Source organism: Schistocerca gregaria, chromosome 1 (assembly GCF_023897955.1).
Source record: "Schistocerca gregaria isolate iqSchGreg1 chromosome 1, iqSchGreg1.2, whole genome shotgun sequence".
NCBI classification, from domain to species: Eukaryota; Metazoa; Arthropoda; class Insecta; order Orthoptera; family Acrididae; genus Schistocerca; species Schistocerca gregaria.
Genome location: NC_064920.1, coordinates 1,056,676,668 through 1,056,748,756, shown reverse-complemented (window position 1 = coordinate 1,056,748,756; position 72,089 = coordinate 1,056,676,668).

Sequence of the window (72,089 nt, the reverse complement as noted above, 5' to 3'; positions counted from 1 at the left end):
GCTACTAAATATTAAATTAACACAGAGAAACTCAAGAAACTAAACTATCAAAGCACACAGATGTAATTATACGATTCGCTCCAGGTTAGGAACTCATAAAAGTCACAAAATCGGTTACTTCCCTATTGGTGCGTCTGCCTCGGCATGTGCTGCCCGAAGACAATTTAAGTACAGCAACGGTAAGCATAAAAAGGGCCATTTGCCATTACTTTATCAGACTATGTAGTTCAGAGGCTATGTTCCAAATAAAAATTCCATACAGCCGTTACCCTAACATTTCTGTGTTGCAGAAGACATGCTGTATTAATATGGGTTTACGGCTGCTTTCTGTTGCCAGCCACAGGGCAGAAAAATGTGTAAAAAAGGTAAAGTGCATATATAATCTAAACAACAATATCTGATGTGATCAAATTCCTAACCTACATAAAATCTGTGTGTGTATATTTTAGAAACAATAAAAAAAGAAATGCAACGGAAATGTCACTTCTGGACTGAACATGTTTGGGAAATAAAACAAAAACTGTGTGCTTGCCAGAGGGGAAACCATCATTAATCCCACTAAAACTGAAAACATTCGGATATTTCTTTAAGCTGAAAAAAAATTCATTAAATAAAATTACTATTTAATCCTTCAGTAAACAAATTAACAAAAGGTGGCAAACAGCCATCACAGTGTCTAATTGTCGTTATCTCGACCACTGCCCTGAGAACGACAACTGCCCAGTCTGGTTCAAATCCACCCACGCAAACGAACAAAAATGGTTCAAATGGCTCTGAGCACTATGGGACTTAACATCTGAGGTCATCAGTCCCCTAGAACTTAGAACTACTTAAACCTAACTAACCTAAGGACATCACACACATCCATGCCAGAGGCAGGATTCGAACCTGAGACCATAGCGGTCACGCGGTTCCACACTGAAGCGCCTAGAACCGCACGGCCACAACGGCCGGCCACGCAAACAACGTTGACAATTCACAAAACGAAAGGTGTAGAGTTATTCCAGGATTTTTGAAACATACACACTCGTAAAACTCTACCATCTAGCATACATAGCACCACATGATGTCCGTCGTGAAGTAGCTGCCAACGTGGAGCGAACGAATCAGGCTTATCAGGAAAAGCATCCATTATACGGGCACATCCCAGCAGCGGAAAGATTCGGGTCCAGAAGAAGTAGCATCAAAACCACTTTAGTGTTGCAAACAACAACAGCTACAGAAAAGGAACAATTGTGGATTTCTCGACTTGAGAATAACTCCGCTTGGCCACCCCTTTAGGAAATCCACCCACATGGGCATGAACCGAACTGGATCATGTGGAGGTCACTGAGCCATCTTCGATCTAGAGTTGGAAGATCCACGAGTAATTCCAGAAATGGCCCTTCCTTGTGAATACCACCGTCTGTGACTGCGGAAAGGAACACACCAAGAACATCTATTGGTTTGTCAACTATGTCCTGCGTGTTGCACAGAAGAAGGTTTTCTGCTCGCGAGCCTGAGAGCAATTGATGCTGCAAGATTTAGGGCAACGGTAGTGTAGCTTAACAATTCTTTCTCTCTTTTGTTTTTGATAGTAATTTCCTTCTATTACTCGTATATTCGCTTCTGCCTCGAGTAAATAAAACAGTGTCTAACATACTATCCAGTATCATAAGTCTTAAGTATGCAGAACTGTCTTTCATCTTTTTTTGTTTACAACACAACAATAAATTTAATATAAAATGGTGACCGGTACTCACAGTATCCCTGTCGTACCTAACGTTCCGCCTCTCAAACGAAGTGGAGTTGGAGACAGAAAGCGATAGAATCTGCAAAGCCGGTAGTCCTCTTTGTGGCAAACCAGACATTTGTGGATGACCGGATGCCGTCTAAAGAAAATAGATACCGGGACCAGCGACTAGATCTGCAGTTGGAATTGAACGCTACGTAAACATCTCCGTAACCTCGATTTTCTAAACATGGACTTGCATCTCGAACAGAGTCTGGTCCTATTTTAGACGATATCGGCTCTTTTCGTTTGACCTCAAGTTACGTGCAGTCGTAACATTCGTTTTCGTCGTTTGTTTTCGACCATCGATTTAGTGCTGATGTTGGTATGCGTACACAAAGTGATAGCGACCTGCCTAAGACATAGCCATAGTATGTATTTTTGTGTTATGGACTGCTTCATTTCGGGATAAAACCCGACAGATAGTAAAGGAGAACGAATTAGTTAGTAAAAGGATCAGAAACACAGCGCACAATTCATAGAATAAAATTTTTCGCTGTCTTCCTAGCACAAAAAGACAAATACTTGGCATATTTCCGGAGATATGTCGCACCAGATGTCCACACACAGGTCACTAAATTCCGTAAATTAGAGGCCAGTGGCTGATGCGAGCGGAGTGGCGCTTTAGAACGTCGCGGATGTGTTTCGCTGGTTCAGATCATACGAGTTTTGTTAACATCAGAACACTATCAGACTCCTCAAGCCACTATTGCACGATTCTGGCCCAGATACACTGAGAGTTATCCTTCTCTAATGTTCCATCACTGTCGTGGAGGACATCAAGCATGAAGGTGGACTGTAGTGAATTAAATGGCATAATGGTGAAGCCGGAGGACATATTAGTTAGCTTTGAACTGGTATCCCTATTCACTAAGATTCCGCTCAGTGAAATATTACAACAGCTGAATTTGATTTTTCGTGCCGATGTTGCAGAACTGTTTAAATAATGCCTCAAACCCCGTATGTCAAATGGATCGTTGTGTTCTATGAACAGACGGATTGTGTCGCTATGGGAAGCCCCTTAACCCCAAAATGGCTCAAATGGCTCTGAGCGCTATAGGAACTTAGAACTACTTAAACCCAGGTAACCTAAGGACATCACAGACATCCATGCCCGAGGCAGGATTCGAACCTGCGACCGTACGGTCGCGCGGTTCCAGACTGAAGCGCCTAGAACCGCTCGGTCATTCAGGCCGGCCCTTAATCCCAGTTACAGCGAACTTCTTTATGGAAAAATTCGAGGAGCAGGCACTGGAAACTGTGAACAAGAAATCGAGCATCTGGTTTCGGTACGTAGATGATACGTTTGGTTTGTGGCGGTTTGACATGGAGGAACTGTACCGTTTTCACAAACAACTGAAAGGGGTCAATCCGAAGGTTTAGTTTACCATGGAGAAGAAGGCAGGTGGAAGATTGAATTGCCTTGATGTGCTAGTTTTTAAGAAAGAAGACGGTAGCTAGGGCCACACGGCTTTACCGAAAACCCACACAAACTACCGTTACCTGCAACGGGATTCGAACTACCATCCACAACAAAGGCGAGGCATCATATAAACGTTGTCGGACACAGCAGGGAAAATCTGCGAACGAGAGCTGCTTGACGCAGAATTAAAACATGTCTCCAATGCATTGCTATTGTGGTCTTGAGTGCAGAGACTGGTTTGATGCAGCTCTCCATGCTATTCTATTCTGCGCAAGCTTCTTTATATCCGAATACCTACTGCAACTTACATCCTTCTCAATCTGTTTAGTGTATTCATCTCTACGATTTTTACCCTCCACGCTGCCATCTAATACTAAACTGGTGATACGTTGATGCCTCAGGATATGTCCTACCAAGCGATCCCTACTTCTAGTCAAGTTGCGCCACATATTTCTCTTCACCCCAATTGTGTTCAGCACCTCCTCATTAGTTACGTGATCTACCCATCTAATATTCAGCATTCTTCTGTAGCACCACATTTAGAAAGCTTCTATTCTCTTCTTGTCTAAACTATTTATCGTCCACGTTTCACTTCCATATGTGGCTACACTCAATACAAACAGTTTCAGAATCGACTTCCACACTTAAATCTATACTGGATGTTAACAAATTTCTCCTCTTCAGAAACGCTTTGCTTGCCATTGCCAGTCTACATTTTATAACCTCTCTACTTCGACCATCATAAGTTATTTTGCTCCCCAAATAGCAAAACTCATTTACTACTTTAAGTGTCTCATTTCCTAATCTAGTTCCCGCAGCATCCCCTGATTTAATTCGACTACATTCTATTATCCTAGTTTTGCTTTTGTTGATGTTCATCTTATATCGTCCTTTCAAGACACTGTCCATTCCGTTCAGCTGCTCTTCCAGGACCTTTGCTGTCTCTGGCAGAATTACAATGTCATCGGCGAACCTCAAATTTTTATTTCTTCTTCATGGATTTTAATACCTACTCCGAATTTTTCTTTTGTTTCCTTTACTGCTTGCTCAATATACAGATTGAATAACATCGGGGATAGGCTACAACCCTGTCTCCTCTCTTCCCAACCACTGCTTCCCTTTCATGCCCCTCAACTCTAATAACAGCCATCTGGTTTCTGTACAAATTGTAAATAGCCTTTCGCTCCCTGTATTTAACCCCTGCCACCTTCAGAATTTGAAAGAGGGTATTCCAGTCAACATTGTCAGAAGCTTTCTCTAAGTCTACAATAGACGAAACATGGGTTTTTCTATCCTTAATCTATTTTCTAAGATAACTCGTGGGGTCCATATTGCTTTACGTATTCCAACATTTCTACGGAATCCAGACTGATCTTCCCCGAGGTCGGCTTCTACCAGTTTTTCCATTCGTCTGTAAAGAATTCGTAAAAGAATGGTTATTCATTCGCTGAGGGGAAAAGAGCGTTGAGACAATCGCGTAGAAATCAAAGCGATGCTCAAGCGCCGGTGAAGTCGACTGCTTTCCTACCTTTCATTAAGGACGTTACTGACCGCATGGAAAAGGTCTTCAAAACGTGGAACATCGCGGTAATATACAAACCCACCCGGAAGATACAAGATCACCTAAAATTGGCCAAGGATGCTCGTCAACCACTGGGGAAAGCAGGAATTTATAGGATTCCGACTAGACGAGCACAAGGGAAATTGTAGAAAAGAGAAGGTGGAACATGCTTTTCAGCGAGGAGACCACCACAATCATTTTTATAGGGCTTACGTAGTGGCAGCCACAAGTGGATACCATGAAAGGTTATACAGAGAGGTCATAGAGATTTCAGAACGCTCCAGGAATTTCAATAGGAAGGAGGAGGGCTGAAGAAGATGTCTTCCACCTTGGGGTGATAGCAACAACGGACGACGGCATTCCACAACGGCCAATTTCGCTCGCGCGTTCAAAACATGTGCTGTCACGGCACTGTGAGGAAGCAGGTGGAAGCGGAATTTTGCTGTAGTCAGTAGCGAGCCAGAGTGTGGCTCAGACGTTTGGAAACGTCCTCCACAGTAGGTGGGGACGAAACGTTGGGATTTAAGGTGAAATCCAGTCAACCAAGGGGTAATAACGCAGAACATTTTTTATTGTGACGTTTCCGGCCGTGAAACTTTACATTTTACATTAATGTTTACGTAACCCACAGCTGTCTTGGTGTGTTCGATTACTGCCACAGGTCCCATGAATGCCGTGTACCACAGTATTACCCTCTCGGGTCTAGGTACATGGCGAGCTGCATGCTTCGAGAAATCTTTCGTGTGGATGACTGCGTCTCTGAACACGACCATCGACTTGATACAACAAGACACCTGGCTTATCCGACCAGAGGACACTGCTGCCGTAATTGTCGATGTCGTAGGGACAACGTGGGAACACGTAAGGGGTCTATCTGCTGCGAGCCTCATATCCAACAATGTGCGCGAAACGGTGTGTTCCGAAACATTTGTGCCTGCACCAGCGTTGTACTCTTTGTCGTCAGAGCGGCCACAGATGGCCGACTCTCGCGGTTCGCAGAGCGGAAACCCCACAATCTTCACGATCTATGATGAGGCGTGGACACGTTACCTGCTCGTGGTTTCGCCGTCCTGCGAGCACTTTCCACAGATGCTCTTGATGGTAGCACGAGAAAAACCGACGAGTTTCACTGTTTCTGCCGCACGGGGTAGCCGCGTGGTCAACGGCGTCCTGTCACGGTCCGCACTGCTTGCCTAGTCAGTGGTTCGAGTCCTCCCTCGGACATGGGTTTGTGTGTTGTCCTTAGCGTACGTTAGATTAAGTAGTGAGTAATCTTAGGGATCGATGACCTCTGCAGTTTCGTCCCATAAGACCTTATCACAAATTCCCAACTTCGCTGTTTCTGAGCTGCACGTTCCAAGTCTCCAGGCCATAAGAATCTGCCCTTTGTCAACGTCACTTACGCCAATGAATTTGGCCATCTGATGTCCGATCGTAGCCAGAATGATTCCCGGTTCGTCTCTGCTCCGCTTATAAGATTTCCTTACCGCATCACGTAGCCGTAGCGCCACCAGACGGTACTCAGCGCAGGGATGGGAAAAACCGACTGGTTAAAACCAATTCTGGTATTTTAGTTCTAAATAACCGGTATTATTCGGTATTTGCTTGGTCTCGGTTGCAACAGATGTTCTTTATTTTTTACTAGTAACCGAGTACAAAATCTAAATATCGATTAGCTATAGCAAGGGTGCCCAAATTTATCGTTTTTAATAAATCTTTTTCAAAAAAGGGATAATTTTTATTCCTAAAATTTGCACTGGTTTGAAATATCGAGTTACTATAGAAAATGGGAAAAGCAGTAAGTGCTATTTTAATAAAAATGCCGACAGAAATGAGCGACGAACACTTGCCATAAGAACTGGTCCAGCACTGCTGAGACAATCATGTTCCTGTGGCCGTGTGTCTTGGCTTGAGGTATGCGTGAATGTGCAGTGCGCAGGACTTGTCCCTGCCTGGTCTATTCGGCAGTTTATCGCTGTCGTCGCTAGACGTTCGTCGTATTGCAGAATGGCAATCACTCCAGTCTGGAAATGTTTTTACTAAGTTACGTAGCAATGACGTACAATGCTTAATTTGCTTTAAGAGATTAAAGATTTGTCTGCCCTTTCTATGAAATACACTCGTAGTATACAACAAACACAGAAAGTAGTTGATCTGCTGCATGTGTCTACATAAAATACCATTATCTCCTCACATCCCTTGAAAACGGACAAATTAACACGAAAAACAGAGTTTTTCAACCTCAGTTGTCACCCTGCAGCACTGACTATTCGCAGTGCCAAAATAGTGGTACCATACCCAATTAAGACATATTTTTAAGCAAAGTTTAAAAAAATTACAATCAACAGCAAAATACTGAAGATGTTTTGTAGTATTCAACCATTTATCACTTTTCGGGAAAAGCAGCGTTATTTTAATATTTTGATTCTATGGATCATGCAACAGAGAATTGAAATTTTTCGATCTTTGTTCGATTTATACGTTTATTAATAACAGAATTGAAAAACCGAAACTCGCGTATTTCAGAGACCGGTTATTTTGAGCGGTTGTAATAGATTAAACTGGCGTGGGGAAAAAAACGATATAACCGAAAGCCGAATGTTTCCACGACAACCGCCGTCCCTACTTCAGCTTTGCCGTGGCCAATGGTCATAAAATTTTTGGTCATCAGTGTAACAGGCTTCCCCGCGAAACCAAATCAAGTCCGAGTTGATGGGAGCTGTCGTCGTTCAGAATCTTCTGCGTAGAATCCATGTGAGAACAATTTTCAAAAAATGGCTCTGAGCACTATGCGACTTAACTTATGAGGTCATCAGTCGCCTAGAACTTAGAATTAATTAAACCTAACTAAACTAAGGACATCACACACATCGATGCCCGAGGCAGGATTCGAACCTGCGACCGTAGCGGTCGCTCGGCTCCAGACTGTAGCGCCTAGAACCGCACGGCCACTCCGGCCGCCAAGAACAATTTTCCTCTAGTAGATTTATCGCCAACGTGATTATCCTCTATCATAACGAATCCTACAGCAAGTGCTGCCGTTGGTAGTACTGTGGACATAAAACTTCCTGGCAGATTAAAACTGTGTGCCGGACCGAGACCTCAAAATCTTTGCCTTTCGGTGGGGGAGGGGGGGGGGGGGCAAGAGCTCTACCAATGGAGCTACCTAAGCACGACTCACTTTCCCTCCTCACAGCTTTACTTCTGCCAGTACCTTGTCTCCCGCCTTCCAAACTGTGGACATACGTAGCTGTGCCCTAATCATATGGCTTTCGATCGCAGCGTACATTAACATCATGCCTTGTTTGTCTGAGTCATTGTTGGAAACGTTTGCAGAGCTGTCTTCGCTGACGTCATTAGGCATCTCCACATCTTCTGCGTCGCATAGTATTCATCACTGACACACCACTTGTTTATTCTAATTTTAGCTAATGCCCAGCACATACACTACCCAAGAAAAAATTGAAGCACCCTGAAGATATGGTAGGATGCCAAATGCAACTTCGAACACATACACACCAATGAGGAATACGCAAATGATAAGCGTAGCAATTTTGCTTGGTAGGTAGAATAGTCACACTCGCCAGGTAAGCCGAGAGCGCTAATGCGCTGCTCCCTGAAGTCGGGTAGGCGCGCCGGCCCCACTGAACGAGTCCGCCTGGCGGATTTACGACGAGGGCCGGTGTGCCAGCCATCCTGGATGTGGTTTTTAAGCGGTTTTCCACATCCCACTAGGTGAATACCAGGCTGGTCCCCATCTCCCACCTCAGTTGCACGAGTCCCAGACATCTGAAAACGTTCGCATTGTTTCATGGCTTACATTAGACACAGACATCTCGGGTACAATATTTTCATCCCAGGATGGTATGGAGTGGCGATAGGAAGGGCATCCGGCCACCCTCTGACACTAACATTGCCAAATCCATAGCAACAGGGCTGACCCCACATTGCAGTGTGACAAAGGCCCCAGAAAATGATGAGGTAGAGTAGTCACGACAGTGCTTTGGTGTTCGTGTTTAGTATTGTTACCTGGCTAGGTGTGTAAGGGATGTGAGCAGCATAAAATGTTCAATGATGACCGTGAAAGACATGGAGATGCTGTGCAGTTGTCTGAGTTAGAGTTATCAGCATCGGACAGAGTTTGAAAGGGGCCTCATTGTGGGTCTCCATCTCGCCAGCTGGTCGAATTGTGCAATATCCAGATTTGTTGGGTATCCATGTGTGACAGTGGCCGGAAGTTGGACTGCATGGGAATGTAATGGCAGGTATACTCGTCACCAGGATTCCAGTCGACCACGTATGACTACCGCACGGGAGGATCGCCGTATTTTACACCAGATACACTGTAAGCCTTTCACATCCGCATGAACCATCTGAGAATAAGTAGTGGACTCCTTGCAGCAATCTGTGTTATCCCCCACTATTGGCCAGAGACTAGCAGCAGCTGAAATAGGGAATTACCGTCCACGCCCCACAACGTTGGGTTTGGAGAGGTTGTGCGACCGGAAAGCAAGGACCGCTCATGAAGGACGTCGCATTGCGCGTCACCGTTCTGCACTACCCAGGATGACCATCGTCAGCGAGTACGGTGCCTATCTGGGGACAGGTCCTGTTCTTTCAGTGTTTGGGAGAGGCAAAGCGGTGTTGCTCCAGAAGTCATGGTGTGGGAAGCCATGAGATTTGACATTAGATTATGGCTGGTAGTGACTGAGGGAACTCTGGTAGCGCACGGACATAATGCATCTTCATATGTTACCCATCGAATGACAGAATCGTGATGTCATTTTTCAACAGGGCTATACCCGATCACACATGGCACGTGTATCTTTGAACTGCCTGCGTGATGTTGCTACATTCCTGTGGCCCGGAAGACCCGTAGACCCGTCTCCTTTCGAACATGTGCGGGATGTCAGGTCGGATATCAACTGTATCCCAAGAGCAGTACAGAATACAAGCTCGAGGATGAAGAGTAAAGTGGGCATTACTGTGCTGTGGGCAAATACCGCGAATGGATGAAACAACTTTGTTTCAGAAAAGACACATAGCGTGTACCGTTGAAATTTTCGCTATTACCAGATATTTTTAATAGATACAGATACAGAGAAAATGGTGGTAAGAAATCAACAGACAGAATCAACGTGATTTTATTCTTCTCTTGGCTGCCGAAGGACACACACCGGTAGACTTCCATCGAAAAATGGTCTGCCGAAACTACCATAATGGTGCAACGTAACTTACTAGTACTGGTGGTGGTAAAACTCTACCTAAGTAGGAAGATTACCGTCGCTTTGTCTTGTCCTGCCGCTCCTGCAAGCTACCGTATGTAGTAAATTCGTGTGGTCTACTAAATTACTGGCCCCTGCGAGTTTTTGCCGGGTATTAATAATTTCGAACGGAAGGTTTTAACCAACCGGTAAAAATTTGAACGCAACAGACAACGCAATATTGTTTTTGAACCACTACAGAAGGCACCTATCCAGAGCTTAATAGGCAGTATGAAGCTTTCATTTGCTTTCATGACCCAGGACTCGACTGAGGTCACCTATTCTTTATGATGGAGGGAGAAAATAATCAGTCGAGGGTATAGATTAAAGGATATTTATTCACTACCGATGGAATTTCTACAACTAGCCGTGTTTCTCTTGCAATATACTTCATCACAACTGGTCTCTCTAGTGAACATGGTTCAGTTTCGGCCGACCGGTGTGGCCGAGCGGTTCTAGGCGATTCAGTCTGGAACCGTACGACCGCTGCGGACGCAGGTTCGAATCCTGCCTCGGGCATTGATGTGTGTGATATCCTTAGGTTAGTTAGGTTTAAGTAGTTCTACGTTGTAGGGGACTGATGACCTCAGATGTTGAGTTCCATAGTGCTTCAGTGCCATTTGTTCAATTTCGCCACGTAATTGTGGAATGGGACAGGGGAGCGCAGACTGAGCTTCAATGAAATTTTATACAAACACACATGCTTATTACTTTCAATAGCTATAGGTGGCTCAGAACAAGTTTAGCAGAGACACTACAAGCAAACCTGGTCAGGGCGGAAGAGTATTTATCAAGTGTTCATCAAATCAATGCACATTAAAATTTGATACTTTTCCTAGTGGCACGAGTTTAAACCATGTATTTCTCTCAAGCATAACATTGCCAACAAATCAAATAGTTATGGGGCACACAAGAAACATCATCAGTTCAATGCTATTCAACATAAGTGGCCAGGTTTCGGTAGCCAACAGAAATCCAGAAAAATACGGACACACAAGATTATTGCTTCCTTATTTTACACTCGCCCACTATCGTATGGTTATTCATCGTGTACGATAAATTTGAGACCGAAATTACAATTTATCAATGTGGCGGTTGCTCCAACCGACCACGTGGCGCGAAAGCGAGGTCACAAAGGAAACACACGGAAACTAAACAAAAATCCCCCAAAATATTAGCAGATTAAAGTACATTAATTGAGTGTATTTCCGATAGCACAGAGCAATAATGTGATCATGAGCTTAAGGCCCATGATGCGTGCCCTGATCAAGGCACAAACGCAAAGTTCTACTGAAAGTCGACTAAATTACGAAAATAAATTCTCTTATGGGGTTTAGTGGTAATCTCGCACCTAATTTCAACATCTGGACTTCATTACCTAACAGATTTTAGACAACCAAAACGAGAGCTGTGTCTCCATGTCTGTCCAGCTCCGCGACCCAGGAACAAGTGCTCAACCGGACACCTCGCCTAACCGTTCTTCGTTAAAAAGGTGGTGGACGGGATGGTTCGCCAACCTAACATAGCCAATCCTCGGGCCTTCGCGATCTCTCTGACCTGGCTTGCGCACCATCTTTGCTAAAATTGTTCACGTTTATGGGTTGGTACTATCCTACCACAGAACGACTCTACACATGCAATGTTACGATCTCTGAACAGATCTTATGCTACATAACATACTATTAAAATTACCAAATATGCAGCAACCAGTCGCAAAATCATGTTTTATTTATTCACTTTTGCAAAAATATTTCATCTGATTAACAGCCATCATCGGTGCTTTCAACCAATATGTGCCCTGAGTTAATAATATTGTCTTAAGCAGAGGTCAAACAGGTTTGACCTCTGCTTAAGACAATATTACTACTCAGGGCACATATTGGTTGAAAGCAATATTTCATCTGATTAACAGCCATCATCGGTGCTTTCAACCAATATGTGCCCTGAGTTAATAATATTGTCTTAAGCAGAGGTCAAACAGGTTTGACCTCTGCTTAAGACAATATTACTACTCAGGGCACATATTGGTTGAAAGCACCGATGATGGCTGTTAATCAGATGAAATATTTTTGCAAAAGTGGATAAATAAAACACGATTTTGCTTCTGGTTGCTGCATATTTGGTAATTTTATTGTTTACGGTCGCTGCACAACTTGGGAACCACATGCAGCCCACCATTCACATCACATACTATCTCATTCATACAGTCCAAGGTCGCATACGGGAAAGGATACAAGGGAACGTGGCACCATGAAATAAAATGAATAAATAAATAATTAAACACCACTTGGTTCATTCTCTTCTGTTTCTTACACACGGAATTCACTTCTGCAGAGGCAAAACACTCTGGCTATAGTTCTCCTGCAGTGGAACTTGTTGGAAGGAATATGGAACGGGACAACAAGTTCCATTTCAGTGGAAAGGCCCGGGAAAACTGCAACAAGCGATGCAGCTGCGTCATGATAACACACGCCCCCATACCACACTTGTGGTAGCGCACAAGTTACGCCAACCCCAGTGGGAGGTACTCGAGCACCCGACGTAGAGTCCTAATGTCTCCCCACACGATTATCAGGCCTTCGGTCCCTTAAAAATGCCTTGAATGGTCGACGTTTCATGTCGGACGACTACGTGCAGCAGCCAGTTACAGACTTCTTCGTGCAGCAGGACGCTGCGTTTTACCAAACGGGTATGTTCAACATGGTGCGTCGGTGGAATGATTGCCTCAGTTGTCACGGACATTTTGCCTGATTGGCATGTCGATCCTAGACTGTACGGGCTTCGAAAGGAAACTTTTTGATCACCCCTTAGCAGAGCCCGCAGGAGTCATTTTGTAGAACAAACACAGGATCGTGTGATCTGAGGTTTACCCGGCGTACAGAAATCTTGAAAATTTCTCGGGTATTCAGCCGGGTACCGCCGTCCAAAAGGCGCGATATTCCGGCAAGACGACTTCTTCTTATTTTCGGGCACGATGCTACCCGGTTGAATACCCGAGAAATTTTCAAGAAACATTGGATCGTTCGCAACTCTCTAGTTTGTTCTCCTAATTTTTCTCCCCTTATTGCTACATATTTGAGAGGCACTTTCTTTAGTACGAAGCCTCCCATAGTCGTAATCCTTGGGTGTAACAGATTATGCGGTTTTTTAGAAATGCTGTTTAGCTTTTTCTGTATCTCTGGCCACAGTGAGAGTGTCTTTAAAATCCTAAAAGAGTCGACAAGCTGACAATTTCATGTTGTATGAAGACTTTCAATGGCAACCACAAAGCCCACAAAAACTAAGTAGATCTTCCGAGGTTTTCCCGAAACCCGTGGGTTGGTCTGAGAACTAGGCACGACTTTATTGGAATTGGTGTGCTCTTGCCGTCCTCCGGCCTTTGAAGTGACTTACTCAGCCAATAATGGACGGACGTATAGTGTTGCGTGTACTCAGAACCGCAGTCAGATTAGGTAATCATAGCATTAAGAAATATTGCCAGAGATGGAAGAAGCAATTAGTGAGAGAGAAATCTGTAAAGAATAGCAGTGAGTCAGTTTCCACAATAGCGGTGGAACATCGTATGGTTAAGCGTTTAACAGCGTTTTATGTCACTAGAAAGCCGCAATACGTGGTGCAAGGCTGTTAACTGGACAATACTGACCAATGAAAAAATAACAGGCACACACGTAACAGGGGCAGACGCCTGCAATACGTGCAGTAGACCAGAAACCCTGGAGCACACGCATCTTCTTCTGGCGATCATGGGCGTTTGAAAAACTAGCTAATACTCAGCCTCATAAACAGAACCGTGGTAAATCATTTCGCGGCGGTAACAATTACTACACCAGATTTTAATCCATTCCCTACTTCCAAGAGATCTGCCACCACATCCCGCATGATCGCCCACACAGTGCACTTCACCTGCGACACAACGAGGAATTGCAGTTTCTAAACTATCTATGGGATCAACATGCGAAAACTCCCGAAGTGTGAAGAAATTTGTATGATTTTTTTAGTCACTGCGTTTAAATGGCCGGCCAACACTACTGACGGGCCCCTATCAACAAGAAGAAGAAGAAGCAAGACACCGCGTCGTGGCGTGGGAAGGAAGAAAGCTGCATCCCTCTACAGTCCAGTGGTCATCAAACAGCGGCTCACGAGGACCATACGGTCCAAATGCGGGCCTCGGTTCTCAGCTGTATTGCACAATAATATGCATCTAGAAACTAACGTTAACAGTTTCTTAAGAGTGGTCAACAACAAACAAAACTACTTGTAGAGACAGTAATCTTATCAGATGTGCTTAATTTCAATTAATGATGGTGAAATGATTCAAATGGTTCTAAGCACTATGGGACTTAACGTTGGATATCATCGGTCCCCTAGACTTAGAACTACTGGAACCTAACTAACCTAAGGACATCACACACATCCACGTCCGAGGTAAGATTCGAGCCTGCGGCCGTAGCAGCAGCGCGGTTCCGGACTGAAGCGCCTAGAACCGCTTGGTCACAACGGCTGGCTTTGAGGATGTGACAAGGGGAATATTTTGTTGTTCGTCTTCCAGTACTAACTACTCACGGGCGTTTGTGTGCCTAGTACGGCACAGATCAGCTGTTATAAATTTCAAGTGGAAGGAACACAGATTCGTGAATGCGCATTGGAGACGGTAATCTTCAAATCCGGAACACACCTGTAGCAAGGGATATTAAATTAAACTGAGGCTCTTATAATAAAATGCAATGACTAGAAGGAAAATGACATGCAAAACATGTAGTAAACATTCGCAATCGTGTATCACATTTAAATGAATTGCGCAACTACGTACAATTACTGTTATTAATAAATTAATTATACAGTCGCTCAGGCTTCTACATTTACATCTATGTCTGCTTCTGCAGAGATACTCCGTGAGCCACCTTACGGTGCGTGGTGGAGGGTACCCTGTGCCAGTAATAGTCATTTCCTTTCCTGTTCCACTTGTAAATAGAGCGAGAGAAAAACGACTATCTACATGCCTCCGTATGAGGCCTAATTTCTCGTATCTTATCTTCGTGATCATTACGCGCAGTGTGTGTTGGCGCAGTAGAATCGTTTGGCAGTCATCTTCAAATTTTGTCAGCAGTGTTTATCAAAAAGAACGTCGCCTTCCCTCCAGTGATTCCCATTTGAGTTCCCGAAGCATCTCCGTAACACGTACGCGTTCGTTCGAACCCACCGGTAACAAATCTAGCAGCCCGCTTCTGAATTGTTTCGATGTCTTCCTCTAGTCCGTCGTGGTACGGGTCCCAAACACACGAGCAGTGCTGAATAATAGGTCGCATTAGCGTCCTATATGTACTCTCCTTTACAGATAAACCACACTTTCCTAAAATTCTTCCAGCAAACCAAATTCGACCTTTCCCCTTCCCCACCAAAATTCTCGTTTACTCGTTCTATTTCGGATCGCTTTGCAACGCTGCGCCCAGATATTTAAACGATGTGACCGTGTTAAAAAGGACACTACTAATGCTGTAACCGAACGTTATGGGTTTGTTTTTCCTACTCATCAGTATTAAATAAGGTATTTCCACATTTAGAGATATCTGCCCTTCATTAGACCAATTAGAAATTTTGTCTAAGCCGTATCTTCCTACAACACGTACACCACGGCATCATCAGCAAGCAACCGCAGATTGCTGCCCACCCTGTCAACCAAATCATTTATGTATACAGAGAACAACAGCGGTCCTATCACAGTTCCTGGGGGCACTCCTGACGATAACCTTGTCTCTGATGAACACTCGCCGTGAAGGACAACGTATAGGATTCTATTACTTAAGAAATCTTCGAGCCACTCACGTATCTGTGAGCTTATTCCGTATGCTCGTACTTTCGTCAGCCTGCTACGGTGTACCGTGTCAAATGCTTTCCGGAAGTCTAGAAATATGGAATCTGACTGTTGCCCTTCATGCATAACAGGTGAGAAAAGGGCAAGCTGAGTTTCGCACGAGCGATGCTTTCTGAAACCATGCTCATTCGTGCTCATAAGCTTCTGAGTCTTAAGAAAGTTTAATGTGTTCGAACTGAGAATATCTAAACATTCATGGTGGTTTCGGATTGTACTATATCGTGTCTCCCTACCACTTTCGCGCAACGACGCTCTGAGCGTGTTTTTTAGGGAATTAACTAAGTTGAACCTGGGACCTGTTGCTGGTAAGGAGACGCCAGACCACACATGACATGTAGAATTCAGAAGAGTTCAGTGAGACTAGCGATGATATAACCAAATACTAAATGATCTCAGCGTCAGCTTCACTGCACTCCCTGTAAAAGAATCTTAATACTAACTAAATTTAGTGGAAAGGGTTCAAGACTTTCCTATTTTTAGTTAGCTGGTAAAATAACGTCGAAAAAACAGTTAAGTTTACCATTGGAAATTTTATTCTACTCACAAAACATCGTTTATAAATTGCACTATTGATAAAAGGAAATGTTTTAATACAGGATAGTAAAAACCAACTGCGTTCAACAAAAATGTGAACGAATATTCCCTAAATGGGTTTCCAAGTTCTACAATCGATCGAAGGATGACCTATGCCATATCACATCTATAATCTAGGTTTAATTTAAGTTTTACAAAAGAGAAAACTATCAAAATGGTCTACAGTGACCCTCAATTATCTTTAATAACTTATCTAACTTGTCGTAAATTACAGTGGCTGATGTGGCTTCTCAATAACTATATAAAAGAAAAATCATCGCGTTTCAGATCTGTTCTTCAAGTGGCAAATGTGAACACCATGAGTTTTAATTAACGATCACCATTAGTATTACGGAAAAAAGGGGTGTAACAGATGAGACTTCTGCAGTTCTGAGTGAAGCCTTATGCTCTCAAAAAAAATGCGGCATCGCGTGCGTTCATTACCTTGTCGGTGTTTAGGCAGCGTCAGGGCGACAGCGGCCGGCGCACCAGCCGTCCAGCTCACCGTCTCGGAACCAACTCTTCTCTAACTTCTCCTTACTACAATTTACCGAAGTTAGTTTAAAAAAACTATCTGGCTATGTTTTCATCTGACCAATCAGGGTCTCAATGTTAACCTTAAGCTCCGCCTACAAAAATTCTATCTATCCAATGAGAAACGTTATACTTTTCGTGGTGGGGCAATGTTTTTAAAGTTTGCAACGTAACAGAGACGCTAAAAAGTCTCACGCTAAAACCTGCAGCTAGTGTGGTCCTTTTAGCGTTATCGTAAGATCTATACTGCTCTTCTGGAGGGCTCTATCTTTTAACATGGGCTGGGGAGTGATCCTAATGTAACAGACACGCGAAAAAGTCTCACGCTAAAACTTGCGGGTGGTAGTGGCCCTTTTTGTGTTATCGTAAGATCTATACTGCTTTTCTGGAGGGCTCTAGCTTTTAACATGGGCTGGGGGTTGTCCTTGACATACCTGAGACGCGAAAAAGCCTCACGCTAAAATGTGCGGGTTGTATAGTTGTACAGGTAGGCTCGCGGCGTGGGTGCCCAGCCCCTCCCTTTTCTAGCTTAACACGGTTCTGCTCTCTGCTTCTGTCCTCGTTTCTCCCCTCGGAACTGCGTCTGCCTCACGGTGGGAAGGTACGACATGCATTTAGGCATTCTTGTGTTAGTCTGTGGTATTCCATTTGCTCACTCGTTACTCGTATTACTTTGGTTAATTTAATGTCACGATTTATTCCGAGCTATGTGACATACTACTGGATTTGCTTATCATGTCAGGGTTTTCATGTAAGGTGTTGGATTTGCCTGACACCTTACAAATATATTCAAGGATTCTGCAGAAAACCTAAGTCAGTGATATTGGTATGTAATTTTGCAGGCCCGTTCTATAACTCTTCGTGCATACTAGAGTCAACTGTGTTTCTTTTCCAGTCGGTTGGGACTCTGTGCTAGGCGAGAGCTTCACGATAACTGCAGGCTAGATAAGGGGCCAGTGCCATAGAGGACCCGTTGTAAAACAGAACTGCGATTCCATCCGAACCTGGTGATTTATGAGCTTTCAAATCTTTCAGTTGTTTCTCTACACCTGGGGTGCTTATTACTATGTCATCCATACGTGAGACTGTCCGATGGTCGAATGAAGGTACGTTTGCACGATTCTCCTGTGTGAACTATTTCTTGAAAGTGAAATTTAAAACATCGTTTTTCATTTGCACTCTTCAAAACGCTTCGTCAGGAGATTAGAATGTCACAATTTTAGGGTCGTTGAGGGTGGCAGCAGTCTGAAAGAGAGAACAATCGACACGAAGTGTTCCGAATGGTGCCGACTTTCAACGATCCGTAGTTGGGTTGGGGTGCAGAGGCCAACTTGTAACGCCCTTATATTGTTAGTCAACAGAAGGGGGGGGGGGGGAGGTCAAAGCATATTTATTGATGTAGGTTACCAACTAATGATAACATCGGTACACACGCCTCCCGAGGTTCCGCTCCACAACGTCACTGTCGACTCTTGGGTAAAAAAGTGTGACAACCACTGATCTACTCGGAGTGGTCTTCCCGGTAACAGCCTAGCTACAATGAACAGTATCAAGTGTCAGGAAATTTCAAACTCACAATATTGAATTACGTGTGGAAGTTAATGAGATAATAATAAAAGATTACTAAAGGAAAAAGAAAAATAGTGGATATTTAACTCAGGACTTTTAGACTAGTGGTTGCACTTACTCACTGAGTCACCGAGCCACAGTCATAAGTAGCACGATTTGTCAACCTACAAAGCAAGCTATATTGTTCGAACTTATAAGGAGGACTTAAAAATAATCTTTTGTCTAATATCATTCCTCACTGTCATGATGATGATGAATAGGTTATGTGGGCGCATGACAGCTAAGTCTTTAGCACTCATTACTTAGTGCAGAGGCACCGCCGCCCCAAGGAACGGATGTCTTCCTACGTGGATGAACTTTATTTAATAGGTGACATTTCAAAAATATTTTTAAGGACTGTACATCTGACATTATTTATTATTTTTCAATTATGTCGCATTTCATGAGAACGTATGATGCTTCTGAGGCACCGCATTCTAAATTAATCAAATGTGACACAATCACATGACCGATATTTATCAGATCTCAAATTTTTTCTATTAATTTGCTAGTTTACGTTTATATGATCACTGTTAGATACCTGTTCTGGTGAAAGAGTATGTAAAGCAAAAGCAAAAGTCGCCAAGATACTGCCGAAAGATGTAACACATAAAAAAACCATACGATAAACAAACACAATTGACTGTCAGCATAAGGTGAATGTCCGCGGATGTTCTTCGGGTTACAATATATTATCTGCCACTATAACCTTTTTTTACGTTTTGACGAAAATTTAGTCTATTTTTCATACTGAATTTGCAAAAGAAATTTCAAATTATAATAAGGAAGCTCCCAATAAAAATTACAGACGCATACAAGTTCTTTGGTTGTTATTTTAACGGAAACGTAAGTAGTTGTTAATTGTGAAAGCAGCCACCAAAGAGCTTGTTGGTACTACACTTGATAGGTTCTACCGCAAACTATCAAAATGACATGGACAAGCCAAGATAGTGGAATCATTCAAACATACTGTTCTTCCTGTTTGAACAGTCTAATGTGCGAAATTTCAGCTCTGTCAGACGAACTGCTATTTCTGGATATATGGTCTTATTTCTACCGACTAAACTGTACAGTCCTGACTGCACTATCTTCTTTCAAGCGTTCTGCCATTGAATCGCTTATTGCAGAAACTGCACTTCTCTGCTTTTTGGCACTGTATGTGTTACTCCTACTTTCGTAGTCATAGAGGCAGTACAGTTGTATGTAGAAAGGACACATCTACCATATATCCATGTCTGCAGGCAGGTTGTAACGTTTCTGTTTAGTGCAGAGACGAAACGTCTCCTGGAGAGGCGCTGTTTCTGCTCTAAATGTATGCGTGAGATAACTCACAATTAATGTAGTTAATATTCACATCATGAGGGGCAATACTGCAAAATATAATATATATCATGCGGAGGAGGCTAGGAAAAGTCTGTTTGCTCTTTCATCTTAGACGACATTAATAGTGAGTTACCAAGTTCTGCCAAGTACCTACTCGTATTTTCTGATAGTTGTCTGAATCATAACAAAAATAACAATGTTGTTAGGTTTCTCCAAACACTGATTAGTACTGGAGGATTATAATATGTACATCATTATTTTCCCGTACGTGGACATACTTTCAAGCCATGTGATCGTATTTTGGTGTTATAAACAGGAAGATTTGCACACTAGACAGAATACATTCGTGAGTGAACACGTACAAGAACAACCGATTTACTGTTGAAATGTTTCGTACGTCAGACATTTTCGATTTTCAGAATTGGTGGCCGAAATGTTTCACTAAATCAGTACGTTAGTGAAGTCTGTGAGAAGAAGAGTGAAGAAAGAAGAAAAAGTAACATTCTGTGTAATTCATGTAGTTTTGATTTGAAGAGGATCGTGCCAGAGGAAAGAATTTCATTCACGGACTGGTTGTTCATAATTCTGAACTACTGATTTGAAAATTAACCGTCCTTTGTTGCTATTCTTATTCACAGGGCTATGTGGAAGTAAATGAGAAGAAACAGATGTAAAGGAATCGCAGCCATACATACCAACAGAATATCATTTCTTTTATAAAGAATACTGCCTACATCCCCCTAGTGGCAAATTATGTTGATAAATAATTACTTTTTATTTTATCATTTCTTATTGAATTTCTAACAGTGTAGATTTATGATTTACGGCAATAGGAATGTCATGATACTGTTTTCTTTTCATTTCAAACAACATGTTCTATGTCGAAATTTGTGAGTGATAAACAATAATAAACTTTTTTGTTACTCTGAACGCCTGGCATAGCATGGGAAGAATGGCTCATATAATAAGTTATCAATTTAAAACTTTTCTTTAGTAAGACTTAAAGTTTCTAAATTCATTACATATTATTAAAACCGGTTTACTGCCTTTAATTTTCTGTTTTGTTGCCGTTTATTTCAGAAATAACACTTCTCCATCACTTTTAAAAAATTCTGTTTTTTTTATTGGTGTGATGTTATCAAATGTCAAAGTGTAAAAATATTTGTTCTCAGCAGTGGATAAAACAATAAAAACAAAAAATAAAAAATTATCTGTTCCAGAATGTATTTTTTTTCGTTTACTGGATAATGCGACGGCGTGGAACAGCGTCGCTTCAGAAATAAATGATTCACTTAAAGTCCTCTACAATAGGTATTCACCGATTTCCTAAGTATTTCTGTAGCACACGTTCGTAGTACATTAATTACTTCAAATTACAAACAAAAATACTATTAGAAGTCATAGAATCATATGACTATGATCAAAAAGTGAAGTTTATGGTTGCCAGACGGCACCTGAGTTAAATGCGAAATGACCAGAGCGGACATGAAACACAGATACGGTACACAGACCTTGATCAGTGTGTTGAACGTAACGAAAGTTCAGACTCTATGCTGTCCGAGAGCTGTAGCTAAATTTCCTATCAGTATTTGTTTCGCTTCTCCTCTTTATTCATTTTGACAACAACCCACAACAACACAAAGATAATAATATTGAAGGAAATCTCTTCATTCCTCAGCCGGGATGCGAACACGTACTAATGACTAGACAGAATGAACTGCAGGATTTGTGAACAAACAAATACATTTTAGACGTTACACTTTCATACAGTCGCATAGCTAGCCTGTTGGTTTGAAGATAACGAAGAAAATATAGGTCAACGAACTGCCGAAGTTGATAGATAATGAGAGGTCACACCTACCGTTTCGTGCGGAAAGCTACTGTATCATCCGCGATGGCGTCTTCTGTTCTCTCACAATGCACACATTTCCATCTCAGGGCTTGCATCATAACTATTCGCTACATGTATTTGTTTGTGTTGAAATCAGTTTCTTTATGGCTCAGTTAATAATCTGCCACGTAACTCATCCGGTCATCTACCGAGGCAGCTTTTGTTTCCCTTTTACGGCAAACAATCGGCTAGTCATCGCCGTTCTATTATGCCTACAACCGAACGTTGGAGAGAGAAAGGAGAAAGAAAGAGAGAGAGAGAGAGAGAGAGAAAGAGAGAGCGTTGGTTATAAAAATTCCGTTCCGTCGCCAGGTGTAAATTAAATAATTACGTGTTACGCACTGAGGCTAATTAAAATAAACACACAGGCGCACCGAAAGAAAACGCGTAAAAATCCGTCGCGGGTAATTACCGTGTCGTTAAACTCGGGTGCGGGGCGTTGCACGACCTGCGAGCGAAGACCTCACAGCCTTCTCTTCTTGTTTTTCGTGCGGGCGTTCCAAATAGGGAGGGCGCATTTTGTCGGGCACCCCTCCCAGCCGGAGACGACGCTAGGACAATACTCGGGGGCCACTGCCACTTTTAATGGTGATGGCTGCGATAGGCCGCGCGCCACCAATTACCACCTTATCGCCGTGCGGGGATTTGTGGCGCCGGGACGTCTTCGTCCGTGGCCGCTGACGACTTGGACGCCACCGCCGGCGGCTGCTTCCAAACAGCGCATTCCCGCAGGTCTAAGCAGACACCGAAGGGAAATTACGAGGGTCGTTCGGAAAGAAACCCTCTACCTACACAAATAAAAATCAGCTGTCGCATGTATGAAAGATCATCACCTGAGGACGACTTGACTGATTTGGTTGACATTTTGTTATTGTGTTCGCTATTGTCAGGACAAGGTTCGTATGAAAGAAAATTTCAGGAAAAAACACCAGAAAAGTCAGACATTAAAACCAGTTGTGAAAGATCAGCACCTGAGAATGGCTCGATCGTGTTGGCTTTTGTTTGTGTTCATGAATTGTTGATAGTAATGTTATTTTTTGGCACAAAAAAGAAAACAAAAAATAATTTTTCGTTCAGTTTGGCATATACTCTTTCACATATTTTCCTAACAAAAGAATCAGTTTGACAGTAATATATAACTACATATGTAATATATAAAGAGGGAAGTTGATAGCGAAAATCACGATAAGTTCTTGACCGATTTACTACAAATTTTTACACGAGTTAACGAACGTTACCACGGATATAGGCCATACCTTTTTGCAACGTGATACAAATTATAAATACGGAATTACCGTGAAAGACTGCCAGTCTTTCACGATAATTCCGTACTTATAATTTGTATAACACGTTTTTAGTCATGATTCTGTAACCATGTTACAGACCACTCATTAGTTTAAATTCTGAGGAAGACACTCCTAGCAGTATTGAAACCCGGTTAAATCGTTAAAAATTAGTGACCGAGGGCTGTTTTCTTTTAATTGTAACTATTCACGGTCCCTGAACGTGCAGCCATGTACAAAATTCAGCGGAGGAAGTTGAAAATTTAGGTGGACCGGGATTGGAACTCGGCATCAGATTAAACAAAAAGATGTACGAAATTTTAAAGAGTTTTCAGAGGTAAAAACGCACTGTATAAACTTGGTGTATGGTAAAATTTATCTCATACATTACATAGATAAGACATGACCCGCCAGGGTAGCCGAGAGCGCTAACGCGCTGCTTCCTGGCGTCGGGTAGGCACGCCGGCCCCGGATCGAATCCGCCCGGCGGATTAACGACGAGGGCCGCTGTGCCGGCCAGCATGGATGTGGTTTTTAGGCGGTTTCCCACATCGCACTAGGTGAATACCGCGCTGGTCCTCACGTTCTGTCTCAGTTCCCCTCGTCTCAGACATTTGAAACACGTTCGCACTATTTCACGATTTACACTAGATGCAGACAGCTGGGGTACACTGATTCCATCCCTGGGGGTTTGGGGTTGCGGCTGGAAGTGCATCCGGCCACCCCTAAAACTAACCTTGCCAAATCCGTTCTAACTGCGCCGACCGTGCGATCGCTGTGGGACTATGGCGTAAGAAAAAGAAAGAAAGAATTGCATAGATAAGACATCGAGCAGAACGATGTCTCCTTTCGTTTCCGAGACATTAAGTTTTATATCCTACGGACGGTCGTACGCGACGAGACAATTCATGTCCCTGTGTGTGGCGAATCATGTGGTCATAACAATCGTCATATCTCATTAGGGATGCAAGAAATCTCAACGAGGTTGTTTAGCAAATGATAGCACGCAACGAGACACCTATGTATGAAAATCACTCGAAACTTTTCTATTCACCAAGATATTGAAGCAACTCGTTCGCAGCTGTGAGAGGTCGGTGTCTAAGGATGACAGGAAAATCCAAGCGGCGCTCGTGCTCAAACCCACAGCATCTGGGGGGGACGGTGTGACGTAGCAGGACGTGTACACACGTCCACGGCAGCGAAAGGGTTTAATTTTATCCTTATATAAGCTCATTCGGTACTTCCAGTCAACAGTACAGCCAATCATACAGATGAAAACTGTGTAACTACACAATGGCTAGTGGATTTGCCTGTCGTTACTGAGTGTTTCAGGCGTAAATCGCTACGTAGAATGGCCAGAGCACGTTAACGTGCAACTTACTGCCTGCTCTCCGACTCTGAGAAACGCTTAGTCACTGGCACGGCGGACAATGGAGCTTCGTATGGACAGATCGCGTAGACGGCTAGAGTGCAATGACTGCAGAACGAACGGTGGAGAGTACAATATGCCTTACCCAAGTTAATTGCAATACACTAATTCTCTCTTCAATGAATGTGCACCGTACTGGGCGACTGTGCAGATAAAAAAATTAAAAAAAATTATTATAAATATTTGTGAAGTTAATTGCAGGACTTTTCCTAACAAAAATCTTGAAGATTCTCTGAAAATAATAATACTTGTCATAATTATTTTTGTATCTCCAGCAATATAGATTCGCTGGAGGAAGAATTCTTCTGAATCTCGGTGATGTCCATCCCGGGACTCCACAGCTGCGGCGATCGACGGTGTAGTAGTGATGGTTCTGCACAGTCTCAAAGAAAAACGGGAGGGGAATGAAAGTGACAGCAGATTCTTTATCGTTGTAGCCAGAATATATCGACGTCCGAGCTATTGAATGTTACGTATGAGAAAAGGCAGCACTGTCGCTCGTCGCTGGTTTTGATCCGATTCGATGCAGGCTCTTGAAATTATTTTCGCCACAGGATGTAAATCTTGCTGACAAAACTTAAACATATATAGTGTCCAATGTGAAGTGTCGGGTTTTTGAAAGAATGAATTACCTTTTCCTGTTTTGTTGTCTTTGCCGGTCATTATATTCGCCGTTTATTCATCAAGATGAGCTCCTTCGAATTACAATGGTTTTTAATCCTTCCACTTTTTCTATATAGACATTAAACATTTAAGTCACAAAAAATGGTTTAAATGGCTCTAAGCGCAATGGGACTTAACATCTGAGGTCATCAGTCCCCTAGAACTTAGAACTACTTAAACCTAACTAACCTAAGGACATCACACACATCCACGCCCGAGGCAGGATTCGAACTTGCGACCGTAGCAGCCGAGCCGCGTGGTTCCGGACTGAAGCGCCTAGAACCGCTCGGTCACAGCGGCCGCCTAGTAAAGTCACATTTCTGATTGCAATGGCGGACTATACCTCTCACATAACAATACTGGGTGTTTCAAAAAGAATACACGTATTACAAAGTATTATTTTGTCCAAACTGTCGTTCGCTGCGCCTCGGCTCGGCTATTGGAGAAATAAATACATAGTCTAGTTTATATTAATTGACATTAGACGTCACTTGTCTTCTGTTTTGCTTGGTAACCGTCATATGTTTAAAATGGCTACTCCACATTTTGTGTTCTCTAGCTTGCGAAGTGCTATTCCGTGATTACAGAGCAAAGACGTTTCAGGTTGGGGTACCAAAGTGATCCACCGAATGGGTGGAACATTCGCAGATGGTATCGACAGTTTGTAGATATAGGATGTCTATGTAAAGGAAAAAGTGCTGGCCGCCATCGTGTTCCTGAAGAAAATGTTGCACGAATTCAAACTGCTTTCCAGCCTAGTCCTTCAAAATCAACTCGTCGTGCCAGTCGGGAGTTACAACTGCCAACAACAATTTGGCGTCTTTTGAGACTTCGGTAGGTTACGAAGCCGTACAAGTTACAGCTGTTACAAGTTTTACGTCTTGATGACAAACGCAAACGCGTGGCATTTTGCAACGAGATTCTTGATGCTATTGACAGTGATAACACTTTTGCAAACGCATCGTGTTCAGTTATGAAGAGACTTTCCATGATAGTGGTCAGGTAAACAAACACAATGTTCGAATTTGGGGCCTACAGAACCCACATCCAGCCATTGAACGTTGCCTACTAACAGCCACTGCTGATAACTGAAACGCTCTCACCAAAAATCTTCCATAATTGCAGCCGCCACCTCCAAATTGCTCCAACATCGTCATTTCGACATTCAGAACAAACTGCGAATTCACTCTCGTCCATACAGCCTACTTGGCTATGTGCTATTCTGATTGGCTGAAATCAAGTGGAACTCACCAGAGATGAAACACGTTATTAAAGCAGTACCGCACCGAGAGGTAACTCCAAGAGCCTGCACTACCCAAGGAGGTTAGAACAGAAGTGCAGATGGCATTACCTGTGCCGAACACAGGCGTCGTCAGTTGAGTGAAGCCGGTCCTAGAAACCTGTTTCTCTGTTAAAGCCTTGTGTAAAACCTACCGTCTTTGCGTTAATGTGTTGAACTGACAGTCAGTTCTGAGCCCGTACTTGAACAACATAGTTTTGTAGATGAATAATCATCAACAGACAGTTGAAAACACTGTTTTCTTGACGCAAGTTCTCACTCGTCGAGCGTGGTGTACATCGCGCCAAAACAGCCTAATGTTTTATACCTGTTTTAAGTGAAACCGAAGAGAAGAACTGTAGAACACTTCTTAAGACTCACCAGTACCAGTAGAGCTAATGTGTGACATTAGGCCGAATAATATTTTATTCGACCTGGTCGAGTTTCCAAATCTCACAGACATAGCCATCGAAGAGAAGGAGAGACTGGCACGTATTAATATAAGAAAGAAGGCCCTGGAAAGAAAGAGAAGGCATGACGCAAGAGCTGATCCCACTAGTTTTCAGGTAGGGGATCTAGTGCTAGTGAAAACTAGGGAAAGATCTAAGAAACTTACGTCAGAAACAAAGAAGTTTACCGATGAGTACGTGGGCCCATTTAGAATCGTAGAGAAGCCTCACCCAAATGCTTATAGACTGGAGTTTGTGAAATCACATAAGGTGTTAGGGCTTAGGAACATTGTGGATTTGAAAAGATATGTTCAAAAGAGAGACGTGGCCAGGAGTGAGTAGATACCTCAGAGAGCTTTGCACTCTTTGCAGAGCTAAGTGCGTGACGAGCACTAGGTCTCGAGTCGTTTGACAATATTTCTTCCACTTTCTTTTCCGTATTGTCAACCTACCTCTTCTTTCATTCAGAACTAAAATTCTATCGTCTTTCCTTCTTCTCTATCGTAGTTTTTAAGTGATAAAGTGTTTAAGTAATGAGTAGGAAAGAACCTCAGTGCAGTATAGGTTAAGCGTAAGGAATGAGTGTAAGAGAAAATCAAAAAGGATTAAGATACCTCAGATAAGTAATAAGTCTCAGTAAAGTAAATGTTTGGCCTAAGGTGTGAGTAATGCCCTTAGAAAGGTAAAATAACTAAGAAATGTAAGAGCCTCAGAAAATATGGTGACGAACATTGAAGCTGTTTGTTAAGTAACAGAACGATATGTTAAGACGTAGCATTAAGCTAATGTTTAGGAAAGGAAATGGAGCAGTACAGCAAAACTGTCTGTTCAATGAAGTCAGAGCCTCAGGAGGTGATTTAGTGGTAAAATGAGTAAAGGTACAGTGCAACAAGGTTGACTGTCAAAGGGGTAAAGGAAGTTAAGTTAAAGGGACAGTGCAGCAGGACTGACTGTCAAATGAAGAGAAATATGTGAGAAAAGGAGAAAGAATGAGCATAGTGTTTGGCTAGCTCGATATTAGGAAAAAGTGAGGCTACGAAGGTGAGTAAATAAAAAGCTTAATGTTGGTAACCAGAGGTGGCGTTTGTTGGTAAACAGAGGAGATGTTTGTAAACAAAAGGAAGTGAGGCTACGAATGTAAACAGAGCTGAGGCGACGTTGGTAACTCAGGAGGTGGATGTATGTTAGAAAGTATGGGTAACGAGGTTTCGCAGATTAGTAGGAAACGCTTTAACAAATACTAACCTGAGTGTGTGAAGTATGAGTATGAGAGTTGTAAATTAAACCCGAATGTGACTAGAGAAAACCTGATGTTGACAAGAAATTGAAGTAACTCCAGATATGTGAGATGAGGAAAGTACCCATGACATCGATTCCATTTTGACCAGAGACACACAAAGCTCCCCAAGTTTGTCGTAGAGATTAGTATAAGGATTGTAGTGTTGATAAATGAATAAGTAAATATGTATTTTTCAGTGTTTAATTTATGATACAGGACTACAGGAGATTGCCTGGAGACAGAATTGTAATATTGATAATTTTGTGTATATTTTATATTGTTGTGTATTGTACAGGAACTGGAGAGTCACCAGTGCTGGCGGAGATTTATTATGTATTTGTGAACTATTTGTAGGAATTGTTTTTCTTAGTATTTCTTATGTAACCATAACTTGTTTGATTAGGAGATGAAGAAGTAATTAAAGAGTAAATGTGCCACTTCGGTACTGCATTAGGAAAGTCAATTCACTTTTCACTTAAGAAAAAAAAAAAAAAAAAAAAAAAAAAAAAATTTTGAATATTGTACATACTGTAAAGTAAATTTTATCAAAAATATGAGACTTTAGAGTCAAGCAGATAGCGCCATTTATCGCTGCTGTAGGTTAAGACGTAGCAGTTAGAAAGGGAACTGAGGCCAGCTGATGTTTCAGGTGCGCCGAAGTAAACAGAGGTGGTAGCACGAGACTTGAAATGGACCTCCCAAGCAGGACCCGGTCGAACTACGAGTGCTATCAAAATCTTAAGTGTAAGTGGTAAAAAAGTGACGCTCACCATAGCGATAGTAGTGTTAGTGTGCGTGTGACGTACATCAAGATAGTATTTAGGTTTGTTTTCTCTTTCAGGAATTTGTAAATAGAATTTTGTAATCTGAAAAATTTTTTTTGAATGATGATAAAAGTGCATGTTTAGATATAAGATGTTTTGTAGGTCGTCAGCCCTAGGTATAAGTGGATGATTGATGTACAGGAACTATAAATGTTAAATAGCTGTTTGAGTAAATCTTTAATAGAAATTTTTTTAGAAAACTAAAAGTTTGTCATGAATGAAAAAATTTAGTTTCCTCAGGAGGTGTGTGGCGTCGCAACTAGTGCGAGCGCACAGTTTTCTATCAAATATTTACTGTGAAATGTAGACAGACTGTAAAGTAGCCATCAGATTAGCATATGTGCTGTAGCGGGCAGATTACCGGTGTCCGTTCGTCTGACGTCACGACCATATGGCATGTCTGTACCGTGAGAATGTAAGACCTGTGCGCTAACTAGCCGCGTGTATAACGTGGAACTTTCATCTTTAATAACTTCTAACTGAGGAACCTGAGGAAATTAAAAGTTAATATACTAGTTTCTGTTATGAATAAAAATAAGTCATCCAAATTTGAGCTTTGAAACCTGCATATTTTGGAAATTAGAAAAATCTTACAGAAAACGCAAATTTCTACAATTTTCGAGTCTAAATAAATACCATTATGTATAGATCACCTTCAGTGACCATCCAACTATGAAACAAAATCACCTTCCGTGCTTTTGTATTTATTTTGAGAATTTTACTTTTAGAAATTCACCTATAACTTTGTTAAAACCATAAATGTTTTGAATTTTTGTGAACAGTTATTTTATATGAGTAGGTGAGAGTGAATGAGTGTGCCTGAGTGAATGAAAGAGGGACATTCGCCATTCTTTGCAAGTGTATAAAATCTAGGTTGGAACTCGCAAGTGTTCAGACGATGTAACCGTGGGAACAGAGTCGCCAGTGGTTCCCCATCTTAGTGAATGTCGGATGTCCAAGAGTGTATGGTATTGTACAAGCAGCCAGAACGTTCGCGAGTATTTAAATAATTTCTGGAAATAAAGTAAAGTCTAGTTTTCCTTTCGGTTTGTTAAATTATACAGTAAATTTTGTGTAACAAGAAATCATGACGTAAATGATTCAGAAGTCATGACTGGTGCGTGCTAGATTTTGGCGCGAGGCGCACCCAAAGAGTTAATTCTGATTGGCTGTGTGATGTGGGAGCCAATGAGATGCGAGGACGGTTAGCAGACTAGGAGAGTGAGTCGCGAGTGGATGAGGGGTCGCGAAGGAACTGTGATCGAGAAGAGACATGCTTGATGTGTCCTCGCGGATAATGTGTAAAATGAAGTCATAAAACGGCTTCATCGGTTCGGTACTGTGCGATTTGAGACTGGAAGAGTCCAGTAACGCGTAGTGTGAGTTTGAGCGAGTTGTGACTTTTCGTTCCGCGAAAGACGCGAGTAACTTTAATAATTAAAAGCGTGGCGGTACTTCGTAAACTTTTACTAAGTGCTTATGGCGAGCATTAACGTTAAAAAACGAACTATTATTGAACATCGACTGCAAACGTGTATGTTAGAAAATCGTCTGTGTTGCAGTTAAGTAAATTCCGTAACTTTGAAAGCTAATTCTGGCGGGGTTTGAGTGTGGATAGAATTGTGAACTGAACTTTCTTCAAACGTAGATTAGCGGGCTGATGATCAGGCTTAAAGACAATAAAGAGCTTAAACAGAATTACCAACTTAGCGTTCTCGTTTGAGTAAACAATTACTACCATTCCAATAACTCAATTTATTTAGGAAGATTGCTCATAGATTGTATTTCAGCAAACATGTATCGCGGCCTCCGGTGAGCGGCTATTAAATTGCAGTTTCTTCAACACTGCTTTTCTGCAATTTTTCCAGTAGCTGCTATCAGGAGAGGCGAGTGCAGCAACTACCTAAGAAACGAGGTAGGTGGATTTTCTTTCAGGGAAAGGAAACTGCGCGATAAGAGCCTGACCCGTCGCAAGTGGTGCATCGGCCGGGAAATAAAAATAGTAAATTCCAGTGAATTTCAAAAAAAAGCAGTAGTGACAATTACCGGACAATACAGAAGTGCTCGCTATGTGTAGGAACTATGTAGCGTACAAATTGATATCGCCACGTGAATAGGAAGGACAGTGAAAGTGTCCGTGAACTGTAATGTGTTGTACGGAACGGAAGAATTTTTCGGTGACTACGCGCCGATTGGAATAGCAGTCTACGACGGCGTCTGGCAGACGACGAGCTACGGAGACTACGCAGAGGCGACGACAGCAGTGGCAGTTGGCAGCGCTGATTCGAGCGGGGGCCCGGAAACTGGTACAGCATTGCAGTGTATGGTGAACGGACCCGCAGTTTCATCTAGCAGCAACGCAGCACGCCGAAGCACAAAGTTAAGTACAGTGCTTTTGAAAACTTTGTGTGTTTGTGGAGTCAAACTGAGAAAAATGGCTGAGTTTCAACCAAGTGACAAAAAGGCGGAACTAAGTTGTGATAGTGGGATGGAGACAGGGGAAAATGACCCCATGAATTTTAGTTTAGACGTGTCTCAACCCAATTTCAGTAGTAGTTTGACTGATTCATCCTATGTTAATTATAGTTTGGAGTCAGATCCAAATATGTCAGTGCCCAGTGAGTTACAGTTTCCCATGCCGGTAGTTAATGTTAATAGGGACATTGTATCAGCAAATGAGGGGGCGAAGGATAATGTCGCCAGTATGCTGATGAATCTATTAACTAAGATGAACGTGTTGGATTCTAATATGTCAAGTAAGATGGATTCCAGTATGTCAAAAATGGATTCCAGTATATCAAAATTGGAAACTAATATGTCACAAATGGAAACTAATATGTCAAGTAAAATGGATTCAAAAATGTCTAAATTAGGATCTGATTTAAGTAATGAGATGACTAAAATGGGCGCTGATTTAGATTCCAAAATATCCGATCTCAGAGACTGTTGGAAGCAAGATTTAGCAGTGCTCAGTAGTAAAGTAAATGTTGAAATACAGCAGGTTAAACTAGAATGTACAGAAAATATTGTTCAAGTGCAAAGTGAATTGACGACACGAATCGAACAGGTTACTGAGGATCAACAGCAATTTAAATCCCATGTTGATGCAGAATTAGATAAAGTATGTGAGCACATAAAAGTGGTAGAGAATTCCAATGAAATTAATCATGCCGCCTTAGAATGTAAAGTAAATGATACCAAAATTCGGTGTGAGAAACTTGGAGAGCAAGTTGTAAATAAGGTCAATAATTTAGAGACTCACATAAGCCATTTCAGTGAAAGTGTGAATGAGCAACTTTGTGGGCATGAATGCAGACTAACCAAAGTAGAACAGTGTGTTTCTAACCATAGTGGTAGTATAATTTCCAGTGGAATAATTGAATCTACCGAGGTTGCGTATGTTACCCACAGACAGTTTTTAAAATTTGACCCAAGTAAGAACATGCACCCCAGAGAATTTTGGAACGATTTTGAAGACGTTTTGCCGAAAGTATGGAGCGATAAACAAAAGATAGGCTTTATCACTTCAAATTTGATGGGAGAGGCCAGAGTATGGGGGAATTTAGCCTCTGAAAAATACGCGAAATTGTCAGAATTTAAATTAGCGTTCTTTGAGGAATACTGGGGAAAGAGAAAGCAGATGGATGTTCTTAATCGGTTCTGGTCGGGAGAGAAGTATGACCCCAAGAGAGAGGGCATCAAACGATTTGTTCAAAGGTGGGTAACAACTCTGTCCTACCTTAGTAATAAGTTAGAAACAGAACAGATCATATTAGGGGTAGAAAATAAGCTACCGTGGAACTGGAAAACTAAGATCATATCTGCGCCCCGAGATAACATTGACAAGTTCGTACAGTATTTAGAAAGGGTTGAATCCGTCCAAAAAGAAGAAGAAAACATGAGGAGGGAGCATCGCCCGCCTGCTAGGCAGAATGACAATCGCGCGGATGTAAACATTAATAGGATGGGTGTTCAGAGAGGCGGCGGATATCGTGGCAGTTCACGTGGTAGAGGAAGAACATATGTTAACAGGTTCAATGAACGCGAGCAGTATGACAGCGGCCGACAGATGTCAGGAGGTGAGGCGGTCAGCTGGAGGCATAGTGATGACGCACCGCGCTCGGAAAACCATTAATTGTCTACGAGTGTGCTGGCGATCGTAGGCAACAGCGTTTAAAGTTAAATCCGCTGGCAAAACCATTCATAAGAAAGCAGCCTGAACGACCACCTAACATAAATGTTGTTGCTACAAAATTTAGGGAGGATAACGTAAAACAGACAGAGATAGTAGCTTTAAGTCAAGTGGAGGTTAATGAACCAATTAACTGTAAGAATAATCATAAGAAGCCACTTATTGAAGAACTAAGTACTAGTTATAAGGGTAATAATCAGAAAGACATTATGCACAGTAAAACTAATGAAGAGCTGTCGGATAGGGGTGAGAACAGTAATAATGGCAGGGTTGTGACTGTGCTTGATAAGATAATTGATGTTGTAGATAGTTACGAAGAAGAGGATAGATTAGAGGAGGAGGTAGAGGTTAATGACGACGCCTTGGATAGGGTCGTAGAAAAGGAGGTTAATGAGAAAGAGGGGGAAACATTGGAAAAATGTTTTGACTTAGCAATAGTGGATAGGCTAATAGGAGCTGCCACTAGAATTGAGGGTGATAATAAGCATGAAATAAACCCTGTAAGTGTGAATGTGATTGCCACCCAAAAGACAGGCTTCGAAAGGAGAGAAATTGTGCAAGATTTATTGGAGGAAGCAGAACCCAAAATAAATAAAGAGTACTTAGGGCAACCGATAGTAGAGCTAAGAGTATTAAATGAACCAGTTAAATGTTTGATAGATACTGGATCGGAAGTCTGTGCAGTATCCCAGAACTTGGTAAATGAACTCCCTAACAGTAAACAGATTGTTAAGATGCCAGTAAGTGGCTTGAACATTGTAGTAGCAACCGGTAAGACTAAGAAGACAGTAAAACAGGAAGTGTTTCTACCCATAGCATTTAAGGAAGTAGAAATAAGACAGAACTTCTTAGTTATAAATGGACTGAGTGTAGACATATTGGTGGGGGCTGACTTTTTGAATAAATATGAAGGATGGGTGAATTTTTCTACCAATGATGTTATGGTAAAAATTAAGGGTAAACTAATTACTATACCTTTCATCGGTAAGCAGCTATGTGAGGATCCTGAGCAGAATGATTTTCCTATATGTATTTGTAAAACAGAGAAATTCTTGGAGGGCTATAATGAGTACGGTGGCAAAAAAGTAGAGGATCCGTCTGAGCTTGTGAGTGTCAGAAATAGGATCGAGGAGAAATTACTAGAATTAATTGATATTGATGAAGCAAGGAAAAACGATTTAAGACAAATACTAGTCAAACATGCCGAGGTTTTCTCAGATCAACCAGGGCTAGTAAAGGATTATGAGTGTTTTTTGACAGTGCAGAAAGACGCTCATTTCTTCAAAAAACCATTTGCAATCCCAGAAGTACATAAGGAGGCAATACGTGACTTAATTCAAAATATGTTAGAGTGGGGAATTATTGAAAGGGCTGTTAGTGTGTACAATAACCCGCTAGTCATAGTTCCTAAGAAGGATGGCTCAATTAGACTAGTGTTGGATGCTCGAGCATTAAACAAAATAGTACTACCTGAGAGTGACCGTCCGGAGAATATTGAAGAACTGCTACAAAAGTTTAAAGGTGCTAAGTTTTTTACATCCATGGATGTGACCTGTGGATATTGGAACCTACCGTTAGCAAAGGAATCAAGAAAGTACACGGCATTCTTATTCGAAGGTAGATGTTATCAGTATAAGGTGGTGCCATTTGGTTTAAATATAAGTGTATGTGCCTTTGTAAGAGCTATGTCGCAGGTATTAGGGGACCATCTACTAAGAAGAATTACAGTGTATGTAGACGACGTTTTGATATCGACACCAACGTGGGAGGAACACTGTATGTTATTGGATGAAGTATTGAGGGCCATAAAATTGGGGGGTATGAAATTGAAGCTAGACAAAACTGAATTTGTGAAGAAAGAAATTAAATTCTTGGGGCACATAGTGAGTGGCGATGGTATCATGCCGGATCCAGAAAAGATTAGAGCAATAAGGGATTATGCTGCACCTACAACACGTAAAGCATTAAAGGGGATGTTTGGTTTGTTTGGGTTTTATAGAAAATTTGTGTCTGGACAATTATTCAATGCACCGTGCCTGCGAGAACTCTTAAAGAAAAATGTAGTTTATAAATGGACTTCTGAGTGTCAGAAGGCGTTTGAAGAATTGAAAGAAGCTCTTATTAATAGTAAGATTTTGAACCATCCCGATTTTTCGAAACCATTTTGTCTGGGATCTGATGCTTGTGGTTACGGGTTAGGAGTTGAACTATTTCAGTTGGAAAAAGAAGGAGAAGAGGAAGTCCACAAGACCATAGCCTTTGCGAGCAGGTCATTGCAACAATCCGAGAAAAATTATAGTATATCTGAACTTGAAGCATTAGCTGTTATTTTCGGCCTGCAAAAATTTGAAAAGTACCTTTTAGGACATGAAATTTGGATCTACACAGACCATAGTGCCCTTACATATTTAGACTCATGTCAGCTAAAACATGCTAGATTAAGAAGGTGGTCCCTGTATTTACAGCAATTTAATTATAAGATGATATACATTAAGGGTTCCGAGAACATCGTGGCGGACGCCTTATCAAGAAGTGTGAAAGATACAGGACAAGAAGGGAAATCTTTAAGAAATACCGATAATAATGAAGTAATGTTGGCCATCATGCAGCTCCAGGACGATGGCTTAATTAAGCGCATTTGTAAGAACCTACGGAGGGAACAGAACCAGGATGACAACATTAAATTAGTAAAGAGTAGATTAGGTCATCCAGACTACCCAAAATTACTGGTCTACTATAAAGTGCATAAAGATGTCTTATTTAGGCGCAGGAAAGACAGTGAGGAGAATTGGAAAATATGTTTTCCGGAGCAACATGTAGATGCACTTATAGACTACGTACATTGTAAGTATGGGCATTATGGCGCTCGTAAATGTATAGCTAAGTTAAGTGAAGTGGTAATTTTTGATAATATGTGGAGAAGGGTGCAACAGCGATTAGAATCCTGTGATCGTTGCCAGAAAGTTAGGGCCAACAATAGAACTATCCAAGGACAGATGTATTCAGTAGAACCACAAAATCGGCTGGATTTAGTAGCTGTAGATTTATTTGGTCCACTACCAGTGTCTAGAGGGGGATGTGAATATGTGTTTGTGATGGTGGATGGGTTTACTAAGTACGTAAAATTTTACCCAATTAAGAAAGCCAACTCTAAAGTATTAGTGAATAAGTTGGAGAAGGACTATTTTGGGAAGATAGGAGTGCCAAAGGCAATATTGTCAGACAATGGGCCCCAGTTTATCTCTAGGAAATTTAGTGAATGTTTACAACAGAGAGGTATCGATCACATAAAAATCTCCGCGTACTTTCCTCAAGGGAACATGTGTGAGCGAATTATGAAGGAGTTAAACAGATTGTGTAGAACATATTGTCATAAAAAACACTCCGCTTGGGCCAATTATATTGAATACTTCGAAGAAGTAATAAACCATCTGAAGCATGAAGCCACAGGATATGCACCAGTAGAGCTAATGTGTGACATTAGGCCGAATAATATTTTATTCGACCTGGTCGAGTTTCCAAATCTCACAGACATAGCCATCGAAGAGAAGGAGAGACTGGCACGTATTAATATAAGAAAGAAGGCCCTGGAAAGAAAGAGAAGGCATGACGCAAGAGCTGATCCCACTAGTTTTCAGGTAGGGGATCTAGTGCTAGTGAAAACTAGGGAAAGATCTAAGAAACTTACGTCAGAAACAAAGAAGTTTACCGATGAGTACGTGGGCCCATTTAGAATCGTAGAGAAGCCTCACCCAAATGCTTATAGACTGGAGTTTGTGAAATCACATAAGGTGTTAGGGCTTAGGAACATTGTGGATTTGAAAAGATATGTTCAAAAGAGAGACGTGGCCAGGAGTGAGTAGATACCTCAGAGAGCTTTGCACTCTTTGCAGAGCTAAGTGCGTGACGAGCACTAGGTCTCGAGTCGTTTGACAATATTTCTTCCACTTTCTTTTCCGTATTGTCAACCTACCTCTTCTTTCATTCAGAACTAAAATTCTATCGTCTTTCCTTCTTCTCTATCGTAGTTTTTAAGTGATAAAGTGTTTAAGTAATGAGTAGGAAAGAACCTCAGTGCAGTATAGGTTAAGCGTAAGGAATGAGTGTAAGAGAAAATCAAAAAGGATTAAGATACCTCAGATAAGTAATAAGTCTCAGTAAAGTAAATGTTTGGCCTAAGGTGTGAGTAATGCCCTTAGAAAGGTAAAATAACTAAGAAATGTAAGAGCCTCAGAAAATATGGTGACGAACATTGAAGCTGTTTGTTAAGTAACAGAACGATATGTTAAGACGTAGCATTAAGCTAATGTTTAGGAAAGGAAATGGAGCAGTACAGCAAAACTGTCTGTTCAATGAAGTCAGAGCCTCAGGAGGTGATTTAGTGGTAAAATGAGTAAAGGTACAGTGCAACAAGGTTGACTGTCAAAGGGGTAAAGGAAGTTAAGTTAAAGGGACAGTGCAGCAGGACTGACTGTCAAATGAAGAGAAATATGTGAGAAAAGGAGAAAGAATGAGCATAGTGTTTGGCTAGCTCGATATTAGGAAAAAGTGAGGCTACGAAGGTGAGTAAATAAAAAGCTTAATGTTGGTAACCAGAGGTGGCGTTTGTTGGTAAACAGAGGAGATGTTTGTAAACAAAAGGAAGTGAGGCTACGAATGTAAACAGAGCTGAGGCGACGTTGGTAACTCAGGAGGTGGATGTATGTTAGAAAGTATGGGTAACGAGGTTTCGCAGATTAGTAGGAAACGCTTTAACAAATACTAACCTGAGTGTGTGAAGTATGAGTATGAGAGTTGTAAATTAAACCCGAATGTGACTAGAGAAAACCTGATGTTGACAAGAAATTGAAGTAACTCCAGATATGTGAGATGAGGAAAGTACCCATGACATCGATTCCATTTTGACCAGAGACACACAAAGCTCCCCAAGTTTGTCGTAGAGATTAGTATAAGGATTGTAGTGTTGATAAATGAATAAGTAAATATGTATTTTTCAGTGTTTAATTTATGATACAGGACTACAGGAGATTGCCTGGAGACAGAATTGTAATATTGATAATTTTGTGTATATTTTATATTGTTGTGTATTGTACAGGAACTGGAGAGTCACCAGTGCTGGCGGAGATTTATTATGTATTTGTGAACTATTTGTAGGAATTGTTTTTCTTAGTATTTCTTATGTAACCATAACTTGTTTGATTAGGAGATGAAGAAGTAATTAAAGAGTAAATGTGCCACTTCGGTACTGCATTAGGAAAGTCAATTCACTTTTCACTTAAGAAAAAAAAAAAAAAAAAAAAAAAAAAATTTTGAATATTGTACATACTGTAAAGTAAATTTTATCAAAAATATGAGACTTTAGAGTCAAGCAGATAGCGCCATTTATCGCTGCTGTAGGTTAAGACGTAGCAGTTAGAAAGGGAACTGAGGCCAGCTGATGTTTCAGGTGCGCCGAAGTAAACAGAGGTGGTAGCACGAGACTTGAAATGGACCTCCCAAGCAGGACCCGGTCGAACTACGAGTGCTATCAAAATCTTAAGTGTAAGTGGTAAAAAAGTGACGCTCACCATAGCGATAGTAGTGTTAGTGTGCGTGTGACGTACATCAAGATAGTATTTAGGTTTGTTTTCTCTTTCAGGAATTTGTAAATAGAATTTTGTAATCTGAAAAATTTTTTTTGAATGATGATAAAAGTGCATGTTTAGATATAAGATGTTTTGTAGGTCGTCAGCCCTAGGTATAAGTGGATGATTGATGTACAGGAACTATAAATGTTAAATAGCTGTTTGAGTAAATCTTTAATAGAAATTTTTTTAGAAAACTAAAAGTTTGTCATGAATGAAAAAATTTAGTTTCCTCAGGAGGTGTGTGGCGTCGCAACTAGTGCGAGCGCACAGTTTTCTATCAAATATTTACTGTGAAATGTAGACAGACTGTAAAGTAGCCATCAGATTAGCATATGTGCTGTAGCGGGCAGATTACCGGTGTCCGTTCGTCTGACGTCACGACCATATGGCATGTCTGTACCGTGAGAATGTAAGACCTGTGCGCTAACTAGCCGCGTGTATAACGTGGAACTTTCATCTTTAATAACTTCTAACTGAGGAACCTGAGGAAATTAAAAGTTAATATACTAGTTTCTGTTATGAATAAAAATAAGTCATCCAAATTTGAGCTTTGAAACCTGCATATTTTGGAAATTAGAAAAATCTTACAGAAAACGCAAATTTCTACAATTTTCGAGTCTAAATAAATACCATTATGTATAGATCACCTTCAGTGACCATCCAACTATGAAACAAAATCACCTTCCGTGCTTTTGTATTTATTTTGAGAATTTTACTTTTAGAAATTCACCTATAACTTTGTTAAAACCATAAATGTTTTGAATTTTTGTGAACAGTTATTTTATATGAGTAGGTGAGAGTGAATGAGTGTGCCTGAGTGAATGAAAGAGGGACATTCGCCATTCTTTGCAAGTGTATAAAATCTAGGTTGGAACTCGCAAGTGTTCAGACGATGTAACCGTGGGAACAGAGTCGCCAGTGGTTCCCCATCTTAGTGAATGTCGGATGTCCAAGAGTGTATGGTATTGTACAAGCAGCCAGAACGTTCGCGAGTATTTAAATAATTTCTGGAAATAAAGTAAAGTCTAGTTTTCCTTTCGGTTTGTTAAATTATACAGTAAATTTTGTGTAACAAGAAATCATGACGTAAATGATTCAGAAGTCATGACTGGTGCGTGCTAGATTTTGGCGCGAGGCGCACCCAAAGAGTTAATTCTGATTGGCTGTGTGATGTGGGAGCCAATGAGATGCGAGGACGGTTAGCAGACTAGGAGAGTGAGTCGCGAGTGGATGAGGGGTCGCGAAGGAACTGTGATCGAGAAGAGACATGCTTGATGTGTCCTCGCGGATAATGTGTAAAATGAAGTCATAAAACGGCTTCATCGGTTCGGTACTGTGCGATTTGAGACTGGAAGAGTCCAGTAACGCGTAGTGTGAGTTTGAGCGAGTTGTGACTTTTCGTTCCGCGAAAGACGCGAGTAACTTTAATAATTAAAAGCGTGGCGGTACTTCGTAAACTTTTACTAAGTGCTTATGGCGAGCATTAACGTTAAAAAACGAACTATTATTGAACATCGACTGCAAACGTGTATGTTAGAAAATCGTCTGTGTTGCAGTTAAGTAAATTCCGTAACTTTGAAAGCTAATTCTGGCGGGGTTTGAGTGTGGATAGAATTGTGAACTGAACTTTCTTCAAACGTAGATTAGCGGGCTGATGATCAGGCTTAAAGACAATAAAGAGCTTAAACAGAATTACCAACTTAGCGTTCTCGTTTGAGTAAACAATTACTACCATTCCAATAACTCAATTTATTTAGGAAGATTGCTCATAGATTGTATTTCAGCAAACATGTATCGCGGCCTCCGGTGAGCGGCTATTAAATTGCAGTTTCTTCAACACTGCTTTTCTGCAATTTTTCCAGTAGCTGCTATCAGGAGAGGCGAGTGCAGCAACTACCTAAGAAACGAGGTAGGTGGATTTTCTTTCAGGGAAAGGAAACTGCGCGATAAGAGCCTGACCCGTCGCAACAGTCTGGGCATATTGCATCATTTGATCATAAACAATCCTTACTCAGTTATTAGGACTTAAGCTCAGGCACAGAGGCATCTGTCAGTGCTGTCTATTAACAGGTCTTCGTAGAATATTCCGTTATATGCAATTTAGAGAAGGCTGTAAGGGGCCTGAAAAGAATTTCAGATTGCTAGTAGACTATCAGGAAGCGAACCTACCAGGCTGCTGCATGTGTGGTCTAAGGCGCTGCAGTCATGGACTGTTTGGCTGGTCCCGGCGGAGGTTCGAGTCCTCCCTCGGGCATGGGTGTGCGTGTTTGTCCTTAGGATAATTTAGGTTAAGTAGTGTGTAAACTTAGGGGCTGATGACCTTAGCAGTTCAGTCCCATAAGATTTCATACACATTTGAACTTTTTTTTTTGCTGCGTTTGAATAACAGTTAGTTGACAGTGAAAGTGACGACATTATGTGTGTGGAGCTGCAGTTACACTTACGATGCTACCGCGAACGCCAGAAAAAGTCCTGTTTCCAAATGCGACACAAGACAGATAATTAAATTAAGATAACTACTAACATTATATTAGTGCTATAGTACAATAACAATGTCTACAGGCAGTTTTCAGTTTACAACAAAATCATATCTTTCCAGATCAGCATTATGTTCCACAGTTAAGGCTAACAATGGACCTGGATGGGGAGAAAAGGTTCTAGATCTTCAGAGCCTGAACCGCACCAGCAACACTGCTTGGGAGAGAAAGAATACCATACTGATAAAAAGTGTCGGGGCACTTTTTAGTGGACGTCAATGTGAGGTGTGTCCACCCTACACGTTTATTATGGCTTGAACTCTACTGGGGACAGTTTCAATTAGGTGTCTGAGAGACTGTGGAGGAACGGCAGCCCATTCTTCCAGAAGAGCCTGTAATCTTACCCTCCCACATGTCACTATTAAAATTCTCATTCTTTGCACAAATTTTGAAAACTCCGAAAGGTGAACGATATACAAAAGAATAACTTTTTAGCCGGCCGCGGTGGTCTCGCGGTTCTAGGCGCGTAGTCCGGAACTGTGCGACTGCTACGGTCGCAGGTTCAAATCCTGCCTCGGGCATGGATGTGTGTGATGTCCTTAGGTTAGTTAGGTTTAAGTAGTTCTAAGTTCTAGGGGACTGATGACCACAGCAGTTGAGTCCCATAGTGCTCAGAGCCATTTTTTTAATAACTTTTTACTTGTCTTCGTTATCTCGTTGTTGTTGTCGATGGGTCAGTCTTTTCTAGGGGTATATTCTTGTAGCTGAATTTCGGTTTTGTAGGTTCTTGAAGACTAAATAACTGATGAAGATTTGCCTGTATTATTCTTGAATTTTATTCTTTGTCACATCTTTCAACATCGCTCGGTTTTCACATTTTCTACATTAAAAAAAAAAAAACAGTAATTACATTGTTGGTGACAAACTTAGAAAACGTCTACTTTCATCGGAGGCATCCTGCGGTACTCACATTATTCCAAAGAGTTAACAAAACAAAAGAGTTTACAAACGTTCATTATCAAAGAAGAATCTTTACCAAATTATATCATTCAAATGGCTCTGAGCACTATGGGACTCAACTGCTGTGGTCATTAGTCCCCTAGAACTTAGAACTACTTAAACCTAACTAACCTAAGGACATCACACACATCCATGCCAGAGGCAGGATTCGAACCTGCGACCGTAGCAGTCGCACGGTTCCGGACTGTGCGCCTAGAACCGCGAGACCACCGCGGCCGGCGCAAATTATATCATTATTTAGTAAATAAATCGAGAAATAAATTTAATAATTAGAGTTAGATTGTACAATTAAAAACTTAAAATTTAAGTATACCAGAAATTTCGTAAGTTTAACTGTTAGTACACATCGACTGTAACAAATTAATTTCTTTTTTTAATACATTTTATCCTGAAATATAATACATCGTATACAAAACTATATATTTCTTTTTAATGAAACAGCTGAGATAATTCTAATCTGTGCAAGAATCGATAGTACACATGGTATCGGTTATCTCTATTAAAAAAAAGGCAAAAAAGGAAATGTTAGAGTAGGGTGATTCATTACAAGCCAAAACTTGGGAAGTTAGTGATGCTGGATGCTGGGGCTGGAGCTAAGTCGGCACTTTAACTCATCCCAAAGGTGTTCCGTTTGGTTCACGGAGGCACTATGGACAGGCAGTCCATTTCACGGATGTTACCGTCCACACGCCATCGCTTCACAGATGCTGCTTTAAGACAGGATACATTATCAACCTGACACAAACAGCCATCGTCTCCGAACTGGTCCTATACTGTACGGGGTATAAAAAACAGTAAAATGCGTTCATATCTTTCTGCATTTTCGTAAGTGCAATACGGGGATTACACCCTTGCCTAAAAAAATACACATATACCGTAACTCGAACTCCTGGGTACTTCACTACTCGTATTCCAGGCATTCGCCAAACCCAAATCCTTCCGTCGGATTGCCGCTGGGTACAGAGCGATTCATCAGTCCAATCAACCCCACGACGATCAGGGGGACACCCTAATTTGTCATACTCCGGTGAATTGACCGTTTACTATTCACTCGATCACATGCGCCATTCTTGCCCGTCTCTCCAGCACTACTCCTCACTAGAAACTCGTCTCACTGCCTCCTGCAACGCTCGACAAACGACTCCGGTCTGCAATCAACCTGGCTGTCGGATACTAATATCTATACTTGTGGGTTCACGGATCCCTTACAAGTGGCGCACAAGACACAGCGCCAACTCAAGGTCTTGTGGTGTAGAGTACTATTGGGTACAACCACAAATCACGGTTGGTGCGTGTCCAGGACACTGTGACCAGTGTGCCCCGCATCTTGCGACCCGTAACTATACCCTTTCGGCACAACAAACCAGAAGCCATTTTTCAGCAAGACAATGTACGACCACATGTAACTATACCCTTTCTGCACAACAAACCAGAAGCCATTTTTCAGCAAGACAATGTACGACCACATGTAACTATACCCTTTTTGCACAACAAACCAGAAGCCATTTTTCAGCAAGACAATGTATGACCACATGTCGCTGCACTAATAAGTGCCTTCTTGGTTTCACAGGATGTCAGCCTTTTGCTCTGGTCTGCCGGATCATCAGACTTCCCGCCAATCGAAAATGAGTGGGATATGGTGGAACGACAGGTACAGCACTATGGCCCAGAGCCAACCACCACAGATGAACTTTGGAACCAGCATGGATGGCTATACCACAGGACGCCATTCGTGTCTTGTACGCATCGATGCCGTCACGCATGGAACAAGTTATCGCCGCCGCTGCGATAGAGCGGTTCTAGTCACTTCAGTCTGGAACCTCGCGACCGCTACGGTCGTAGGTTCGAATCCTGCCTCGGGCATGGATGTGTGTGATGTCCTTAGGTTAGTTAGGTTTAAGTAGTTCTAAGTTCTAGTGGACTGATGTCCTCAGATGGTAAGTCTCATAGTGCTCAGAGCCAGTTGAACCATTTGAACAAGTTATCAGGCCCAGGGCGGACCCAGTGCCTGCTACACAACAGGACACATGCTGAATCGAGGTGACTGAAACGCTAACCATTTCTGCAGAAGATACTAAAGAACTTCTCCTGTGAATATGAACGTCCTATCTTTTGTCTTTCAAGGTGTTTTGTTTTTTCTGAACATGTGTGTGCATCGAAAGGATATAGCATCAAACGCGAAACAACAATAACTCGTCCAGTCCCTAGATAGGGCGATAACAGAAAAAACACGAATCTTGGGAACTGAGAATCACAAACGAATGCAGTTAGCCTCAAGGGGTTACGTCATACGACATACGCAAGCAGCGGCAACACGACCATTCCACATCAAAACGTCTTGACAAAATAAGACTGAATGGTTGTTTCCAATAAGATGGAGCCAACACATGTACTGCGAAATGGAGGCGACTAACGCACTACTGCTAGCCAGGATGTGAAGCTGACGAAGAACTGCAACGAAACGGGAATGAGAGAGCATCCCTCAGTACTGTTATAACCTCTGACGCAGCACATTTCCCTAAACCAACTTGATTATGGATGGCAATGCAAATATTATCTACTAAAATGTCGTGTGACTAGGACCTCCCGTAGGGTAGACCGTTCGCCGCGTGCTACTCTTTCGATTTGCCGCCACTTCGGTGACTTGCGCGTCGATGGGAATGAAATGATGACGACGACAACACAACACCCAGTTCCTGAGCTCAGAAAATCTCTGACCCAGCCGGAAATCAAACCCGGGCCCTTAGGACTGAAATTCTGTCGCGCTGACCACTCAGCTACCGGAGGCGGAGATCTTTTCTACTGAATTTTGCCGAGGGGGCCGTTAGACATCAGGCGCTCAGGTCGGCTGCTTTGCCGATTTTCGTCGTCTTGTGTGTTTCATGAATTAAATGATTGGCGGCCACAAAAACTGCTTCGACCCCACCGGTCGACAGTCCTCTACCCAGGCAAGCTGTTAGTGGTCTCAGTGGGATGGAAAAAATTGAATTTAATGCACAAATTAGTAGATTAATTTCAAAGGTTTTTAATTACTGATTTATAGTCCCGTGATTACTTAAGCAATACGAAATCCCTACTTATCAATCATATACAACCGCTCGCTCACCGATAGACTTGTACCTACAGATTGGAAAATTGAGCAGGTCGTACCAGTGTTTAAGAAGTGTAGTAGGAGTAATCCATCTAACTACTGACATACATCATTCACATCGGTTATCAATAGGGTTTTGGAGAATATACTGAATTCAAACATTATGAATCACCTCGAAGGGAACGATCTATTGATACGTAATCAGCATGGTTTCAGAAAACATCGTTTTTGTCCAACGCAGCTAGCTCTTTATTCGCACGAAGTAATGGCCGCTATCGACAGGGGATCTCAGGTTGATTCCGTATTTCTGGATTTCCGGAAAGCTTTTGACACTGTTCCTCACAAGCGACTTCTAATCAAGCTGCGGGCCTATGGGGTATCGTCTCAGTTGAGCGACTGGATTCGTGATTTCCTGTCAGGAAGGTGGCAGTTCGTAGTAATAGATCGCAAATCATCGAGTAAAACTGAAGTGATATCAGGTGTTCCCCAGGGAAGCGTCCTGGGACCTCTACTGATGTATATAAATGACCTGGGTGACAATCTGAGCAGATCTCTTAGGTTGTTTGCAGATGATGCTGTGATTTACCGTCACGTAAGGTCATCCGAAGACCAGTATCAGTTGCAAAGCGATTTAGATAAGATTGCTATATGGTGTGGCAGGAGGCAGTTGACGCTAAATAACGAAAAAGTGTGAGGTGATCCACGTGAGTTCCAAAAGAAATCCGTTGGAATTCGATTACTCGAGTACAATTCTCAAGGCTGTCAATTCAACTAAGTACCTGGGTGTTAAAACCACGAACAACTTCAGTTGGTAAGACCACATAGATAATATTGTGGGGAAGGCGAGCCAAAGGTTGCGTTTCATTGGCAGGACACTTAGAAGATGCAACAAGTCCACTAAAGAGACAGCTTACACTCTACTCGTTCGTCCTCTGTTAGAATATTGCTGCGCGGTGTTGGATCCTTACCAGGTGGGATTGACGGAGGACATCGAAAGGGTGCAAAAAAGGGCAGCTCGTTTTGTATTATCACGTAATAGGGGAGAGAGTGTGGCAGATATGATACGCGAGTTGGGATGGAAGTCATTAAAGCAAAGACGTTTTTCGTAGCGGCGAGATCTATTTACGAAATTTCAGTCACTAACTTTCTCTTCCGAATGCGGCAATATTTTGTTGATCCCAACCTACATAGGTGGGAATGATCATCAAAATAAAATAACAGAAATCAGAGCTCGAACAGAAAGGTTTAGGTGTTCGTTTTTCCCGCCTGCTGTTCGGGAGTGGAATGGTAGAGAGATAGTATGATTGTGGGTTCGATGAACCCTTTGACAAGCACTTAAATGCGAATTGCAGAGTAGCCATGTAGATGTAGATGTAGATCGTTGCTGGAAACGTAACTACGATTTTATTCAACTCTCATTCTTTGTAAGGGGTTGGATTAGACTGAGTGGCTACTGAGACTTGCTCTATAAGTCTCAGAAAAGTCTCTTGGATACACACCATCTGAAATCTGCAATGGTTGATGGTCCCCCTCCGTGAGTACGTGAAGTCAACCTGGTCTTAGTTTAGCTATGGGTGTTCCTTCGCGTTTCCGCTTTACAATCGTCTGCCGACCTGGCAGCTTTAGAAAGTTTGAAATGTGCCTGATGGATTTGTTACTCAGGCTTCATCCAGTGCTTAGTTCGCCTTGGAAGTCACTGAGTGCTCCTCTTCTGTTACCTCTTCCCTTCTGACAACACATTTTATAAGAGGTGGAGCCCCTCCACGCCCACACCGGCATGATGGCCAACACAAAAGGTCTACTACCATCTCTGCATAAGGGTTAGTATTCACTGAAGTGAGGTGTCGCAGGATGTGGGTACTGCGATGTTTGCGTACGTCGGGTTAGGATTAACCATTAATACGCGCTCATCTGGAAATAGATTGGTCGAAATCTAACGAAGGGTAGCGGTTTTAAGGGCAGAGGAAAAAAAGTGCCAGGGCAAGAGCCAAGGGAAAAAAAACCTCTGCGATAGTTAGGTCGGGTGGTAAGAGCAGTAGCGGTTTTCTTGCTGCCTGCGATAGGTTGTGCAAGGATAGGCTTTGTTAGTAGTGGGTATCATGCTTGTCGATACCTTGACGTTGTGCGTTGTGCTGCTCGGCGGCTGGCGCTGGGTGCTGGTACGGAGTCCTCGTTCAGCGTCAGCAACCTGCAACAGTTAGGTTTGTTATCGATTTGTGTCCGATAGGTCATATACCGGGGACACAGTGTGAGGGAATGTTGGCAGTTTGTTTGTGCGCCTATGGGCGAGCTTGGTAGGTGTCCCTGCTGTGGCCTGTTGATCGGCTCTAGTAGCAGCTGGTAGTTGCCAGACAGTGTTGCTGATGTGCAGGGGCTTACCGACGTTTGTCGCTGTTTGCGTATGTTAGTTTACCACAGGTGGCTATGCCCTAGCTACCGGTGTCTTTGGCCGCTTGTGTTTCCACCTGGGGTTGCGATCTGACAACACAATACTCCCCGCTTTCTTTTATACGGGTGGGTACGACTCCCGCGGCATGTAATAGTCAATTCCGCACTATATACGTGTTTCCGAATACAGTTGAACGGATGTTATACGAGGGCATGGTGAAAAGTAATGCCTCCGACTTTTTTGTGTGAAAACTCTTAAAGCTTTTTAGATAAAACTAACATTATTAACATTCTCCATCTTTGTTCTTCGTGTCTACTTGTTCATTTCTCAACGTAGTCACCCTGGCGTAGAACGTAGGCACCTACGCAAGTGGCGTTGACTCGAAGCCGAACAGAGCTCCTGCAATGAGTAATTGCCCTCTCTAAGTTCTATTCATTTTATTCTATTTACCATCTTAATTTCCTTCAGTTTTCCGCATTCTTATATTTTTGGGATTAAGTAGTAATAATCTGGATAAATTAGCAGTACAACTGCTATTCTTAATACTATTATTGCACTTTCATAGAATACTATGAATGCGAATTCTGATTGAATGCCGTAACTAAAATGATTTTATTATTACAGCTAGGACGTTAGTTGCGACATTAATGGATTCTGATGATTATCTGACACTGGATTCAAGAATGACAGTTTAATGAATTGAATAATTCATCATAGTATCTAGGCGCAGGACCATAAAGTTCTTGCAAGAAATAAAAAATGTAAGTAGTTACGTAGAAAAGAAATGATAAGTACAAGAGAGAGAAAGGCGAAGGACGACTTAAAACTAGACTGAACACTGAGTACAAAAGTAAAAAAAAAAAAAAAAAAAAAATATGACGCTACTGGCCATTAAAATTGCTACACCATGAAGATGACGCGCTACAGACGCGAAATTTAACCGACTGGAATAAGATTCTGTGATATGCAAATGATTAGCTTTTCAGAGCATTCATACAAGATTGGCGCCGGTGGCGACATCTACAACGTGCAAGCATGAGGAAAGTTTCCAACCCATTTCTCATACACACACAGCAGTTGACCGGCGTTGCCTGGTGAAACGTTGTCGTGACGCCTCGTGTAAGGAGGAGAAATGCGTACCATCACGTTTTCGACTTTGATAAAGGTCGGATTGTAGCCTATCGCGATTGTTGTTTATCGAATCGCGACATTGGTGCTCGCGTTGGTCGAGATCCAATGAATGTTAGCAGAATATGGAATCGGTGGGTTCAGGACGGTAATACGGAATGCCGTGCTGAATCCCAACGGCCTCGTATCACTAGCAGTCGAGATGGCAGGCATCTTATCCGCATGGCAGTAACGTCTCGATCCCTGAGTCAACAGATGAGGACGTTTGCAAGACAACAACCATCTGCATCAGTTTGACGACGTTTGCAGCAGCATGGACTATCAGCTCGGAGACCATGGCTGCGGTTACCCTTGACGCTGCATCACAAATAGGAGCGCCTGCGATGGTGTACTCAACGACGAACCTGGGTGCACGAATGGCAAAACGTCATTTTTTCGGATGAATCCAGGTTCGGATGGTCGCATCCGTGTTTGGCGACATCGCGGTGAACGCACATTGGAAGCGTATATTCGTCATTGCCATACTGGCGTATCACCCGGCCATGGGATGGGAACCATTGGTTACACGTCTCTGTCACCTCTTGTTCGCATTGACGGCACTTTGAACAGTGGACGCTACATTTCAGATGTGTTACAGCGCGTGGCTCTACCCTTCATTAGATCTCTGCGAAACCCTACATTTCAGCACGATAATGCACGACCGCATGTCGCAGGTCCTGTACGGGCCATTCTGGATACCGAGAATGTTCGACTGCTGCCCTGGCCATCACATTCTCCAGATCTCTCACCAATTGAAAACGTCTGGTCAATGGTGGCCGAGCAACTGGCTCGTCACAATACGACAGTCACTACTCTCGATGAACTGTGGCGTCGTGTTGAAGCTGCATGGGCAGCTGTACACGCCATGGAAGCTCTGTTTGACTCAATGCTCAGGCGTACGAAGGTCATTATTATGGCCAGAGACGGTTGTCTGGGTACTGAGTTCTCAGTGTCTATGCACCAAAATTGCTTGAAAATGTAATCACATGTCAGTTCTAGTATAATATATTTGTCCAATGAATACCTGTTTATCATCCGCATGTCTTCTTGGTGTAGCAATTTTAATGGTCAGTGTAGTGTAGATACAGAGGGTAGAACGATTAATGCGAAAGATGACAGCCTGGGTAAACAAATGTTTCACATTTGCTACTGAAATGATACAGGCACGAAGCTTTAAAGTGCGAAGCCTGAGCACTGTGGTAGCCAGTCAGAGTTTGGGCTTTCTAATATACGGCTCGAATAAAGAGGCCGCGGCCCTCGTTAGGAGAGCACGGTAGCGGTGGAGCAGTGGCCGCTGCCGGCCGCACATTCGAGTCACGACGGAGGGGCTGTGTGGTGTGTGGTGTGGCCTCTAAGCAGCTCCCTCGTTAGCGCGTCTCCCCAAGCCCCTGCCTGGATTTAAGACTCCGTCGGCAACTTCAAAGGTGGAGCTTTTAATTGTGTACGTCTCCAACTATGGAAGCCCCCCTTCTGATGGTACAGCCGATTTGGGAAAGAAGAAACCTGCTACTTCGGGGCAAATGAAGACACTATTTTCCAGTATTTACTAAAGAATTTATATTGCGTGGGAGGATTCCGACCGTCCACAGAATTATTCAGGTATCTCCCGAGTCTTGCTACATCTACATTCATACCACGTAATCCTCCGCTCAGTCACGGGCACAGGGTAATTTGGACCAGTACTATTCTTCCTTTCCACTGCTGTACTTAGAACGACAGGAACAGACCTGTCTCGCTCATTCCCGTTGTTATTACCCTCAGACGTATCAAGCACTCCTTTGCAGAAAACGGACACCACAACTCTGGGCGAGAATGTTACGAAGACTATTCGGAAAGCAAGGTCCGATCGATAGCGAAGTGTAAACCACAGTGACAATCAAGCTTCTTTTATTTGCAACAGTTTGCTACGCCTCCCAGCTACTTCACTACTTAGTCGCCGCTTCCATTTAGACATCTGTCGTAGCGTTGTACTAACTTTCCAATACCAATAGAAAGCAGCCGCCTGCGTTTACCATTACTTCTCGACGCTGCTCTACAGTTCGTTGTCTGTGCCAAAATGTTGCCTTCAGAACCAGCAATTCGTGTGAGGAGAGACGAACATCAGAGGAAGCCAAAGCCGGGCTGTATAGTGAGTAATCAAACACTTTCCATCGAAAACGTTGTAGGAGCGTCCATATTGCCTCTGCAGTATGCAACCGAGAATTATCGTGAAGAAGGAATTGCATGTCAGGCACATTATGTGGAGTTGCATGAAATCAGGCGAAACCCCGCAACGGACTCCCGTACTTGGCGGTAGACACTATTGTTCTGGACATCTTTACGTGCTCACTGTGTACTCATAACTGGAAAGGGTGGCATGACATTATCGACAGGCATACTAGAGACACTGACCAACATATGTGCGTAATATTTCATCAGATTTGCACTGTCGTTTTCATTTCGCGACCCATCGGACCTTACTTTCCGACTAGCCATCGTACAAATAGGCAAGTCCGATGGTCTACCAGCAGCGAAGTGGCCAGAAAGACATTGGTTCCAGAGTCCAGCGTAAATACATGTCAGGCCCAGCCAGCTGCCAGCCGCAGTCATTCGCGTCCGAGGTTCGATGCTGCAGGGTTAACCTTGGAATCCAGTGAAACCTTCGCCTACCCACCGCCGCAGTCATTCGCGTCCGAGGTTCGATGCTGCAGGGTTAACCTTGGAATCCAGTGAAACCTTCGCCTACCCACCGCCGCTTGTCGCTCTGGCCTGCAAGAATGGAGTCCCGCCAGGTCAATATTGACGAGCGCCGGCGCTGCACCACTGTGAAACGCCGTGGATCGAATGCTGGACGATGGCACACGTCTGTGTCTACCGTAGCTTGATGGTTAATAAAAATGTTTCCTAAATTGTATTTTGTTTCCGCCTCCTCCGCTTGCGCGAGATTTCTGTATTCCCCACCAGCCTAGAGAAGCCACAACGCGTGGGTGGGAGAGTAGAACGCCATCCTGATAGACCGGAAGTTCAGCTGCCCAGTCCTCCACAGTGGTTGTATCACAACAGCACCGTTACATCTGCTATGGTTCAAATGGCTCTGAGCACTATGGGAATTAACTTCTGAGGTCATCAGTCCCCTAGAACTTAGAACTACCTAATCCTAACTAACCTAAGGACATCACACACATCCATGCCCGAGGCAGGATTCGAACCTACGACCGACATCTGCTATGGTTTAGCCTACAGTGTTAATTGACAGACGTGTTTGCGGTACACCAGACGACATTACCTAAGACCATGTTCAGCAGGATATGCCATCAACTTAAAGAATCTTTCACAACAAGCATTGGCGATAACGGTAGACCTTAAGCAGTTCGCACACCGGATATAGACTAGCTGATGTTGTGACGAGCGGAAGTATGAAGAGAACTCAAACAGCTAGAGGAACAAACCACGCACTTGCGTGGATAACTCTGCACAAGCAGTTACTTTGCCCTTAGTATTTTCAGCACATGAAAGCTCTGAGGTCACAAAATTAACACGCCTGACTACTTCGACGAACGGGGTCTAAATTCCAGAGCTGAAGATCTACAGGTCACAGCTTGCATTTTATTGCAGGTGAGGCACTATTCAAGACGTTGGTAACAACTACAGTCTGATTCACAAACGACTGCTTTTCGCGCAGGTCGAGGATTCTGATGTTCCAAGAGACACTAGCAGTACGTGCATACACGTGATATGTGCTTGAACAAATCGTGTATTCAGCAAATTACATCTCTTGCTTGCTTACATGGAATTTGTCACTTACCAACACCATCAGCGATGACGACAAGCAACAAAAAGTATAAAAAGACACTAAATAGCTCGCTACGACTAAGTTTTACGGGCTCGCAATGGGTATGACTTTCACAGCAGAGTGACTGCCGAACACTTATTGGCTATCGGAGAATGCTTGTTGTAGGTGTGCAGAACAAGTCTAAAATCAAACTCCATCGTTCGTGACTCCAACTACAGCCACACATCTATTTCATACCGGTTGCACTAAGTATATACAGGCATATGACTTGACTAGCAATGCGGTAATTTTGCTTAGGAGCCGCTGCATAGAGTTCTCATTAAAATTTAGAGAGCAACGTTAAGTAATTAAATATCGTCACTTTCACATGACTTAACCGATTTAAGCAGAAATGCCATGGAAGTTATCAGAAGGCACAAATGTTGCCTATTCCATATTTAATTGACTTTTGGAGACATATCTCGTGGCTGTGATGCTAGCTGATCTGTCTGCCCGATTTAAAATTTGTAAAAATAACTGGACTTCCCGAGGGGGCTGCAGGCGCGGGTTAATTTAAACCTTCGGATGGACGCCATTGCGGTGGTAAGAGCCTGACGTGTATTGTGGCTTGTAAGGACACATATCGAACATAACACATTTATTGGTGCACGCATACACTATTTATTAGTCTACACAGTAAAGCGTGAAGAGTTGCACCAATAAATTCGGGAAAGAAAGTAATATTACGTTACGCTGGTATGTAGATGTTTTGTGTAGGGACTTTCAATAACAACACTTATATTTTCAGAAGGGATACATCACTGTCCTTTTCTTTTTTTACGGTACTGTAATTTTGACTATTGTTTGAAATGTTTTTATTTTGTCTTGGTGTAAAATGTAAAACAGCTTAAATTTTGGTGACATCATAACGCAGTCAGATATCAGGACTCACCTGCATACAGCATATGGCACGAAATGGTAATAATATAGTTTACCAGATGTCGGAAGAATCATGTGATGCTAAATACATTTCATTTAAAAGCAAATTGGAGCACTAAACAACAAAATTGGTTCGTTAGCCACTATGTTCGTCTGTACTGACCCCATGTTGAAGTTGTAGCCGCGCGGTCTGGAGGGCGTTGTCACGGTCCGCGCGACTTCCCCCCGTCGGAGGTTCGAGTCCTCCCTCGGACATGTGTGTATGTGTTGTCCTTAGCGTAAGTTTAAGTTAGATTAAGTAGTTCGTAAGCTTAGGACCGATGACCTCAGCAGTTTGGTCCCATAAGTTCTTACCGCAAATTTCTAAATGTTGAAGTTGTAACATGTTTTATTACTGCGATGTTCTTCTGTATTGATGCCATGTTGAAGTTCTAATAGGTGCTTTTATAACGTGAGTCTTCAAGACTTTATTATGTGCCCTGAAGATGGTCAGACAGTGACTGAAAACGATTTGCTATAATAAATGATTTCGTGCCTCTTACGACCGATGCTGTCATTTTTCTTGTTTACGAAACAACGAAGTGCTACAATTCGGGCTCATGCTAACGTAATAAACTGCATTTAGCTCTTAACAAACTGTTACGACACATCTCTTGCAGCACTTAAAAGAGAGTCGGGAAACCATGAATTGTTGTTGCTTATTCATAAGTGAAGTTACTGTCTTGTAGTTGCACACTTAAATGAGACTTCATGTTTCTCTTATAAGTGAAAGGAAGACTTGTTATAACCAAACCCGCTTAAGCCTACTACCTCAATGACAGCCAAGGCCCCTTTGAAAGCCGCGCGTGGTAGCCGCGCTATCTGAGGCGTCTTGTCTCGCCCGGGCTGCTCCCTCCGTCGGAGGTTCGAGTCTTCCCTCGGGCATGTGTTTGTGTGTTGTCCTTAGCTTGAGTTAGTGAGATAGTTTAAGTTAGATTAAGTAGTGCGTAAGCTTACGGACCGATGACCTCAGCAGTTTGGTTCCATAAGATCGTACCACAAATTTACAAATTTTTTGCGCCTTTGAAACTGTTCGCTGTTCATAGCAGACCATCTAAGGGACTTTTGGGGCCTTGGCCCATCTTCAGCGTCAGGCCTTCTTTGTAGGAACTACAGCACCTGCCAGCGGCTGTATACGGAGTGCTCAATATGGCTGGAATGGAGTTCAGAACAATCTACTGTCGTTTGTTACATTCTCTGTGTGACCTCTTCCCGTGTTTCTCTTCACATCCATTAATCATCAAACCTTTACCAAAAAATCTACTCTTATCAGCTCAATATCGGACACATCTTGCACTGAAGGTTTTTTTTGTAGGTTGATGGTAGTTAGCGCCCGCCTCCCAGCACCAGAAGAGGAATATGACATGTGAAATAATTGAAGAGATGCAAACTTACGTTTACATATGCAGCCGGCAGCTTTACGACTGTAAAATGTATGGATGATACCAAGTTCTGCCCTTCACCACTTGATGGCCATGGCATCGTTTTCACACTGGCGGGGGACTTCCATTCATCACGCACTGACGGGAAAAAAATTCCAGCACCAATAAGAAGTTGTGCGAGTTAAGTAAAAGTTGGTAGACGTGTTTGTACATTTGATAGACTACGTCTATTTAAATTTCGTGCCAGTCGCATAAGAGTGGCGCCACTAGCCATTATGCAGATGCAAATCAGGTTTGCTTTGAACACGCGCTGTAGCGGTGGTGAACGTTAGTTATCTGTGAGACAGGACATAGTGAGTAGATGTCAGTCAAGAAGGCATTCAAAACAACGAAAATGCCATTATTAAAGGCTCAGGCGAAGTACACTTAGACTTCAAGAAGAGCTTAATAGTTTCAATACCAAAGAAGTCAAGTGCTGGATGGTATTATTACCGAATGGTCAGTTTAACAAGCCATGGTTGAATAATATTTTTCACAGAAGAGTGGGAAAAAGTGGGTGGAAGCCGTCCTCTGAACTTTAGGAACACGCGAAGCTTTACAGGCTGTATGACTTGTCTTAGAAGATAGCTTGAGGAGAGGCAAATCAACGTTTACAGAACTTGCAGGTTTAAAGAAACGTTTTGACACAGTTGACTGGAATTCTCACTCTGAAATTAAACAGATAGCAGCGATAAAATACGGGAAGAGTAAGGTTGTGAAGATACCAGATTGCAGATATAATAGTCGAAGGGCTCGAAAAGAAAGCGGTGGTTATGAAGGGAGACGGATGCCGTTATAACCTATCTCCAAGGTTACTGAATATGCACATTAAGCACGAAGCGATGAAAACAAGAAGAAATCAATGGTACATTAAGCAATATGTGAAGAAAACTAAGGAGAAATTTATAAAGGGAATTAAAGTTCAGAAAGAAGGAATAAAAGCTTTGAGGTTCGCCGATGATACTGTAATACTGTCGGAGACGCTAAAGAAAGTCACAAAAGCATTTGAACGGAATGGATAGCGTCTTGGAAAGAGTAAACGAATTTTGAATTAAAGCAGCTAGTGCAAAGGTAATTAGATTGGCAAATGAGATAGTGAAAGTTGTAGATGATTTTGCGACTTGGGCAGCAAAATAAGTTACTATGGCTGAATTAGGGAAGACTAAACTGGGACTGGCAACACGAAGAAGCTTCTCAGAAAAACAATGTCAACATTTAATATAAATTTAAATGTTAGAAAGTGTACCGTTATACGGACGTGAAACGTCTACAACAAACGGTTCAGATACGAAGACAGTAGAAACTTTTGAAATATAGTGCTACAGAAAAACGCAGAAGAATAATCGGATAAATCGGATTACTAATGAAGAGGTGGTGAATCATTTTAGGAGGAAAAGGTCAATATGGAAGGAGTGGAGGGTAAAAATTGTTGCAGGGGACCAAAGGTTGAATATAGTAGGGTGAATAACTATGCAAAGATGAAGAGGCTTACATAGCTAGGTTGGAACGTTGCATCAAACCTGTCTTCGTACTAAAGAGCATAACAATAGCACAGACACTAGAAGATATTTTCACGCCTGACGACTTCAGTCCGTTGAAGAACGAACAATAACACAGACACTGGAAGATATTTTCACGCCTGACGACTTCAGTCCGTTGAAGAACGTCATGCTGGGTTTTATTAACCAGAAACCTTTCAATATCAGATGAAACTATATAGTTCTACGATGTATACATGCTGACTACAACGAAAGAAAATCTATACCAAGGCCAGGACTGGAGCCCTGGTCTCCTACTAACTACGGGGGTAAGTCAATTATTGTCCGCAAAGTAGTTATAAAATTTTATTGTGATCAAATAGGAAACTTACAAGAACATCATTATTCGACATAGTCTCCTTGAGTTTCAACGCACTTGGCCCATCTTTATACAAGCTTCCTGATGCCCTCATAAAAAGAAGGTTCTTGATTGAGCTGCGAGCCAGGAATGCACCGCTTCTTTCACTGCTTCGTCCGAGGCAAATCGACGGCCTCTTAATGCCTGTTTGAGTGGACCAAACAAATGATAGTCAGAAGGGACAAGATCGGGACAACATGGAGGATGATTCAATACTTCAAAATTGAGTTCCTGCAGCAGCGTTTCAGCACGGCGGGCAGCAGAATGCGGACGGGCATTGTGCAACAACACAACACTTTTTGACTGAAATCCTGGCGTTTGCTTCGAATTGCAGATTTTAGCCTCGCAGTAAGCATCTCATTGTAAGGTACACTGTTTATTGTTGTGTCCCTTTCGTCATAATGTTCCCGTACTGGATCTTGTGCGACCCAAAATACCGTAAGCATCAGTTTTCCTGCGGACGCTTGGGTCTTGAACTTCTTCTTTCACGTCGAATTTGGATGTTTCAAGAATGGTTCAAATGGCTCTGAGCTCTATGGTACTTAACTTCTGAGGTCATCAGTCCCCTAGAACTCAGAAGTACTTAAACCTAACTAACCTAAGGACAGTACAAACATCCATGCCCGAGGCAGGATTCGAACCTGCGACCGTAGTGATCGCGCCTAGAACCGCTCGGTCACCCCGGCCGGCTTGGATGTTTCCATTTGATACTCAACCGTTTACTCTCCGGCTCGTAATGATGGATCCGTGTTTCGTCACCAGTAACGATCCTGTATAAGAAGTTTCCCCTTCGTTACCATAACGATCCAAATGTTTTTTAAGATGTCCAAGTGCGTTTTACGCAAATGTGTGAGTTGTTTTGGGACTAATCTTGCACAAACGTTATGAAACCCAAGTCTGTTGTGGACAATTTCGTACGCAGAAACGTGACTAGTTTGCAGACGATGTGCCACTTCGTCAATAGTCAATCGTCTGTCTAAGAGAATCATTTCACTTGAACGCTCAATGGTTTCCTCATTTGTGGTGGTAAAGGGTCGTCCGGCTCCTTCATCGTGCGTAACACGACTATTTCGAAAATTTTCAATCCATTCGTAGACAGTCTGTTGTGACAAAACACTTTCCGTACTGTACCGAAAGTCTTCGATGAATCTCTGCCCCTGGTACGCCTACCGACCACAAAATACGGATCACTGAACATTGCTCTTCTTTGGTGCAAATAGACAGCAGGCAGAAATTAACAGCACGGCAGCGATAACGAAACTAACCTAGCAACTTGAAAATTGCAAAGATATAACAGCAAATAAACAAAGCATGCGCCATCAAAGTAAAAAAGGCAGTACTATCAAAATAAACAAAAATATAACTAAACTGTGGATAATAATTGACTTACCCTCGTAGTTAGATGTGCTAACTACTACGCCACCTTGGCACAGCGGGTCTGCATAACTGCAGGGACTACAATAGCACGTCTCCCACGTCAAACCAAATTCCCACTCACACTTCAGCCCACTTGCTATTCCCCCTAAATTCGAACAGTATTGCAGAGGCTGTATTGAAACAGCAGCTCAGCATCGAACGAGACGGATTATCTTGCCTGAAACCAAGCCACAGGTGCTTTAATCAACTGAAACTACACTCCTGGAAATTGAAATAAGAACACCGTGAATTCATTGTCCCAGGAAGGGGAAACTTTATTGACACATTCCTGGGGTCAGATACATCACATGATCACACTGACAGAACCACAGGCACATAGACACAGGCAACAGAGCATGCACAATGCCGGCACTAGTACAGTGTATATCCACCTTTCGCAGCAATGCAGGCTGCTATTCTCCCATGGAGACGATCGTTGAGATGCTGGATGAAGTCCTGTGGAACGGCTTGCCATGCCATTTCCACCTGGCGCCACAATTGGACCAGCGTTCGTGCTGGACGTGCAGACCGCGTGAGACGACGCTTCGTCCAGTCCCAAACATGCTCAATGGGGGACAGATCCGGAGATCTTGCTGGCCAGGGTAGTTGACTTACACCTTCTAGAGCACGTTGGGTGGCACGGGATACATGCGGACGTGCATTGTCCTGTTGGAACAGCAAGTTCCCTTGCCGGTCTAGGAATGGTAGAACGATGGGTTCGATGACGGTTTGGATGTACCGTGCACTATTCAGTGTCCCCTCGACGATCACCAGAGGTGTACGGCCAGTGTAGGAGATCGCTCCCCACACCATGATGCCGGGTGTTGGCCCTGTGTGCCTCGGTCGTATGCAGTCCTGATTGTGGCGCTCACCTGCACGGCGCCAAACACGCATACGACCATCATTGGCACCAAGGCAGAAGCGACTCTCATCGCTGAAGACGACACGTCTCCATTCGTCCCTCCATTCACGCCTGTCGCGACACCACTGGAGGCGGGCTGCACGATGTTGGGGCGTGAGCGGAAGACGGCCTAACGGTGTGCGGGACCGTAGCCAGCTTCATGGAGACGGTTGCGAATGGTCCTCGCCGATACCCCAGGAGCAACAGTGTCCCTAATTTGCTGGGAAGTGGCGGTGCAGTCCCCTACGGCACTGAGTAGGATCCTACGGTCTTGGCGTGCATCCGTGCGTCGCTGCGGTCCGGTCCCAGGTCGACGGGCACGTGCACCTGCCGCCGACCACTGGCGACAACATCGATGTACTGTGGAGACCTCACTCCCCACGTGTTGAGCAATTCGGCGGTATGTCCACCCGGCCTCCCGCATGCCCACTATACGCCCTCGCTCAAAGTCCGTCAACTGCACATACGGTTCACGTCCACGCTGTCGCGGCATGCTACCAGTGTTAAAGACTGCGTATGCCACGGCAAACTGGCTGACACTGACGGCGGCGGTGCACAAATGCTGCGCAGCTAGCGCCATTCGACGGCCAACACCGCGGTTCCTGGTGTGTCCGCTGTGCCGTGCGTGTGATCATTGCTTGTACAGCCCTCTCGCAGTGTCCGGAGCAAGTATGGTGGGTCTGACACACCGGTGTCAATGTGTTCTTTTTTCCATTTCCAGGAGTGTATATGGTTTCAGTGACCTTTTCAAGTCTCAGAACATCTATGATATACATATGCAGATAGAAGCGACGAATGAAAATTTGTATTAAGGAGTGAGGGGTGCTAGGATAGTCGTGCAGTTTTTCAAATCGACGGTGGCAGGTTGGCGTAGTAGCTAGCTCATCCGCCTTGTCAGCAGAAGTCCCAGTTTCGAATCCCAGCTTTTGTTACAAATTTTCATTCCTCATTTCAGTGTCCATATCGCTAACATCGGTTTGCTGCAGAATCCTTGAACACATTCTTATTTGTAATATAAAAAATTTTCTTGATCCCGAGAATGCTATGTCCACGAATAACACGAATAAGCGTGATTTTAGAAAGCATCGCTAGTGCGAAATTCAGCTTGCCCTTTCCTCACATGATATATTGCGAACTAAGGATGAAAAGCAACAGGCACATTCCAAGTTGCTAGATTTCTGGAAAGCGTGTTACACGGAGATCCACTGCAGGCCGTTAAAGAAGGTCTGAGCGTGTGGAATAGGTTCCCAGATATGTTGGCGGCTCCAAAGCATCTTAAGTAGCAGGACGCAGTATGTTTTCCTCGACGGCGAGTCGTCACCACCTATATACATAATCGATTTGGAGGACAGTGTGGGCATCAGTTTGCGGTTGTTCGCTGATGATGCTGTGGTGTACATTGAGGTGTCGAAGTTGAGTGACTGTAAACCAAATTTCTAGACGACAACAGGCTCTAAATGTAAAAAAATGTAAGTTAATGTGTATGAGTAGGAACACTGAACGGCTAATGTTAGGATACAGCGTTAGTACTATCCTGCTTGATACAGTCACGTCGTTTAAGCATTTGGGCATAACGTTGCAAAGCGATATGAAATGGAATGAGCATGTGAAAATTGTGGTTGCGAAGGTGAATGGTCCGATTTATTGGGAAAATTTTAGGACAGTGTGGTTCATCTGTAAAGGAGAACCCCTTATGAAACGCTAGTGCGACCTATTTTTAAGTACTGTTTAAGTGTTTGAGATCCGTACTAGGTCGGATTAAATGAGGACATCGAAGCAATTCAGAGGCGGGCTGCTAGATTTGTTACTGGTACGTAGGAACAACACGCAAGTGTTACGGACATGCTTCAGTAACTGAGAGAAATCCCAAGAGGGAAGGAGGTATAGGTTTTTTGAGGAACACTATTGATAAAATTTGGAGAACCAGCATATGAAGCTGACTGCAAAACGATTCTACCACCTCTAACGTACACTGCACGTAAGGACTACGAAAATAAAACACATTAAACTAGGGTTTGTACAGACCCATATGGACAGTCGTTTTTCCTTCGCTCTATTTTCGAGTAGTTGGTTGGTTGGTTCATTTGGGGGAGGGGACCAAACCACCGGATTAGGGAAGGATGGGGAAGGACGTCTGACGTGCCCTTTCAAATCCCGGCATTTTCCTGAAGCGATTTAGGGAAATCGCGAAAAATCTTAAGCAGGACGCCCGGACGCGGGTTTGAAACGTTATCCTCTCGAATGCGAGTCCAGTGTGCTATCGAGTGGCACATCAACGAAATGGCTCGTAGTGGTACGAGGTAACCTCCGCTACACACCGTCCGGTGACTTGCAGAGTATTTATGTGGAAGAGATGTAGATACACTACTGGCTTTTAAAATTGCTACACCACGGAGATAACGTGCTACAGACACGAAATTTAACCTACAGGAAGGAGATGCTGTGATATGCAAATGATTAGCTTTCCAGAGCATTCACACACGGTTGGCGCCGGTGGTGACACCTACAACTTGCTGATATGAGGAAAGTTTCCAACCGATTTCTCATACACAAACAGCAGTTGACCGGCGTTGACTGGTGAAACGTGGTAGTGATGCGTCGTGTGAGGAGGAGAAATGCGTAACATCGCGTTTCCTACTTCGATAAAGGTCGGATTGGAGACTATCGCGATTGCGGTTTATCGTATAGCGACATTGATGATCGCGTTGGCCGAGATCCACTGACTGTTAGCAGGATATGGAATCGGTGGGATCAGGAGGATAACAGGGAAAGCCGTGCTGGATTCCAACGGCCTCGTATCACTAGCAGTCGAGGTGAGAGCATCTTATCTGCATGGCTGTAACGGATCGTGCAGCCACGTCTCGATCCCTGAGTCAACAGATGGGAACGCTTGCAAGACAACAACCATCTGCACGAACAGTTCGACGACGTTTGCAGCAGCATGGACTATCAGCTCGGAGACCACGGCTGCGGTTAGCTTGGCGCTGCATCACAGACAGGAGCGGCTGCGGTGGTGTACTCAACGACGAACCTGGGTGCACGAATGGCAAAACATTTTTTCGGACGAATCCAGGTTCTGTTTACAGCATCATAATGGTCTCATCCGTGTTTGGCGGCATCGCGGTGAACGCACATTCGAATCGTGTATTCGTTATCGCCATACTGTCGTATAACCGAGCGCTATGGTATGGGGTGCCATTGGTTACACGTCTCGGTCACCTCTAGTTCACGTTGACGGCACTTTGAACAGTGGACGTTACATTTCAGATGTGTTACGACGCGTGGCTCTACTCTTCATTCGATCCCTGCGAAACCCTACATTTCAGCAGGATAATGCACGATCGCATGTTGCAAGTTCCGTACGGGCTTTTCTGGATACAGAAAAAGTTCGACTGCTGCCGTGGCCAGCACTTTCTCCAGATCTCTCATCAATTGAAACCGTCTGGTCAATAGTGGCCGAGCAACTGGCTCGACACAATACACCAGTCATTACCTTTGATCAACTGTGCTATCGTGTTGAAGCTGCATGGGCAGCTGTACCTGTACACGCCATCCAAGCTCTGTTTGACCAATGTCCAGGCGTATGAAGGCCGTTATTACGGCCAGAGGTGGTTGTTCTTTGTACTTTTTTTGTCATGGCCTATGCACCCAAACTGCATGAAAATGTAATCACATGTCCGTTCTAGTACAATATATTTGTCCAATGAATACCCGTTTATCATCTGCATTTCTTCTTGGTGTAGCAATTTTAATGGCCAATAGTGTACATAGATTTTCAATATCAGTTTGCGAACGGTTGAATGCGAGGATGGGACGTAAACGTTTGTTGGTTGGTGATGCGAGTCGGTCTGGTGCTTAGCGGAGGGAGGCGGGGTGTACGGAAGGCACGGCACGGTCGTGCTAGCGCGACTTTCCGGTGGGCTCGGCCGCTTGTTTAATGTGTGCGTAGGCGAGCGGCGTGTTTGGAGACCGCCGGCCGCCGCGCTGGTCTCAGCTGTGCCGTGGCCTGGTGTGGTGTGGGAGGTGGGAGATGGGAGGCCGCTATTTGCAGGCCGTGTTAGCGCCGCGAGGCGAGGCGAGACCACCGCCGGGTATTAATGGCGCTACTCTAAAGCACGAGGTGCTAGCCAAAACCCGCCCCACTCCTTTCATAACAGACGCCAAGACTAACCTAGATTTTCGTCAGTTTCAACAGCGCCACGTGCCAAGTATCTACTCTTACACGAGGTGATCAGGGTACAAGTGGCGTAAGTCGACAAAAATTGGTTTTGAGAACAGAGGCGTAGTACACTCTGCATTACGGGATCTTTTCCGCGAGCTAATGAATGAACTCCCTAGTTGAGCCGTACGGTGCCAGGTGTAATAGTTCTTTATTTGCGAAACCATCAACCCCTCCAAACCTATTTTTCGATACCGTAGATTAATGAATTTTTCTACGTAGTGTCTCCTATTTTTCACTCTATTCAAATTTGGTTTCATTTATATATGTATGTACGTCGATATTTTGAGATGTTGAAATCGATATAATATCTAGTGTGAATATCTTTGTACATATTGTTATCTTTGATGCTGGTTTGTGACTTTTGGCGCGGAAGCATACAGAGTAGTCAAGTTTTTGTGTTGAATATGAACAGTCTTGACTTTGTGCTGGAAATGAAAAGATGAGTCTGAGTTGTGGACAATGAAAAATGTTGTGAGTTTTATTAAGAGCAGTAACGGCTGCAAAATTGTATGATGAAGTAATGTTTTGAACATGCGAAAGTATAAAATGTTTAATAAATGTGAATTTTTGTGACAAGTGAGTGTCAAGAATTATTTTCAAGTGACCACTGTTTAAAAAAAGTATGAAGCACATTGCAATGAAAAACATAAATCACCAAATTAATCCTGAAAGATTATCTTCGTAAGTTCTTCAAGTCGGCGTAGTTAACATCCGAGTGCCTTTCTCACCAACAGCGATAGTCATGCTACCTAGACAACAATTTTAATTACGAGCCAAAGCCAGAGCGAGATCGTCGTTGGATTGCAAATACAAGATAAGTGATATTATTGTTAATTTTTTCAGTGACTATGTAGCAATACCTGCCACATTAAAGACCTTTTAGTTGTGCAATAGAAAGTTCGTACTTTGAGTGCGCGACGTGATAATTTTTGAACTAATTAACTGTTAGTGGAGGTATTGTTATACAGATGGCAGGACTTAACTTGTCAAGTGGATCAGCTATGTATTATTTCAGACGACAAGTGAAGCAAGTTCACACTGCAAGCCGTTTTCAAAGTTTTGTATTTCCATTATACTAAATAATCAATACTATGGACAGAGACAACTATCCAGAAGAAAATGAAGGTGAACTAATGTAATTCAATACGTACTGCGAAACATAGTCCATGTTTTTATCACTTACAGCATCTGCGTACGTGGTTTGACAACAACCTAACCTGCTATGACACCGCTCATGCAGTATGATACACTTATTGTATCAAATTACGCTTTTGGTGTTCGTAATAGCTATTTTTATCAGATTATTTGTTATATGGCTGAGAGAGGAAATCGCAGAACATGGTTAGTCAACATTAAAGCAGAGGGAAGAAAACGTATGTGAAATGTGGAGACCAGGAGGATCAACAAAAGGTAAACTCTTCGAAATACAAGACAAGAGTAAATAACTAGGAAAAGACAATTGATTAAAGGAAACGTTTTTACCAACAGGACATGCACATGTCGATTGAAACGCGCTGGCCAGGGCGGGCGATCGGTTCTAGGCGCTTCAGTCTGGAACCGCGGGATCGCTACGGCCGCAGGTTGAATCCTGCCTCGGGCATGGATGTGTGTGATGTCCTTAGGTGAGTTAGGTTTAAGTAGTTCTAAGTTCTATGGGACTGATGACCTCAGCTGTTGAGTCCCATAGTCCTCAGAGGCACTTGATTTGATTAAAACGCTGTGCATGAACAACAGAACAGCAGTTCAGGAAATTGTTGGAGTCTTTCTGAAACCTAGGAGACCAATCACAACAAAATACTTATCTTCGGGGAACAGTGCAATAATTCAGTGTGCAAAGGAGACGGCAGTGAAATGGTCCTTGAAATCAGAAATTAAGGTCATTCAAGTATTTCCTAGAGGTGGAAAATCAAAGAATTAAGATTGTAAACTACTCTTTCCGAACACATTTCAGGATATAGGATACGGGTTGTTGTTGTTGTGGCCTTCAGTCCTGAGACTGGTTTGATGCAGCTCTCCATGCTACTCTATCCTGTGCAAGGTTCTTCAGCTTCCAGTACCTACTGCAACCAACATTCTTCTGAATCTGTTTAGTGTATTCATCTCTCGGTCTCCCTCTACGATTCTTACCCTCCAATACTAAATTGGTGATCCATTGATGCCTCAGAATATGTCCTCCCAACCGATCCCTTCTTCTAGTCAAGTTGTGCCACAAATTTCTCTTCTCCCCAATTCTATTCAGTACCTCCTTATTAGTTATGTGATGTACCCAATTAATCTTCAGCATTCTTCTGTAGCACCACATTTAGAAAGCTTCTATTCTCTTCTTGTTCAAACTAGTTATCGTTCGTGTTTCACTTCCATACATGGCTACACTCCATACAAATACTTTCAGAAACGATTCCTGACACTTAAATCAATACTCTATGTTAACAAATGTCTCCTCTTCAGAAACGCTTTCCATGCCATTGCCAGTCTACATTTTATATCTTCTCTACTTTGATCATCATCAGTTATTTTGTTCCCCAAATAGCAAAACTCCTTTACTATTTTAAGTGCCTCATTTCCTAATCTAATTCCCTCAGCATCACCCGACTTATTTCGACTACATTCCGTTATCGTCGTTTTGCTTTTGTTGATGTTCATCTTATATTCCTTTTTCAAGACACTATCCATTCCATTCAACTGCTCTTCTAAGTCCTTTGCTGTCTCTGACAGAATTACAATGTCATCGGCGAACCTCAAAGTTTTTATTTCTGCTCCATGGATTTTAATACCTTCTCCGAATTTTTCTTTTGTTTTCTTCACTGCTTGCTCAGTATACATATTGAATAACATCGGGGATAGGCTAGCCCTGTCTCACTCCCTCCCCAACCACTGCTTTCCTTTCATGCCCCTCGACTCTTATAACTGCCATCTGGTTTCTGTACAAATTGTAAATAGCCTTTCGTTCCCCGTATTTTATCCCTGCCACCTTCAGAATTTGAAAGAGAGTATTCCAGTCAACATTGTCAAAAGCTTTCTCTAAGTCTACAAATGCTAGAAACGTAGGTTTGCCTTTCCTTAATCTAGCTTCTAAGATAAGTCGTAGGGTCAGTATTGCCTCACGTGTTACAATATTTCCACGGAATCCAAACCGATTTTCCCCGAGGTCGGCTTCTACCAGTTTTTCCATTCGTCTTTAAAGAAATCGCGTTAGTATTTTGCATCCGTGACTTATTAAACTGATAGTTCCGTAATTTTCACATCTGTCAGCACCTGCTTTCTTTGGGATTGAAATTATCATACATCTTGCTCACCAGATAGTAGAGTTTTGTCAGGACTGGCTCTCCCAAGGCCGTCAGTAGTTTTAATGGAATGTTGTCTACTCTGGGGGCCTTGTTTGGACTCAGGTCTTTTTTCCAAACAGGGTGCAGCCATAGACCATAATTTTATTCATTCTTCATTACTAGATGGACATTCTGTTAGTGAAAGTGTGAATGGCATTTCAGACCATGATGCACAAATTTTAACATTAAAAGGATTTTGTTATCAAATAAATGTTAGATATAGTTACTAACTATGTAGAAAAGCTAATACAAAGGCAATAGAGAGGTTTTTTTAAGCTCGTCAAGGAACTAGAGTGGGAGGACGTTTATAGTGCTGATAACCCACATGACAAATATAATGCTTTCCTTAATACATTTCTCATGCTCTTTGAAAGCTGCTTTCCATTAGAATGTTCTACACAGGACACTAACAGTAAAACGCAGCCTGGGTGGCTGACTAGTAGCCTAAGGATACTATGCAGAACAAAGTGGTAATTATATTTAAATGTTAGAAATAGTCACAGCCGAGCTACAGTAGCCCATTACAAACAGTACTTTAAGGTCCTTAAAAATGTTTTTGTGGTACCCAAATAAAATGGCTAATTCACAGGATTAAATTACAACCATACGGTCAGTCGTGAAGGAAGTGTCTGGTCAGCAGCACAAGATCGACGATATAAAGTCAGTATGTAGTAAAAACGCTTCTCTACTGATAAGTCAGATATAAGTACATTATTTCACAATCACTTTCTGAACACTGCTGGTGAATTAAATAAAAACTTCGTTTCTGCAAGGAAAATACCTTTCTGAAACTGAGATCTGAAACACTCGTCTGTGATACAGACAAGAGGGGGATTGAGTCAATAATTAAATCACTGAAGACTAAGAACTCTCTAGCAGAATATTAAAGTACTGTGCTGCACATGTTAGCCCTGTATTTAGCCGTATTTGTAATTTTTCCTTTCAGAAAGGTCAGTTTAATGAACAATTAAAGTACTCAGTACTAAAGACAATTTTTAAATGAGAGAAAGGGATATTGTAGGTAATTTGAAACCTATTTCTATGCCATCAGCGTTTGCTGAAGTTATTGAAAAAGGTGTGTATGTAAGGATAATTGATCATTTTATTTCACATAATTTGCTATCAAATGTACTGTTTGGTTTTAGAAGTGTTTTAACAACTGAAAGTGCTATATTCTCTTTTCTCTGTGAGGTACTGGACGGTGAAACAAAAGCTTTCGAGCGCTAGGCTTCTCTTTTGAATCAACTAAGGCGTTTGATTGTGTTGGCCACAAAATATTGCTCCAAAAGTGCGACCATCGTGGGATACTGGAAGTAGCTCTCAATTGGTTCACTTCTTATTTTAATAACAGGCGGCAAAAGGTCATTCTCCACAGTACTGAGAACGGCTATGAGGTGGGGTCGAGTGGGGCGAGTTAAATGGGGGATGTCCCAAGGATGGGTGCCCTCCAGTATTACAGCTGATTCTAAAATATTACTGTTTGTTAATGACGGTAGCTTGGTAGCTGTGTGCGAAACTGGCACTGTTTCAAATAGGCTAGTTCATGATATAAGTTCCTGGCTTGTAGAAAATAAACTAACGCTAAATTATAGTAAGACGCAGTTTTTACAGTTTATAACACACAATTCAAAAAAAAACCTAACGTTTTAATTTCATAGAATGGGCATATGACTAGTGAAACTGAACAAATTTCTAGGTGTACAAACAGATATTAAACTGTCGCGAAAAGCCCACGTTCAGGGTCTTGTCCAGACTTAATGCTGACATTTTTACTTTTAGAACGGTATGTGCAATAACTGATCGTTCGGCACGAAAAGTACTCTGCTTTACCTATTGTTATTTACTTACGAGATAAGGTATCATATTTTCGGGTAACTGTTCCCAATCTCAAACGGCATTTCTGGCTCAGAAACGTGCGGTCCGGGTAGTAAATGTTTGCGAATCTCCTGTCGACGCCTGTTGAATAGTCTGGGTATTCTGACATTGGGCTCCCAATACACAGGGTGAGTCACTAACTATTACCAGCAAAGAGTAATTCCGGGACAAATGTTGCATGGAACAACGGGGGCCATAATATGACGCTCGTTTTTTGTTGCTAGGTGGGGTTACTTAAAGAGATTGAAACGTCCCCTTAGAAAAATTATACACGACTGTGCTTAAAGTGACACACAATAGTTTTTAGCGCAACGCAATCTGACTTTCAATAATCCCTACAAGAGAATGGCCCTGACTAACATTAACCTATATGTTTCACAAATCATTTACCTCACAAAAATCTTCGTTACTCGAACTATTGCAATACAGCAATATATATATATATATCAGTTCACGACACCAATTCTTACAAATTTCAAAACTCCGCCATCTCTCTCCCCACGTCCACCACCGCTGGCGGCTCACCTCCAACTGCACAACGCTACGCGCTGTTAGCATCCAGCTGCCGCTGCCCAACACTACAATGGCGAGTATTACAACAATGCCAACCAGCCACAGACTGCAAACGGCACAGCCAGTGATTTTCATACAGAGCGCTACGTGGCGGCGGCGTTACCAATAAAAAAACCTAAACAGCCTACTTACAAGATATGAAGGACAAATTTTGTTTTATTTTTTAAATGGGGTGCTATAGTTTGGTACTTATTTTCTGATAGCAGCTATCGAGACGAATCCATTGATGTGTAACAGTAAGGTCTTTGAAGAGCAACGAAGGTCACAAAGGTGGCATGAACGTCCATGATCGAAGTGATGGCCATTGGTATCAATCTTCTTATCGTGGATTGAGTGGTATTCCTTATCACTGTGGTACTTTCACAGACTGAGGTCTATGTTTGATACTAGTAGACTTCTCTTGGCCAGAAATGTACTTTTTGCCAGTGCTGCCCTGTTTATTATGTTCTCCTTGCTCCGTCTGTCATGGCTTATTTTGCTCCCTAGGTATCAGAATTACTTATCTTCATCTACTTTGTAATCACCAATTCGAATGTAAGGTTTCTCGGTATTCTCGTTTCTGCTACTTCTCGTTCCTTTCGTTTTTCTTCGATTTATTTTCAGTGTATATAGTACATATACTCTTCATTCAATTTAATATATCGTTCTTCCCTTTCACTGAGGATAGCAATGCCATCACCAGATTTTAATTTCACTTCTGAACCTTTCTTTAATTTCCGTCATAGCTTCTTCGATGTATTTACTCTCAATCTATATTATGTACTAATTAGACTGTTCATTCCATTCAACACATTCTGCAGTTCTTCTTCAATTTCACTGAGGACAACAACGTTTTCAGCGAATATTATCATTGATATCCTTTTACCATGAATTTTAATGTCACTCTTGAACCTTTCTTTTACTTCCCTCACTGATTCTTCGATGTACAGATTATACAATAGGTTTTCCAGTCATAGTTACCACTTGGATTTTGCACGTATTGTATATTACCCGTCTTTCTCTATGCTTACCCCTATTTTTCTCAGAATTTCTAACGTCTTGCACCACTCTGCACTGTCGAAAGCTTTTAAAGGTCGACCAATCCTATGAATGTATCTTGATTTTTCTTTAATATTGTTTCCATTATCAACAGCAACGTCGGAAATGCCACTCTGATGCCACTTACCTTTCCTAAAGCCAAAATGATCGTCATCTAACAGGGCTACAATTTTCCTTTCCATTCTTCTGTATATTATTCGTGTCAGCAACTTGGACGGATGAGCTGTTAAACTGACTGTGTGATAATTCTCGCACTTGTAGTCTCTTGCTATCTTCGGAAAGTCTTCCGAAATCTGACGGTATATCGCCAGTCTCATACATTCTACATACCAATGTGAATAGTCGTTTTGATGCTAACGATTTTAGAAATCGCAGTGAAGAGTTATCCATACCTTCTGCCTCATTTGATCTTCAATCTTCCAAAGCCCTTTTAAAATCTGATTCTAATACTGGCTCCCTTATCTGTTCCCCTTCGACTCTTGTTTTCTCTTCTGTTACGTCACCAGATAAATTTTTCCTTTCATTGTGGTCTTCACTGTACTCTTTTCATCTATCCTCTCACTCCTCTTCATTTAACAGTGGATTTCGCATTGTACTCTTAACGTTACCACTCTAACTTTGAATTTCACCGAAGGGTGTTTCGACCTTTCTTTACGCCGAATCTTTCCTTCCGACAATTATTTCTTTTTCGATTACTTCACATTTTTCATGCAGCTATTTCGCCTTTGCTTCCCTGCACTTCTTGTTTATTTCATTCATAAGTGACTTATTTCTGTATTCCTGAATTTCCCTGAACATTTTTGTACTTCCTTCTGTCGACGATCAACTGCGGTATTTCTTCTGTTACCCACGGTTTCTTCGTAGTTACTTTCGTTGTACCTACCTTTGTTTCTCCAACTCCCATAATTGCCCTTTGTAGAGGTTGCCATTCCTCTTCAAATGAACTATTCACTACCGTAATTTCCATAGCCTCAGAGGACTTCAAGCATATCTCTTCATTCCTTAGTATTTCCGTATTCCTTTGTTTTGAACATTGATTCTTCCTGACTAGCCTCTTAAACGTCATACTTCTCTTCATCATTACTAAATTGTGATCTGAGGCTATTTCTGCCTCTGGGTGGCATTACAATCCAATTACCGATTTTAGAATCTCTGGTCTACCGTGAGGTAATCTAACTGAAATTTCACAATTGCTCCTGGCCTTTTCCTAGTAAGCTTCCTCCTCTTGTGATTCTTGAACAGACTATTCGCTATTACTAATTGAAATATTTTGCAGAACTCAGTTAGTCTCTCTGTCACTAATTATAACTACCAAGCTCATACTCTCCCGCAACCCTTTCTTATACACCTTAGGGGTTCGCCGGCTCTTTCTACGGGGTCCGCGGCCACCTTTCAGCAAATCATGTAAAATAATGAGTAAAATTATTGAATGAAAATCAAATTCATCATTATTTTTACTTTTACTTCAGGTCGTATTCTCAAGCAGCCTTTGTGGTTCCTAAGTGAGGACACATACACAGTTTAGCGCTGGAAAACGCGGCTTCTCTGATCGTCTGTTTGGCAACAATACAGGGGGCGTTTGTGCGCCGGCTCACGGCGCTAGATGCCGTGAAACCTTTTACGCAATACGCGGAGCATGCTTTTTCGACCAATCACAGCGTTCTCTCACATGTATGCTGCCCCAGGCACCATTAAATGTTAAA